Genomic DNA, 70,958 nt, shown 5'->3' on the forward strand with positions numbered 1-70,958 from the left:
TCTTTTTGTGTCCTCTTCAATTTCTTTCATGAGTGTTCTGTAGTTCCTCAAGTACAGATCCTTTACCTCTTTGGTTAGGTTTATTCCCAGGTATCTTATGGTTCTTGGTGCTATAGTAAATGGAATCAATTCTCTAATTTCCCTTTCTGTATTTTCATTGTTAGTGTATAAGAAAGCCACTTATTTCTGCACATTGACTTTGTATCCTGCCACATTGCTGAATTACTGTATGAGTTCTAGTAGTTTGGGGGTGGAGTCTTTTGGGTTTTCCATATAAAGAATCATGGCATCTGTGAATAGAGAGAGCTTGACTTCTTCATTGCCAATTTGGATACCTTTTATTTGTCTTTGTTGTCTGATTGCTGTTGCTAGGACTTCTAATACTATGTTGAACAAGAGTGGTAAAAGTGGGCATCCTTGTCTTGTTCCTGATCTCAACAGGAAGGCTGCAAGCTTTTTTCCATTGAGGATGATATTTGCTGTGGGTCTTTCATAGATAGATTTGATGAGGTTCAGGAATGTTCCCTCCATCCTTATACTTTGAAGTGTTCTAATCAGGAACGGATGCTGGATTTTGTCAAATGCTTTTTCTGCATCAATTGAGAGGACCATGTGGTTCTTCTCTCTTCTCATATTAATTTGTTGTATCACATTGATTGATTTGCGAATGTTGAACCATCCTTGTAGCCCAGGAATGAATCTCACCTGATCATGGTGGATAATCTCTTTAATGTGCTGTTGGGTCCTGTTGGCTAGGATCTTGTTGAGAATCTTAGCATCCATATTCATCAGTGATATTGGTCTGAAATTCTCCTTTTTGGTAGGGTCTTTGCCTGGTTTGGGGATCAGGGTAATGCTGGCTTCATAGAAAGAGTCTGGAAGTTTTCCTTCTGCTTCAATTTTTTGAAACAGCTTCAGGAGAATAGGTGTGATTTCTTCTTTGAAAGTTTGGTAGAATTCCCCATGGAATCCGTCAGGTCCTGGGCTCTTGTTTTTTGGGAGGTTTTTGATCACTGCTTCAATCTCAGATCGGAAGAATAAACATTGTTAAAATGTCTATACTGCCTAGAGCAATCTATACTTTTAATGCCATTCCAATCAAAATTCCATCGGTATTCTTCAAAGAGCTGGAGCAAATAATCCAAAAATTTGTATGGAATCAGAAGAGACCCCAAATTGCTAAGGAAATGTTGAAAAACAAAAATAAAGCTGGGGGCATCAAGCTTTATTACGAAGCTGTGATCACCAAGACAGCATGGTACTGGCATAAAAACAGACACATAGACCAGTGGAACAGAGTAGAGAGCCCATATATGGACCCTTAACTCTATGGGCAATTAATCTTCGACAAAATAGGAAAAAATATGCAGTGGAAAAAAGTCTCTTCAATAAATGGTGCTGGGAAAACTGGACAGCTATAAATAGAAGAATGAAACTCGACCATTCTCTTACACCACACACAAAGATAAACTCAAAATGGATAAAAGACCTCAACGTGAGACAGGAATCCATCAGAATTCTAGAGGAGAACATAGGCAGTAATCTCTTCGATATCAGCCACAGCAACTTCTTTCAAGATATGTCTCCAAAGGCAAAGGAAACAAAAGCGAAAATAAACTTTTGGGACTTCATCAAAATCAAAAGCTTCTGCACAGCAAAGGAAACAGTCAAGAAAAAAAAGAGGCAACCCACGGAATGGGAGAAGATATTTGCAAATGACAGTACAGACAAAAGGTTGATATCCAGGATCTATAATGAACTCCTCAAACTCAACACACATGAAACAGGCAAACATATCAAAAAATGGGCAGAAGATATGAGCAGACACTTCTCCAATGAAGACATACAAATGGCTATCAGACACATGAAAAAAATGTTCATCATCACTAGCCCTCAGGGAGATTCAAATTAAAACCACACTGAGATATCACCTTACACCAGTTAGAATGGCAAAAATTAACAAAACAGGAAACAACATGTGTTGGAGAGGATGTGGAGAAAGGGGAACCCTCTTCCACTGTTGGTGGGAATGCAAGTTGGTGCAGCCTCTTTGGAGAACAGTGTGGAGATTCCTCAAGAAATTAAAAATAGAACTTCCCTATGACCCTGCCATTGTACTCCTGGGTATTTACCCCAAAGATACAGATGTCGTGAAAAGAAGGGCCATCTGTACCCCAATGTTTATAGCAGCAATGGCCACGGTCACCAAACTGTGGAAAGAACCAAGATGCCCTTCAACGGACGAATGGGTAAGGAAGATGAGGGCCATATACACTATGGAGTATTATGCCTCCATCAGAAAGGATGAATACTCAACTTTTGTAGCAACATGGACTGGACTGGAAGAGATTATGCTGAGTGAAATAAGTCAAGCAGAGAGAGTCAACTATCATGTGGTTTCATTTATTTGTGGAGCATAACAAATATCATGGAGGACAAGGGGTGTTAGAGAGGAGAAGGGAGTTGGGGTAAATTGGAAGGGGAGGTGAATCATGAGAGACTATGAACTGAAAAACAACTGAGGGCTTTGAAGTGGCGGGAGGGTGGGAGGTTGGGGTACTAGGTGGTGGGTATTATAGAGGGCACAGATTGCATGGAGCACTGGGTGTGGTAAAAAAAATAATGAACACTGTTTTTCTGAAAATAAATAAATTAATTTTTTAAAAAAGCAATTTTAATTTTCCAATTAAAAGCAAAACACTGAGCCAAGGTTCTTTGATGTGAATCTTTATGTATCTTTCTAATTAACTCTCTAAAGTAAATCCCTAGAAATAAAATTACTGGATCTTCAGAATGTTAATACTTTTAAAGCTATAAATTAATATCAAAAAATCATCTTCCAAAAGAGGAACTCTCTTACACTGTTGGTGGGAATACAAGTTGGTGCAGCCACTTTGGAAAACAGTGTGGAGATTCCTTAAGAAATTAAAAATAGAGCTTCCCTATGACCCTGCAATTGCACTCCTAGGTATTTACCCCAAAGATACAGATATAATGAAAAGAAGGACCATATGTTCATAGCAACAATGGCCACAGTCGCCCTACTGTGGAAAGGACCAAGATGCCCTTCAATGGACGAATGGATAAGGAAGATGTGGTCCATATACACTATAGAGTATTATGCCTCCATCAGAAAGGACGAATACCAAACTTTTGTAGCAACATGGACAAGACTGGAAGAGAGAGAATCAATTATCATATGGTTTCACTTATTTGTGGAGCATAAGAAATAACACGGAGGACATGGGGAGATGGAGAGGAGAAGGGAGTTGAGGGAAATTGGAGGGGGAGATGAGCATGAGAGACTATAGACTCTGAAAAACAATCTGAGGGTTTTGAAGGGGCGGAGGGTGGGAGGTTGGGTGAGCCTGGTGGTGGGTATAATGGAGGGCACGTATTGCATGGAGCACTGGGTGTGGTGCATAATCAATGAATTCTGGTACACTGAAAAGAAATTTTAAAAAATTAAAAATTTTTTTAAAAATCATCCTCAAAAATATTGTTCCCATTTGCACTTATTTCACAGGTGCCTTCAACAATACCAGTTAGTGTTCTTTTTAAAATCTCTTTGTCAAGAAATGTGGTGTGAAAAAAAAAAGAAAAGAAAAAAGGAAATATGGTATGATACGTAGTCCAGTCATGCAAACTCATTGGAGTATTTGTGTGTATTGACTTCATTATTAGCACATTTATTCTGTAGGCCTTTTTTTCTTCTTTGGGGGATTATATATCATGCCATTTTTTTAAATGAAGCTATCATCTTTTCTAGCTTATTTATAAGAGTTTATTTTATACTAAGTATATTAATGTTCCTTTCTCACACTTGTTGCAAAATTTATTCCAGGGGATCATCTCTTTTTGATTGCCTCTATGGCTTTTTTATGTACATAATTTTCTTCTTATATAGGCACATCTACGTGCATTTTCCTTTCTGCTGCTTTTGTGCTTTGAAATGTCTTCCCACTACTAAGTGAGACACCTATTAACTTTTTTTTTTTTTTTTTTTTAGTTTTTATAGGTGCATTTTTTTTTTTTTTACACTTACTGCTGTTGTCCATCGGGAATTTATTTTGGTGTGTGGCAGATGTTGCTAACAAAAACGACCTGATTTTCCTAATTGGGGCCCGTGAGTACCTATTAAATATGTGCTAAGTGTGCAAGAAAGAACAGGACCAGGTAGAGCAGGCAGGAGTCATAGTAACTTTCTGTTATTTCTGCTTTCTGTTTTGGCGGCCTCTAGTGTTCATTGGGTGACATTACACATGCAGCTTCTGGTGTTTCTTTTGGAGTCAAGACAAGCAGGTTCTGGCTTCACCAGAAGCAACTCAACAAAAACTTGATTTTATATGAGAAGCTTATTATATTTATACAACATTGATTTTAAATCATGTGTTAGGTTAACCATCTCTTGGCAAAGGAAGTACAGTAGCAGCCTCTCCAATTGTACCAGACACTGCACTAGGTACCTTATATGTATTTTCTTGGTTAATGTTCAAGATAATTATATACAAAAAACATCATGATCCTTTCATTTTTGTGCATGAGAAAACTGAGACTAATGGAGATAAATTGCTTTAACTAGAAGGTGCAGAGCTTGGACTTAAACCCAGAGCTTGGATTTAAACCCAGATCTGTTGGCTTCTGGAGCCCATCGCTCTTCTGCTGTTAGGCTTTCTGGAAGGAACCACAGAGAATTGCTTCTTCATTTTAAGGTAAGCCTTAGAGTAAGAATATATTCTGTAATTGTATTTTCCACAACCACAGAGATCATAGCTGATTTATTCAACAGTTTACATTTAATTAAATGCTGTAAGGTAGGCACTCAATAAATATTTATTGAATAAATGAATTAATAAAATCATAAATGAGAAATGACACCCTGTAACTCAGTCCAGTGAAAAGTGTCAGCTAGAAAAGACTGGGGTCTCTGCTGCCATTCCTTATTCATCTTTCATTGTTATCAATCACTGTTTCACTCAATCTCAGGTCTGTAAGCAGCACTACCCAATAGAACTTTCTATAAGAATAGAAATGTTCTATATCTGCTCTGTGCAATATGGAATTCACTACATGTATATGGCCATGAAGCACATGGTGAAGGTGATGGAGAAACCAATTTTTAACCTTTATTTAAGGTTAATACCTTTGTATTGAAAGAGCCCACATGTGGCCAGTGGCTTCTGCATTGGACAGGATAGCTCCAGATATTCTTTTTCAGACAGGATGGTAGACTAGGTTATTTGGACTAACCTGCATTATGAAAACAGCTAAATGTGCTGTATTATTTTCTAAGTTTGAATCAGAGCTGACAAGATAGTACAAATGGCCCAATAATTATCAAAGAACTAATAAAAATAGGTACTCAGAGAAGTGAACTGAGTACTGACATTGCTTCTCCCTCAAGAGCTTTTGCTGAATTTGACAACCTTGAATTGTAGTTTTCATGGCCTTTTGGGGAGATAGAAACAGAAAATAAAGTCCAGGACCTACCCAAAGTAGAGATTCCCCTGGGAGATGCTCCCCTTCCTTAAGCTGGGACCCTCAAGGACCACAGTTTGGTGTAATAGTGACTCAGACATCAACTCAGCCCACCCACTCCTACCATCAGGGCTCTGTAAGGAAAGTTGTCATTCACAACTGACTTGTGTGCCATAGTGCCCTAGTGCACTGACGGGAACAAATGCAAATCCTTTCTGGAGGACACACCACCATCTAAACTCAACAAAGACCCACAGATAATATCCTGGGGAACATAAGGGTGGCAGTCATTTGTCATCACCAAATATTTCTGTCTCTCTCCCTTCCAGAAACATAACAGGAATGCACTTGTCCATCCTGTGTGAAGCTAGGCATGACCAAGAGACTTGCTTTGGCTAACAACTCATGAATGGAAGTGATGCATATCACACATCATTTCCAGACCAAGGCTATATTAGCTGACGCACAATTTGCCACTTCGGCTTCACCTTCCCAAATGGATTTCTGGAAGTCTATATGGAGTTGGAGCACCTGTCAGCCGGGATCCTTAAGCAAGTATGATGACTAGGCTATGTGAGACACAAAAGCACAAGCAAGAAATAAACTCTTGTTGTGATAAGATTTGGGAAATTTGGGAGTTGTTTGTTTCTACAGTAACTGTAGCTTAGCCTACCTTAACTGGCACAGTGAACAATTCACAGTCATACATAACTAAGCATACAAGGAAACAAGGCACAGTGAGTGAGAACCAGCAGAAACAAGAGAGCATAAACAAACCACAATTCAGATACTGGAATTTATTGAATGCAGTTTGTAATAAAGTACATTGCTATCTTTAAAGGAATAAAAGACAAGCTGAAAAATATCTATAGGAGTGATCTTTGGAAATATAGCTGACAAAAGAAAATCTGTTTAAAGCCCCTTAGAATTCCATGGATATTGGAAAGTCAAGGTGCAACCATCTGATGCTTTCTTTTGGTTCCCACTTCCAATGAAGACAAACCAGAGAAAGTCTTTGTTTCAGTTGCTACTGCTGCAAAACAGACAACCCAAATACAGTGATATAAAACATTTTATATGTGATTAAAGCATTTTATTATGCTCATGGTTTCTGTGGGCCAGGAATTCTGAAAAAGAACAGTAGGATCGCTTGTTTCTGCTCTGTGATGTCTAGAGCATCATCTGGACAGACTCTAAGCCTGCTTGGCCTTCCTCAGGGCAGCCCAGGAGAATGAGGTTGAAGCTGCATTGCCTTTTATGATTTATCCTCAGAAGTCACATAGTGTCACTTCCTCTGTAGTTACAAACTCACCCAGGTTCAAGGAGAGGGTCTATGTCAATGGAAGGACTAGCACAGTCATGTTCTAAAGAGCATGGGAATAAGATATTATTGCATAGTCTTATTTTCATGAAGACTTCCTCTTATTCCCAGTAATCCTTTCCCAGCATGTGGGATCCTCATGGCCTACAGTCATTATCCTCAGCCTCTTTCCTCCCCTTTCTTCCCAACAACAAAACTAAGAGGTATCTGGCATCAGCCATTTCCTCAGGTTTGCTAATAACCCTTTAACTGAACAACACTTTGCATAGTCAGTGTATTTCTTACCTTGCCCCACCCCTCATTACCCATTAGCAAGAACCTAGGGGAATTATTTGAAGGAAGGAGGATAAGCCCTTTCAGCTGACCATGAAGGCAAATTTAAAGCAATACCTCTGGTTTCACTGAAGTCAGGGAAGTGTGAAGACCAGAAAAGATGGTCAATATTGAATGCACACTTGTCTCCTATTTCCAGGAAAACCTTCTCATGCCTATATTTTATGTCTGGAGCATACACACCACCATTACATACACAAACTCCATTACCTGCCATCTTGGAACTCTCCCTCTATGTATAATCAGGGTTCTCCAGAGAAACAGAAACAATAAGATATATGTAGATAAATATAGATGTAGTATAGACTATAAGAAGAGATTTATTATAGAAATTGGCTCACGTGAGTATGGAGGCTGGGAAGTCCCACCATCTGCCATCTGCAAGCCAGAGAAAGCAGAAAAGCTGATATTATGATACAGTCTGAGTCAAAAGGTCTGAGAACCATGAGCACCTATATCCAAGGGCAGGAGAGGTCAGATGTCCCAGCTCAAATAAAAAGAGCAAGTTCACCCTTCCTCTGCCTTTTTGTTCTCATCAGACCCTCAGCTGATTGGATCATGCCTACTCACCCTGGTGAGGGTAATTCTTACCCATTCTACTGATCCAAATGCTAATCTTTTCCAGAAACATCCTCACAGACACACCTGAAAATAATTTTACCCAATATCTGGGCATCCTGAAGCCTAGTCAAGTTGACACATACAATGAACCATCATACTTCACAACTCCTCTTTTTCTTTCTACTTTTATTATAAAATTTCTGACAAAGGATGTCACTGGATGATATTAATTAAATTTAAGGATTTGCATTTGAAAAAGAAAACTCCATTCTAGGCAGGAAAGTTTCCTAAGACAATGAATCCATGAAATCAGATACCTCAGAGAAATCTGCATACCCACAGACAGTACCTCTTGGTAACCATACTCTTGTTGATGCTTTTCTGGTTGAGAGCATTTCCATATTTGTGTTTCGATATGGTGCTTCCCAGTCCTTCACAGAGAGGGAAATACTCATTATGTATAAATCTCATGCAGTGCTTCCAGGGGAACCCCCATGGGGAAGAGTATACATTCAATATGCACCATCTTTTCTGGTCTTCACACTTCCCTGACTTCAGTTAACCCTGAGGTATGGAATTAAACAACTCAGATATTGCAGGCAAAGCTAAAGCAGTTAGATCTTTTATAAAAAGCCTTTGACTCATGTGTCCCTCTGTCTCCTTATTATAGGAAGTATGAAAATCACAAATACCTTTACACACTACCTTACTACAAGGAGCTGGACAAATGTCATCCCATCATTTTGTGGCTGTGGGTGATTAGAACCAAACTCAAGGATGAATATCCTCCTGGTTACTCACCCTATCCTTAGCACCAGATGTTTCCATCAGATAAGCGACACTACCAGCAAGACTCCAAGGTCTAATACCCAGAATTACCACAGCCACCGTTCGCTGAAATGAAGAGATTAGCTCACTTTTCCACCCAGCTCTTTTGTGTTCTGCTTTATATTTTGATAGCAACAAAATCCTTAAAAAAAAAAAAAATCTGAGCCTTTAAAAAAAAAGAAAGAAAGAAACCACAACAGAGAAACTTTATTATAAAACCCATGCTTCTCTACTCAGGATGAGTAGCAGTTAAATTTTTTTCATGTTTACTCTGTGTTTAAAAATCAAGTAAATATGAGGGTACCTGGGTGGCTCTGTCAGTTAACAAAGAAGGCTCTGCCTTCAACTCAGGTCATGATGTCAGCATCCTGGGATAGAGCCCCATCCTGGGCTCCCTGCTAGACAAGGAGTCTGCTTTTCCTATGACCCTCCCCAACTCATTCTCTCTCTCTCTTTCTCTCTCTTACTCTCTCAAATAAATAAAATATTTTTTAAAAGCAAGTAAATGTAACATGAAAGGTTACATAAAGAACTTTGACTTTCCTAGCCATGCATGTTCCAATCCCTTCTTCCCAAACACAGTCATGAATTTCATAAGTACATCCTATTAGTGCTTTATGCTTTTATAAATGTCTGTACAAGCCCAGGATTTTTTTTAAGTATAGGAGTAAACATTAACTAGTATTTTTTAATCCTCTTATTTAATTGGATACGTGACTGGTATGAGTTTGAAAGAACTGGTTGTTTCAACCAAGAGATTCGCTTTTTCACCAGGTCTTCATTTATTATTAGTCACAGCTTGATGAGAGAAAGAAAGAAAAAAAGGATTCTTTAAACACACCCTGATTCTCAATTAATATCCTGAACTTTCTAGAACGTATACCTCATTTTGTCACCTTTGACTAGTTTTATGTCTAAGCAGGTGATACCCAGCCCCTCTGTAGAGAGAAGAGCCACAGAGGCAAGACCAAAGCTCTCAAATCTTGGCTTGGTTTACTGGGAAGTCCTGTGATATGGGCATGATGGTCACCTTTAGAGTCTCCACTTAAGCACTTCCAAAACAGAGCTGGTCAACGTCTGGTCACCTTTATGTGGCTGGACCACTTTAGCTCTTAATCGTTGTGGAGGCTTAACCCCCTGAGCCACTCAGGTACCCCCATGCTGGGTGTAATTCAAACGTTGCACTCCATGCCCCTGTTCTTGTCACCAATGCTATTTCACAGCGAACGTCATGTCCAGTCCTGTGAGTGCCACGGTTGTTAATGTAGGAGTGACACACTACCTTGGCAAGGGGTACAGATGCTGCTCTTTATCTTCTATGAGACTCTACCCCTGGTGTTCTTTTGCCTGCTCAGAGCCAGCCCTCAGACTCCATCTGGGTCACTGTCCTTCCTCAAATGTCCTCAAGTTAGATAGTTTAAATAAGAGTTTTCACATTTCTTAACATCTCCATGTGCCTTTTATGGAAGACACTTAGGAAGCTGTGCTTTATCAAAGCATGGCATGCTAGGGTTAAGAGAAAGTTGAATTATTCCCTTCTCATTAGAAACTGCCAATCGTGTGCCTACATGCTTCCTGTTCCTCTCGTAGTCACCCAAAGGCTTCTCCTCCCCATGAGTTAAAAGCATTTTTTGCTGTGTGACGTTCCTCAAGCAACCTCTCTGCACTTCATTCCTTCATCGGCCCTAAATGGGTTATTAATTTCAGGCAGGCAAGTTCTGGTTTGTTGCATGTTATAACCCCCTATCTCTTCCAGCCTCTGCATAAACTCCTTTTAGACGGTAGCTTTATGTGGGTGGTGATGAGGAGACAAAGGAGTGTTGAATCACTCACAGAAGAAGTTATCAAGAGGCCCAAGAAGCATCTGGAGAACACCGAGGAGGACATAATAGATCACATGCTGTGGAGCCCCTGTCCTGATCAGTAGGAAAAGCAGTCAGAGCACATAGTTATGATTCCTCCGGGTCCTTAAGGATGTGAACAGAAATGACTTCTACAGAGCATTTAGTAAGTATTGACCATTGAGTCTAGCACCTTTTCCAACATAATCTCATCCCACCCTTATATGAAAGCTACAAAGTGGTCATCATTCTCCCCACTTTACAGATTAAGAAACTGGATGAGGGCTAAGATTCAAGTAGAGGTGACGATTCAGATGGAAACCTAGGGCCGTCCTTTTCAAACCCAAGATTTTTCTGGGGCTTGCTTTATAGTCTTTCTCATTTCATCTTTCAGCTGTTTTTAAAATCTTAAACACTATGGTGACTAACGTAACATAATAAAAATAAATAAATAAAAATACAAAAATAAAATCAAATTTTAAACACACACACTCCAGCTTGTCCTCATATGTGAAAGAATGAAAAAGAAAGAGAACATTAGCTCGCACACCTGTTGTGGGCTCAGATAAGAGGCTGGCCAGGCCACAGCCAACCAACCCACGTAAAGGTGTCAGCACAAGTTTTGCAATAACAAGAAATAGGCCATATCATGATCCTATCTTCCTACAGTTGTAGCAATTCTTGAAACTCTTGGCCCTTCTTGCCCAATGTTCCTGTTTGGATCAGGAATGGGAGTAGTTGTTAAATATCAGCAATACTTCTTTGAAGCAAAACAGAACAGAACAAAGCGTTGACCTTAACTGTCACCCACGAGCCCCAGCTTTAAATGTAATTTCCCACTCAGCCACCAAAGTGCTGCCGGGTGTTTTCCAGATGCTTCTTGGGCCTCTTGATAACTTCTTCTGTGAGTGATTCAGCACTCCTTTGTCTCCTCAGCAGCACCCACATAAAGCTACCGTCTAAAAGGAGTTTATTGCGCAGGGGCTGGAAGAGATGAAGGTTGTAATGTGCATCCAGGAGGAGAAGCGTCCAGAATGACCATGCAGGCCCATGTCCCTTTTCCCTGCACTCCTGTCATTGTTCCCCCCAAGGCCTCCTTTCACACTCCATTCCCTGTGGTGCCTCTTCTCATGGCAAAGCCATGCTGCACTAGGGGCTGGAATTCCATAGGTGAGTGAGGAAGAGGGGGGCCCAGAATAATGGAAGAGATTAATCCCCTTTCCAGAACAGAAAGCTGGTCCTACACTACCCAACAGAGTTTAGGTGGAGCTCTCCAAGCTGGGAAAACAGGAGCCTGAGTAACATCCATCAAAAAGGATGTTCCCCTAGGAACAGACAATCTCAAGATTAGACTCTGGTTGCTCAGGAATCAGTATTCAAGGTCAAAAGGTCAATGACAATAATACTGAAGCTTACATGTGGTTTTCAGAAAGTGCTTCCAGACACAGAGACCATCACAACCCCATGAGGCTGGCAGCCCAGGCATTCTCTCAGACAAAGAGTCTGAAGTTGGAGAAGGTGAAAACTTGTCAAAAAGAATGAGGCAAACATTCTGCCTCCAAAACCACCCATAATTCTCCTGTAACGGTCATCCAGTGGGTCACAGTGTCATTAGCAGGTAAGGCTCAGAGCCCAACCCCATCATTGCTTACTTCACACACAGGGCAGAGCAGGGGTAGGTGGCAGTCCATGGGTTCTGATGCCCTTGCTTCCTTGCTATGGAAGCATTGTTTTCTGGGAAGACCTGGCCCTGGAACCATTGACCTCAGCAATGGTAGACTAGAGCCCAGTGGAAGAAGATGACTAGAATTCTTAGAGCTCTTCCTCTTTTCTTACCCTGCCTCTGTGTTGCTGCTGAAAGACAATTTAAGAAAAAACAACTATTAAAAAAAAGGGTTTTTTTCCAGACTCATTTATTTCTCTTCTTATTCTAAGCAAGCAGCACTCGTTGTTAATGAGATTACTTTCCTTTAATTGAGATCTGAATTGTAACCATGTTAATTGTTTTTTTATTGATTTTTGATTTATTTTCAGCATAAAAGTATTCATTATTTTTGCACCACACCCAGTGCTCCATGCAATCTGTGCCCTCTATAATACTCACCACCTGGTACCCCAACCTCCCACCCCACCCACCCCTTCAAACCCCTCAGATTGTTTTTCAGAGTCCATAGTCTCTCATGGTTCACCTCCCCTTCCAATTTACCCCAACTCCCTTCTCCTCTCTATCTCCCCATGTCCTCCATGCTATTTGTTATGCTCCACAAATAAGTGAAACCATATGATAATTGACTCTCTCTGCTTGACTTATTTCACTCAGCATAATCTCTTCCAGTCCCATCCATGTTGCTACAAAAGTTGGGTATTCGTCCTTTCTGATGGAGGCATAATAGTCCATACTGTATATGGACCACATCTTCCTTATCCATTCGTCCATTGAAGGGCATCTTGGTTCTTTCCACACTTTGGTGACCATGGCCATTGCTGCTATAAACATTGGGGTACAGATGGCCCTTCTTTTCACAATATCTGTATCTCTGGGGTAAATACCCAGGAGTGCAACTGCAGGGTCATAGAGAAGTTCTATTTTTAATTTCTTTTTTTTTAATTTATTTTTTATTTATTTTTGGCATAACAGTATTCATTATTTTTTCACACACCCAGTGCTTCATGCAATCCATGCCCTCTATAATACCCACCACCTGGTACCCCGACCTCCCACACCCCGCCCCTTCAAAACCCTCAAATTGTTTTTCAGAGTCCATAGTCCCTCATGGTTCACCTCCCCTTCCAATTTACCCCAACTCCCTTCTCCTCTCTATCTCCCCATGTCCTCCATGCTATTTGTTATGCTCCACAAATAAGTGAAACCGTATGATAATTGACTCTCTCTGCTTGACTTATTTCACTCAGCATAATCTCTTCCAGTCCCATCCATGTTGCTACAAAAGTTGGGTATTCGTCCTTTCTGATTGGAGGCATAATACTCCATAGTGTATATGGACCACATCTTCCTTATCCATTCGTCCGTTGAAGGGCATCTTGCTTCTTTCCACAGTTTGGCCACCGTGGCCATTGCTGCTATAAACATTGGGGTACAGATAGCCCTTCTTTTCACGACATCTGTATCTTTGGGGTAAATACCCAGGAGTGTAATTGCAGGGTCATAGGGAAGTTCTATTTTTAATTTCTTGAGGAATCTCCACACTATTCTCCAAAGAGGCTGCACCAACCTGCATTCCCACCAACAGTGTAAGAAGGTTCCCCTTTCTCCACATCCCCTCCAACACATGTTGTTTCCTGTCTTGCTAATTTTGGCCATTCTAACTGGTGTAAGGTGGTATCTCAATGTGGTTTTAATTTGAATCTCCCTGATGGCTAGTGATGATGAACATTTTTTCATGTGTCTGATAGCCATTTGTATGTCTTCATTGGAGAAGTGTCTGTTCATATCTTCTGCCCATTTTTTGATATGATTGTCTGTTTTGTGTGTGTTGAGTTTGAGGAGTTCATTATAGATCCTGGTTATCAACCTTTTGTCCATACTGTCATTTGCAAATATCTTCTCCCATTCCGTGGGTTGCCTCTTTATTTTGTTGACTGTTTCCTTTGCTGTGTAAAACTCAAAATGGATAAAAGACCTCAACGTGAAACAGGAATCCATCAGAATCCTAGAGGAGAACATAGGCAGTAATCTCTTCGATATCGGCCACAGCAACTTCTTTCAAGATATGTCTCCAAAGGCAAAGGGAACAAAACTTTCGGGACCATGTTAATTGTTTTTAAAGTTAATAAAACTATTGTCTACTGACTCTTCTCTGGTAATGTCTGATCAAGAATGGGGTCCTCTACTGAAAAGGGACACAGACTCTCAGACCTGCTAGAATGTATATCCTTTGTTCTGTAGGAGTCTGCCCCCGGTTATGAGGATCCCATGACCAGACCCTTTCAGAGACCTGGCTCTGCTCTGCACATCAGCTCTAATACAGGGGAGAGGCTGGCCTGGATGCACCTGGGGTGGAAAGGAGGCTGAGCAAGGGTTGAAGGTGAATTCAAGGCACCCACCCCCATCTAGCCTAGCAGACCTGGCCACTTCTCATGGCCACTAAATCCTCCAGCCTCCCCTGTGCTTTCCGGCTTTCTACCTCCATATTGTGTGTGTATCTAAATATATAATAGATTAATTTATATGTTATTTGTTATGTATTTAATTATATTAAATATGTATATGAATATGGAATTGAATAATAAATAATATGTATGTATACATATATGTATATAGTGTATATATGTCTGTACATATAGTATGTATGTGGTGTGTGTATATATGTACATAAGATAGATTTATATTACCTTAGTGAAATTTTCTCTTCAATTTTACCCCAGATATTAGTTGGACTTCCATTTCTTCTCAGAGATACAGGCTTGGAACCCACCACTTCCTTAGCTTTTGAAGGTCTGAAGACCTCCCAAGAATTTTTTCTTTTTTTTTTCTTCTAAGAATTTCTCTAATACCCAGGCACACTTTTTAAAAAACATGTGCCTTGGAATCATAACACACATACAAAAAATGCAAGTGTCTTCAGCATCTGACACAATGAATCTCCATCTGCTACATCTCCAAACAGTGCACAAACAGTTTCTGCTTAGGTCAGAAACATCTCTCATGCTCCCTTCCAACATTGCCTAAGTCTTCCTCTCTCTGGTGCACCCAGGGGGTAGCCACTCTGTGACTCCTAACAGCCCTATTACTTCTGGTAGGCACAGTCTTGTGTGCTTCTGTGTATTTACTCAATTCACCCTCCCAGTCACCCTGTGAAAACATATTATTATTTTCATCCTACTAAAGATGAGGAAATGGGAGAGCACAGTGTTTATGTTATTTGCAAGGACACAGCTCTTTAAGAGTGAAGCTGGAATCCAACCCACAGACTTTGGTTCCAGAGTCACTTTCTTCAACTGAATATCATGGACCCTGATCAACAGTCCAACCAATGGAGTTGGATGTGTCAAAAAAATAACCATTTGCCTCTACATAGCACTTTGCAGGTGGTTTTGCACTTGCTCTAAGAGTTTGCATTTTCTGGCTATCAGACACATGAATGGCTATCAGACACATGAAAAAATGTTCATCATCACTAGCCCTCAGGGAGATTCAAATTAAAACCACATTGAGATACCACCTTACACCAGTTAGAATGGCCAAAATTAACAAAACAGGAAACAACATGTGTTGGAGAGGATGTGAGAAAGGGGAACTCTCTTCCACTGTTGGTGGGAATGCAAGTTGGTGCAGCTACTTTGGAGAACAGTGTGGAGATTCCTCAAGAAATTAAAAATAGAACTTCCCTATGACCCTGCAATTGCACTCCTGGGTATTTACCCCAAAGATACAGATGTCGTGAAAAGAAGGGCTATCTGTACCCCAATGTTTATAGCAGCAATGGCCACGGTCGCCAAACTATGGAAAGAAGCAAGATGCCCTTCAACGGACGAATGGATAAGGAAGATGTGGTCCATATACACTATGGAGTATTATGCCTCCATCAGAAAGGATGAATACCCAACTTTTGTAGCAACATGAATGGGACTGGAAGAGATTATGCTGAGTGAAATAAGTCAAGCAGAGAGAGTCAATTATCATATGGTTTCACTTATTTGTGGAGCATAACAAATATCATGGAGGACAAGGGGTGTTAGAGAGGAGAAGGGAGTTGGGGTAAATTGGAAGGGGAGGTGAACCATGAGGGACTATGGACTCTGAAAAACAATCTGAGGGGTTTGAAGTGGTGGGGGTGTGGGAGGTTGGGGTACCAGGTGGTGAGTATTATAGAGGGCACGGATTGCATGGAGCACTGGGTGTGTGAAAAAATAATGAATACTGTTTTTCTGAAAATAAATAAATTGAAAAAATTTTAAAAAAATAAAAAAAGAGTTTGCATTTTCCAAATGTCTGTGAGCCCTGTGAGGAGGCATGAAGTTTGGAGAAGGGGAAGGACTTGCCCAAGGGCCAAATCTGGTAAGGAGCAGAGTCAGATTTGAGTACAGCATAGACTAGGAACCATTACTGATTTCTCCTTGTCACAAAGGACAGGAGAAACCTACGGCCAGGAGGGTCACATGAGCAGCAGTCTGTCCCTCCAAGCAAGTGGTGCTGAGCTTAAGGGAAGTCCCAGCCGTTCCATGTCTCTCAGACTCCTTGCACTCTTACTGAGGACAGGACATTCACCGGGGACCCAGGCAGCATCTGTAGGGAGAGGAGACAATTAGGGGGAAGAATGAGGCCCAGGTGAATAGGACAGAGGATCTCTGTGAATCCAGGACTCTAGTGGGGTGACTTGTAGGCACTTGCTCTGCCCTGACAGCCCAGAACAACCTTGGGAGAAGGGACCATGGTATCCACTCAGTGCTTCGGACACCCAATTTCACACAGTATAAATATCTCAGGGGAATTTGTATGTCAAAAAAATTGTACATGTGTAAATATGCTGTTCCCTCACTGTGAAAAGGAAGGGTCTTTTTGATGGAAACAAAATGGTCTTATTTCCAATTCTTTATTTACACATGAAGCATTCTAAAGAATGTCCACCCACAACCTTACATCAGCTTGAAATTACATATCTCAGTCTGTGCAGAGTGTAAGAAGTTTGGGAGATTCAGGCTCCCTAATTGGCTGGGTTTCGGAATATTTCATCTTTTACTTCTATCAGAAGAAATGTTGAGCACACACCTGCAATGTGTTTACTTATCAATATGCATTTTATAACATGTATATATACCATAACTATAAAATATTATGTGTGTTATAAAACATATACTGTGTGCTACTAATAAACATTTTTAAAGGAATAAGTAGTCTATGATAAAACTTTTTCAATTATATTTGCTGTTATTATTAAATGGTCATAAACACTTGTCCTCCCAAAAATATTGTAATTGAATGATATGACAGGTAATAGCAACATTAATAACACTTTGGTGAGAAGAATGTGATTGAAAATAAGCCTTTTTTGACATTGTGGTTTGATCATTTATAATACATAACTTGATAGTCTAGACCTGAGATCAATGTATTTCTGCATATTTTAGTAGTTGTGAAATTTTAGGCACAAACATCATCATTACTCAGATGGGATGATGATGAAGAAAACCTCTCCAATATACAAAGATAGAAGTAGAAGAAGACAGTTTTGGGCTGTTTTTTCCAGTTCTTGCTAGGATCCAGTGTTTTTGTGTGGCCGAGAGGTATGGCCTTAGTCTCAACATTCACTTGCTCCTGATGAGGTCCCATTTATGTGGTTCTCTCACCTTTTCCCTCTGCAGAGCTAGGCAGAAAATGTTTGTGGATCTTGTCGTGTGGATCTACCTTTGCTTCTGCTACCAACTTCTCCCCACACAAAAAATTTATCAACAGGTGGGTGAGGTCTGGTGGACTTTCCCTTTGAAGGAAGTCACATGACCCCTTCATCTGATGAAAGAACACCACTTATTTTTTATTGATACAAGACACCCAGTTTGGGAATTAATGAAGAAGGACAATGATCATGTTTGTGCCAGAATAAGAGTTTATTAGGAAGTTAACAAGGGACTCTGACTGCATCTCCAAAGACCAAAAGAGTCACAAGGAAGATGTTTTTTCTCAGTATGTTCAGTTTTATGACCTGCCTAATCAGCTCACACTTTCATGTAATTATTTTGAAATCACATTTAGATAAGTATTTGTTCAAAGATAACATGTTACACAAGTGCATCATTGTGATAATAGATACTGCACAATCCTGCTGTAGATTTCTCTATACTCTCAGAAGACAGAACGAGCTGCTGAGGAGACTTTGCCATCTGAAGGATCAAGCCAGGGGATTCCGTGAAAGGCAGAGTGGACACTCAGAATCTGGTGCTGGTAGAAATTCTTCCTTTGTCCAATGTGTGGTCCCCAGAGGAGATCCCTTGTATGAAGTAGGGTTGAGATGTGACTCTGGAACTTTTGTACTCCTGGCACCAGCCCTTTAGCGCACAAAGGTGTTGCAAGGTCCGCACCGAGCACGTTGGGTGCAAGGATTAGAGACACAAGGCCCAATGGGCTTGTCACAGGCATTGGTTGTGGCACATGGGTTGCAGGGGAGCCTGCAGACAGAAGACCATGAGGGCCAGTTAGGGGGAAATGAGCTGAAGAGATAGGAAAATACTAAATGCACTTCATATGAGAATATAGCACTTCCTCAGACTGTCCCCTCCCAAAAGCTTGAAATTATCTATTTGTTTCCACCAGGATAACTTTTCATTCCCACAGGAACTTCATGCAATCCCCAAGGGAAATAGTACTAGCTTCCCACTCACTTGCAGTCCTCGCTCTCCAGCAGGCCCCGGTACGTGTTGATCTCACACTCCAGCCGGGCCTTGACGTCCAACAGCACCTGGTACTCCTGGTTCTGCCGCTCCAGGTCACACCTGATCTCAGCCAGCTGGGACTCCACGTTGGTGATCATGCATTGCAGCTGGGACAGCTGGGAGCTGTAGCGGGCCTCGGTCTCCGTCAGCGTGTTCTCCAGGGAGTCCCTCTGTGTGGGGAACATAAGGCAGGTCACACAGCCACTCCTCAGGGAGCTTCTTCATGGGATTCCAGAGAAGCCCCTGGCTTCACAAGGTCAGGAGAGTGTGGACAGTACCCTGAACAACACCTACCAGGTTGTGCTGGGCCTGTAGCTCGATCTCCAGGGCGTTGACCGTGCGTCTCAGCTCAATGATCTCCGCCTGGCAGGACTGCAGCTGCTCTGAGCTGGACACCACCTGCTTGTTCAGCTCCTCGGTCTGAAACAGCACAGGGGAGAAGACAGGGTCAGACCCTGCCTCAAGAGCCCCAAGGGGCCAAGGGTCCTGAGCGGCCAAGTGCTGAGATGCCCACCTGGGTGGTGAACCATTCCTCCACGTCCCTGCGGTTGGTCTCCACCAGAGCCTCATACTGACTCCTGGTCTCGTTGAGCACGCGGTTCAGGTCCACAGTGGGGGCTGCGTCTACCTCCACATTGAGGCGGTCTCCAATCTGGCAGCGCAGGGTGTTGACTTCCTGAGGGAGGATTTAGGAAGATGGAAAGTATCACAGAGGGTTCAAATGCTTTCCTCTAGGGAATCACAGATCAGCTTGTGAGCATTCTTAAGCTTTAAGCCTCTCTGTTCCATCGGATCCTCTCATAACTGGGTTCTACGATCTGCGACTAAACTGTGTATTCCGCTTTGCAAAGTGCTTTCACGCCCATGACCTCTTTCTGCCCCCCATTCGGGGTGCTACCCATCGTCTAGATCCGTGATTTGGCCTCTACACTGAGATGTGATAGTCCATAATGTAAACCGTGGGCCCCAAGCACCCAGTTCATTGTTTTTGCTCATAGACCCCAGAGCCTCTTAGGTCTGATTCTTCGCCATGACTAATAAAAAGGTTAGAGTCTGGCTAAAGAGGAAATAAAGAGTGCTTACTTCAAAATCTGCCATCTGGGATGGAATAGATCTAAAAAGTTATTTGTCAATTCTATCAACCTAGCTTTTTCTGAAGAAATTAAATATCTGTTCATTTCCGGGCTATTCTCCTCACACAGCCAGCATAGCTTGGTACTTGGGCTTAGGAAGATATCAGACTTGAATAGAGGGCCATCCCTACCACTTGGTCTATGGCTTCTAGAAGCTTCTAGAAACCTCAGGTTCTTCATCAGTAAGCTGAGTACTACTTCTGGAGTTCTAAAGCACTTAGCACAATGTTTGGCATACAATAAGCTCTTGATTAATATTAACTATCACCATTTACATTGTTCTGGTATTTCAGGTTTGCACAAAATGTCCATCTTCTTTATCAACTGACCAAGCAGTGACAGTGAGCATTTTGCTCAACATTTCCTCCGAATCACACTGAACAGCAGAGAAAACTCTGGAGGAGAAGGGGGAGAGTTGGTTTTGTTTCCTGTGGAGCCCTCTCTGCTGGAGAGCCGTCTTGGCCTCTCATATGCTAAATGGGGAATTGGGATACAAGATCTCTGCAGCGGGGTGTTCTCTGGCCGAGAGTGGAAGAGGCTGTGGGTGCCACCTGGCTGCGGTGTTTCCTCATTCCTGGGCTTGCCAACTTCCTTGACTCTCATTCCTATCTCTGGATGAAACCTCCTAATCTCATAACACAAGCTTTCAATTGCTCATTCTCTACAAATCCCTTTTTGTTTGGAGGACAGACCCCTCGGGCTAGTTGAGTCTCTCCCATATCCCCTGGCAGTTGGAAACAGGCCTCAGCAAGTTGGAGCCGGTTGCTCTTTGGAGAACCTCACCTGCTCATGGTTCTGCTTGAGGCACAGCAGTTCCTCCTTCAGGGATTCCACCTGGGCCTCCAGGTCGGACTTGCACAGGGTCAGCTCGTCCAGGATCCGGCGTAGGCCATTGATGTCTGACTCTACCAGCTGCCGCAAGCCCACCTCCGTCTCGTACCTATGGTACAGGGGCGTCAGGGACCCACCAGATGGGAATGGACCTGGCCCTGACTCTGGTGTGGATTGGTTTGTCACACACCTGGAAATTAGGGTTTGTGATTTCTACAGCCTTCTGTTTCATTTAGGTGTTTAACATTGAGCCATAGCTCCTAGAGGAAAATGCACTGGTAATCATTATATATATATATATATATGGAGCCAGTGGATTTAGGGAACAAAAGTTCTTAAACTGTGAGATTTCCAAAATTAATACACTTCTCACATTCACCTGATTGCATTCTGTGCCTAGTAGAGCATCAGGGTGTGGTGGGGAGGAGGGCAGCTATGACTTCTACACTAGATTGGAGGATGTCACCTTACAGAGAAGCAAGAGAGGGAGGGTCTGAATCTAGAGAAGAGATCTCTGTGCTCTGCAGAGCAGTGGTTCTATGGATCCTGGGGAAAACATCTAGAGAAAAGCTTTGTCTGTGTTTGTCAATGTTGAGGAGAGGTTAAAGGGAAAGAGAGAAGAGAGAGGATACCCTACTTGCCCACTCACTTGGTCCTGAAGTCATCTGAGGCCAGCTTGGCATTGTCGATCTGCACCACCAGCCTGGCGTTCTCTGCCTTGCTGCACAAGATCTAGAAGACCCCCAAATAATCTAGAATGAGCTTGGTTATTTTTAACCAACAGCAATTCCTACCAATTCATTTACATGGATTGAGAATGGAATGAGAAATCACAGTGGATCTTATGTAAGACTATTACATGCTGTCCATGTTCCATAGGTGCTCAATAAATATTTGAAAAATCAAATCTGAAATGTGTGAGCAAAAGGGGCTGATAATAATAACTAACAATTATTTTTAAAAACCTACCATAGGTCCATACTGAGCATGGAGCCTGCTTAAGATTCTCTCCCTCCCATTCCCTCTGCTTCCCTCTACCCTGGCTCATATGTGCTCATTTTCTCTTGCTAAAAACAAAACAAAACTACCATAAATGTGGTATGGTTCTAGGAGCTGAAGATATAAAAATGAGTAAACTCTAGGTCCTTCCCTCAAGAAATTTCCAGTCCAGTGGGGAAGATAAATATGTAATTGGCCATTAGAGGGGCTGCATCAGGGAAGCAGCCATGCCCGTCCAGCCATCCTGGGTGGCTTAGCACTACTACCTGCAAGGTGGTTTCCACTCATTCTGATTTTATGCCCTCGCTAGACACTGAACACCAGGAGGAGAAATCCAGAGGCATTCAGGTCAGGAATACAATCAGGATAATTAGGTACCCAGAAGAAGACAGCAATAAGAAGTCATGGTAGGCAAAAGTCCGGATGAAGTAGAGAGAAAATAGTCCAATTCGTACAAAATGTTCTGCTTCCTCAACTTCCTTCTTGGGCTCAGGCCTTTTCTCTTACCTCAGGGTAATAAATCTGGATCTTGGCAATGCATGGAAGCATTTGGAAGCGGCTTTTAATTACAGCTTATTTATGCAAAGTGCTGCTCCTGCACATAGACTAGCACTATGCAAATATTCAGGCCTAACAGTCCTGGGCCTCACACAAAATGGGTACTCAAGAAAAAAATGGAAAAGCCAGACTTTAGCTGAGAATTCATACTGTTTCTTAATCAAATTATAGATTTCGTCCCTATAACTTCCTGCAGGAGACAGTGTGGCAGCCATCCCCTCACCTTCTGCTGGAGCTCCTCGATGGTCCGGAAGTAGGACTGGTAGCTGGGACACACGAAGGGCACCTGCTGCTGGCACCACTCCCGGATGCGGCTCTCCAGCTCTGCATTCTCCCGCTCCAGCTGGCGCACCTTCTCCAGGTAGCTGGCCAGACGGTCATTCAGGAACTGCATGGTCTCCTTCTCGCTGCCATTGAAGGAGCCCTCACAGAACCAGCCGCAGTTTCCCACATTGGCAGGGATGTTGCAGGCTCCGGGCAGGGTGCAGGTGTGGCAGCTGGGGGGCACGCAGGGCCGGGAGGAGCAGGTGGAGCGGCAGCTCACGTTGGGCAGGCAGCAGTTGTAAGGCATGGTGCTGGAGGGAGCAAGGCACCTGGCTGAACACAGAGTCCAAGTTCTCCAAGCCACAGAGCTGTGGATCTCCTTCCCCTGGGGAGCATTTATACCCCTTCCGCAGAGGGTGTGGACATGGAAGGCAGCCCCTTTTTTATTACTCATTTGGGGATTGTCAAAAGCCCTTCCCCCTTGGTTTGTTATGTTTCCTCAGATGAGTCCCTCACCTCATAAAAGACTTTACTTGGGCTTCTCGCTAAGTCAGGACTCCTCTTCCATGCTGTGCATCAATGAAGTAAGAGCTTCATGGAGTGACTTCAAAGAGCTGGACTCATGAACCCCCTGGCCTTCATTAGTAGGTGTGGCAGATCCATGGACACTGTTGCTGCTTTGCCTCCTGGCCTGCTGGCCCTGACTCCTTAGCAATCCCCTAGCTCTTCTTGCTAAGAAGAGAAAACACAGCTCCTGTCTGTGTATCTTTCACTAGTTCAAATTGCCAAATGCTAAATACCAAATTTATGGTTCTCAGAAAGAGGAGTAGATCCCTTCCAGAATAGTTAAAACAGCTTGGTTCCCTGTGCCCTGTTTCTTGATGTAGCAGACATCACATCCATGATATTATAAATCAACCAAATAACTGATATGCACCAGGATAAAAGTATGTACAGGGCACTGTATAGAAGGTAGGACCAGAACTGTGTTCAGAAGGAGCTCATCCTTATTGTGCATTCATAGGCTCCTCTTGGTACTTGATACTTTCCACAAACATGATCTTATTCACACCTCACTATGACCCTTCAAAGTACTGGTATTATTCCCATTTTACAGATGGGCAAGTGGAGGCATTTGCTCATCTGTAAAATGGTAGGTGCGGAGAAATATATTGTGAAGCCAGGATTCCAACACATATCTCTGTTCTTTCCATCACCCCACACCGCTTCAATATAAATGAACCATCTCCTACCCTAACTTCTTCAACAGATCATTTCTTCCTCCTCTGTGAGCTTTTATCTCACCTTGAACAGTTCCCAGCTTCTGTGTTCATCTATCTCTGTGTCTGAGTTCCCTAAAGGCAGGAAAAGGGTAAAGTTCTCTGAATCTTCAGCTCTAGGTGCATGGTACTGAGTAGACCATCAATGGTGTATGTTGAGTGGGTGAAGGAATGAACATAGGATAATAATCTAAAGCAGGAGATAGTAAGTGACAAGTGTAAGGTTCAAGGTAATGGGGCAAGAGGGCCCTGCCAGGATGGGAATTTTACAGGGTCTAGATATGTGCTGGGGCACAAGGCTTCTGAGACACAAAGGGGGAACATGGGCCCTGCACGTGGAAGAATGGTGTGCACACACAGTGGGCAGGAGAGTCCAAGGTCTGGTCAGTGAGACTAGTGGCTGGGAGGAGAGAGGCATGAAGGGAGGTGGTAGAAAAGAAAGCTGTATGGTGAGTCAATGCCATATGGTAGAAGTTCTCTACGGCAAAACTAAGGAACTTGGACTTTCCTAGAGGAGAAGTTTTAGGAAATGTTTAGTAAACATTGATCTGTTTTAGTAAAAAAAAAAAAAAAGGTAAGGCTGAAGGCACAGGGACCAGCAAGAAGGTGATCACAGTAGTCCACGCCAACAGTGAGGAAGGACAAAGTTTAGTTGTTTGCAGAGGATGAATAAGAGAAGAAGTGGTGTAAGAATCATTTTCAAAGAAGCAATTTGTTTTTGTTTCCCTACCTAACATTATTTTTTTATTTTTTTAGTGTGCTCAATTAACCAACATATAGCACATCATTTGTTTTTAAGGTAGTGTTCAAGGATTCATTAGTTGCATATAACACCCAGCGCTCATCACATCATGTCCCAAGAAGCAATTTATTTTTTTTTAAGATTTTATTTATTTATGTGACAGAGAGAGATCACAAGTAGACAGAGAGGCAGGCAGAGAGAGAAAGGGAAGCAGGCTCCCTGCTGAGCAGAGAGCCCGATGCGGGACTCGATCCCAGGACCCCAAGATCATGACCCGAGCCGAAGGCAGCGGCCCAACCCACTGAGCCACCCAGGCGCCCCCAAGAAGCAATTTAAAAAGAAACAACAACAACAATCATTTAGAAAGGTGAGATGTGGGAGAGAATCAGGAATGAAACCAGAATTTGGCAATCAAAATATTTAAGAGAAAAACTTTACCATTCACAGAAGCACAGACTATTTTGTTCACCAAGGACGAACTAGCCCACTTCCTTTAACATACATTTTATTGAGCCCTTCCCATGTGTCTGGAAAAGAACCATGTGCGGGAGATGTAGAGGTGAGCAAGAGAAACAAACCTACAACTTAATGAAGAATGCACACCAACCAGGTATAGAATACATCTGTGATGGAGCTAGCCCCAGCTGCTATAGGAACATGTACCAGGGGACTTAACCAGACTGAATGGAGATCTCGAGGAAGTACACATTACATTCAGGCATGCTTCCTATTTTTCACACAAAAACTTATGTAAGAAATGACAATACTTTATGGCTTATGGGGGCAAAGTGACAGGGCTGCCCTGGCCAAACACTCCAAGGACTCAGAGCACAGTACTGTGGACCCCCTCTAACACATTCACCACAGTAAGATTGGAAAGTCCAGTGATAGAGGAACCAAGAGAAGTTCAGTAAGCACTGTGTAAGCCAGCGAGTGACAGACAAGGGTGGAGGAGAAACAAACTCTTTCTGTCATCTCATGCTGTTTAGATATAAATGACCTAGCTCCTTCCCTAACTTCTGACAGATCATTTCTTCCTCCTCTGTGAGTTCTCATCTCACCTTGAGCATGGTATTGTCATGAGTTCTCTCTCTCTCTCTCTTTCTTTCTACTTGCATTCCCTTGAAAGCATGGAAGGACTTTTACGTGAAGGACTTTGTAAACCTCCTTGAGGAGCTTGGACTTTGAAGGTCAATGGGGAGCCATTGAAGGTTCTAAGGAGAAGAGTGATCTAGTTTCATTCTTGATCAGATACCTGTGAAAGAATGGTGGAATCTATACAGGTAAATGTCCATCAGGTCCTTGGAGTAGCAAGTCTAGAAGTCTTGACAGTGGTACTAAGGAAAGGTGTGATCCTACTGCAGATGTGAGAATTGGAGAAATGAGCCAAGGGAGAATATACATGGAGAAGGGAAAAAAAAGTCTAAGGACCAAACTTTGGGGAATTCCCCCAAGCAGAGAGTAGGAGAAGGAAAAAGAGTAAGAGAAATAGAGAAATGGTGAGAGAAAATGAAGAGAGCCAGCTTATAGCATCGGAGAAGGCAAGGGAGGAGAGCTTCAAAGGGGCGGTAAAGATCAAAAGTGTCAAGAGTGGCAAAGGGACCCTGTAAGATCAGAACCATGGAGAGGTTCTTGGATACATTGACCGACAAATTGCCAGGACCTTTCCAGTGTTACATAGATCTGCTTACTCCATACAGTACCTGTACTCTTCGAGTAACTTCCACTGAACATTAAGCCATTGACACTTTAAACACCCAGAATTGAGATTCCATTGTTTAAAGAAGTCCTGCTATAATCAGTTTGTACACCTGATTATAAAGCTTGTGAGCTTTGGTCTTACCAATACAGAATTTCTACAATAATTAGAGTGCTTTAAGTAGTTTAAAGATGTCAAGCTTGTTTTGATTTGATGATTCATAATCGTTCGTGATTTAGGAACATCTATCCAAGAGGCATAAGCAATTAGAAATGTCCATGCATATAACTCAACTTCTGTTTTGGTGCAAGGTGTAAGATTTATTTAATATCCTAAAGAGAAACTATGGGGGAAGAATTCAGTTGTGTGCCTAGATGCATTGTCTGGGGAGGGGGGTGTTCCTTATTGTTGTTCTAGCAGAGAACAGAGAAGAACTCACAGAAGCATGTTCGCAGCAAGAGTCCAAGAGTCAGCTGTAGCTGTAGATCCAAAACCAGACTGCCATGCATTCAGCTCTTCCTTTCCTCTTTCCACTTCCTAATGTAGATCCCAAATGCCAAAATTGTCAGAGAAAGGGAAAATCTTGGAACAAGAGTGATATCCAATCTTTCATTCTACAGATAAAGAAACTGAGGCTCAGAATGGAGAAATGGCTTACTTAGGATCATATAATTAGAAGCCAAATCTGCTAATCCCCACTGTATTTCCAGTTCCCATCACCATAGCACAGAAATATTGAACAATTTCACAACCAATATGAACTGTCAACTACCTAGGGGCAAAATTGGAGACAATAAGAAAAAGGAAAAAACACTCACTTGTTACCCATAAAAACCCACTTGTTACCCATAGATATGTCATGTTAAAAGAAGAATAAAGGGTGAATATGGAAATGTTAGAATTCAATGATACCAAGGTTCCTCATTGCTATCCTGATTTCAATCACTTATTTTTCAATCACTATTTCTAAACTGATGATATAATTATGTTCCAATAGTTTGGAACAACTTAAATACAATTATATCCCATCAGTAGAAGTGACTTAGAACATACACAATAGTGTAATTACTCAAGAACGATATATTTGCCCAAAATATAGCACACATAGTCATAAGAAAATTTAAAATTATATGATTTTAACAATGAGAACAATTGAGAGAGAAAAAGAATCATACTGTAATGATGACACTGGATGCTCCTTTTTTTAAAAGATTTTATTCATTCATTTATTTATTTATTTATTTTGGAGCGAGAGCAAAAGTAGGGGGAGGAACAGATGGTGAGGGAGTGGGAGGGGGAAAGAATCCCAGACAGAATCCACACTGAGTGTGGAGCCCTATGCAGGGCTTGATCTCATGACCCTGAGCTGAAACCAAGAGTTGGACTCTCAACTGACTGAGTCACCCAGGTGCCTTTACATAGGATGCTTTTAAATAGCAGAGTTTTGAATGTTTTCCCCCCTTCTCTGTAGCTTTCTGTTCTCTCCAAATTTTTTGAAAACTGATATTCCTTGTACACAGCAAAAGAAATAAAATTTACATTAAAAAACAATCTGAGGGGTTTGAAGTGGAGGGCGGGTGGGAGGTTGGGGTACCAGGTGGTAGGTATTATAGAGGGCACAGATTGCATGGAGCACTAGGTGTGGTGAAAAATAATGAATACTGTTATGCTGAAAATAAATTAATTAATTTTAAAATATAATTTAAAAAATAAAATAAAATAATCCAAAAGGAAATTCTTATGAGTCTTCAAAAAAAATAGAGTCATAAAAGGACCCAAGTAAGGCTCCTATTCCGATATAATCACTAAATTATGCTTGAGCTTATTATTCTGGAAGTAAAGACTTTGTCATGATTGTCATTCACACCCTTGTGATAACTGCTGTCTTTGCCAGTTTTGAAGCAGAGCTATTAGGAAGTGACGAAGGGACACCAAGCTTCCTATGTGATCAAACAACCTGTAGTTCATAAAGTGAGTTGTGGGTATGAGCTTCAGGCAAAGATGATGCCAAGAGGAGAAACACTTGGAAAAGTGTTCTGCCAATTGACTGCCATCCTCTAGTCCAAGGTCATGTATTAGGATCACCTCACACTGAGCCGTGTCCTAAGAATGGACTTCCCACAGAAACAAAGGATGATAAAAATTTCTTTTCTGGAAATAGTGTCTGAGTCAGATGCAGCTAGAGTCTTAGAACGTTGGAGCCACCAAGGGCTCAAAGGGTCATCTCACCCAAATATGTTGCAAATGGGAAAATGTTGACCCAAAAGAGGAAGCAACTTGCTTCAGGTACAGAGAGAGTTAGTGAAGAGTCTAGGTTGGAAAACAGTAAATTAGAAATGAGGGTCAGGGGACAAGGCCTTCAGTCCTTATGACAGAGCTGGAATTCAGACTACTGGAAAACCCTTATCTCTTAAAAGTTAGCGAAAAGGTGTACTAGAAAAAGAAAAAAGCATGCTCATTGTCACAGCAAGATTTTTTTTTAAAGGCTAAACTGTTTCTTACTGGGCTTTAAATGTAAAACATTATGCTATATAAAAGAAGCCAGTCAAAAAATACCACAGATTTTATGTTTGCATTCATATGCAAAGCCCAAGATAGGCAAACCTACAGACATCATGATTCCTAGGTCTGAGGTAGGGGTTCCAGGGGCAACTACTGGATAATCAGTACAAGATGTCTATTTGAGGTGATGAAATGTTCTAAAATTGAGGTAATGGTTATGCAACTTTATGGATACATTAAAAGCCATTGAATTGTAAACTTCATATGGGAGAATTTTGTGGTATATGAATCATATCTATGTTAAATGAATTATACTTCAATAAAGTTATTTTTTAAAGGAATTCAGAAGTGGAAAATAGAATAGGGCAGAATTAATACTCAAAAAATACAATGGCTGAGAATTTTCCACTGGTATTAAAAGGCATGAATCAATTCAAGAAGAACATCAACTCTAATTAGGAAAACAAAACCACCCCTACACATAATATAGTGAAGCCACATAACACTTAAAGACAAAGAGTCAATCTTAGAAACAAAGGAGAAAAAAAAAAAACAGAGTTACCAAAATGGAACCACACTTAGATTGGCAATATGCTTTTCAGTGTTGACAACAAAACGCAAAAGACAATGGTATAATAGCTTCAAAATGCTGAAGAAAAATAACTATTGGAATTCCACACCAAACTGAATCATCGTCCAGGAGGAACCACTAAGGAGACATGTTTTCACACAGTAACTGAAAGAAGTTATCACTTACAGGTTCCATAAGAACTGCGAAAAAATGTATGTCAGAAAATACGAAATTAAAACCAGAGAGGAGCAAGAAAGTATGAGAAACACTGTAAGCAAACAAACCGGTAAACATGCAGGAAAGCCTAAAAACAACAGTAACAATTACCAAATTTTGGAGTGTAAAAACAAGGTAGAACTTAAAATACAAACCAGATAAATCAAAACGTCTTTACACCTTGTTTTATATGCAGGAAGAGAGATGAGTTGAAATTAGATAGTGTTAAATCTGCACATTTAAAAGTTAAGAATAAAATCAACAAAGAAAAGAAGATCTTTCCAATAGTTGTCAGGAAAGGAGAAAGCAATAAGCAAAGAAAAAAAATCATGATTACTAGAAAGCACAAAATAAGATTTTTAAAACAAATCCAAAAGCATCAGTAGTAAAATTAAATAGAAATAAACAAACTCTACTTTTCTTCATCAAACATTCAGTGCCTTGACCAGCCTATCTGAAAGGCTTCATCCCGCATCCTCTCTGTCTGGTTGCCCAGTGCCTCAGTCCCTTCCAGCTGCTGTAGCAAAACACTATAGACTGGGTGGTTATAAACAATAGAAATCTATTTGCCACAGTCCAGAGGCTGGGAAGTCCAATATCAAAGCTCTTGCACATTCAGTGTTTGGTTAGGGCCCATGTCCTGGTTTGTAGGTAGCAGTATTCTCACTGTGTCTTCTCATGGCAAAAGAGGTGAGGGAGCTCTCTGGGATCTCTGTTTATAATGCCTCTAACCCCCATTAATGAAGGCTCCACCTCAGAACTAATCAGCTCCCAAAGGCTCATTTCCTGATACCATCAGAGCCAGGGCTAGGATTTTAACATGAGAATTTGAGAGACACAGTTGGTAGCACCTGGCTTTATTTTTCCTCTTAGCACTTACCACTTGACACAGTCATGTTTGTCTGACCCTTCTGACTGCCTGTCTCCCCACCTAAAAGTAAGCTTCTTGAGAGCAGGTCTTTGGTTTCACTACCCTGGCCTGACCCCTAGGACGGTTTTAGGACATTGTAGGCATGCCATGATTCTTGAACTGAATTTACAGAAAAGAAACCTGAATGACCAATAAAAACTTTTTTTTAAAATGCTTAGTTTCACTAGGAACAAGAAAACTGCAAACTAAAACAAGATGCCATTACACCCACGTGTTTTGGTTGTATTTGCTAAGTCTAATGGCTCCTCTCAAATTTGAAAGTGAAAGAGATCTCTGGGGGTAAAACTTGATGCTTTTATATGCGTATGCATACATTGTGGAAGGATCACCACAACCAAGCTAAATGACTTATCCATCACCTCTTGGTTACCTTTGGGTGTGTGTGGGCATGCGTGCTGAGATTTAAGATTTATCTTCTTAGAAATTTTCCAAAAATTACAAGGCAGGATTATTAGCTGTCATCATCCCATTATACATTATATCTCCAAAACGCATTCATCCTCTAGAACTGTAACTTCACCTTTGACCAACATCGCTCCATCTTCCTCACTCCACCAGTCCCTCTCGGCTTTTTTTTTTTAAAAGAATTTATTTATTTATTTGACAGAGATAGAGAGATCACAAGTAGGCAGAGAGGCGACGGGGGAGGGGGAGTGGGGGAGCAGAACCCTAGGATCACGACCTGAGCGGAAGGCAGAGGCTTAACCCACTGAGCCACCCAGGCGCCCCCCACCCTGCTTATTGAGTTCAACTTTTTTTAGATTTTACACGCAAGAGATCATGCAGAAACTATGCAACATTGTGTGTCAACTATACTCAAAAGATTTCTTTTTTGTTAAAAAAATGTCTAAAACCTAGATCAAGCAATATTTGTCTTTCTGTGTCTGGCTTATTTCACTTAGCATAATGTGCTCCCAGTTTGTCCACATTATCACAAATGACAAGATTACCGTCTTTTTTGATGAATTCTTATCATTTACAGCTAGGTGAATGGAACTGGAGGATATTATGCTGAACGAGATAAGTCCCTCAGAAAAGGACAATTATCACATGGTTTCACTCATTTGTGTAATTTAAGAAACAAAGCAAAGGATCATAGGGGAAGGGAGGGAAAAATAAAATAAAACGACATCAGAGAGGGAGAAAAACCGTAAGAGACTCTTAATCTTTGGAAACAAACAGAGTGCTGATGGAAGGGAGGGGGATGGGGGATGGGGTAATGGGTGATGAAATTAAGGGGAGCATGTGATGTAGGAGCACTGGGTATTATATGCAACTGAGGAATTACTGAACTCTACATTTAAAACTAATGATAAACTAAATGTTAACTAATTGAATTCAAATAAAATACGTTTAAAAAAAAGGTCACCTATTTGTGGAGCATAACAAATAGCATGGAGGACAAGGGGTGTTAGAGAGGAGAAGGGAGTTGGGGGAAATTGGAAGGGGAGGTGAACCATGAGAGACTATGGGCTCGGAAAAACAATCTGAGGGTTTTAAAGGGGCGGGGGGCGGGAGGTTGGGGGAACCAGGTGGTGGGTATTAGAGAGGGCACAGATTGCATGGAGCACTGGGTGTGGTGCAAAAATAATGAATACTGTTAGGCTGAAAAGAAATTTTTTTTAAAAATCACCTTTTTTTGACCCTCTATTATATATCTTTTTCTTTATTCAGTTATACATATCTAGAGTCATCTCTTTCCAAATCATGGCTATTGTGAATAATGCTGCACTGAACATGGCAGTGCAGATCTCTCCTTGAGGCAGTGACTTCATTTCCTTCGGATACAGACGCAGAACTTTTTTATAATGTTGTAAAACAAAACAAAACAAAAACAGATTCGCTGGGCCCCACCTGCAGAGTTTTAGAATTAGTAAGTCCGGGGTAGGACTGGATAATTTGCATTTTTAACAGTTTCCCAGGTTCCCAGGACACACTTTGAGAACCGTTGCTTTAGAGACTCACTGAAACAGGTACATGGAGAGACATTGGGAAGGATGTTCCGGCAACCCTGTTTATAATGATGAGAGGAAGGAAAGGAGAGAGGATGGGAGGGAGCGAGGGAGGAAGAAGGAAAAAGGAAGGAAGGAAGGAAAAGAAAGAAAGACAGAGAGGGGGAGAGAGGGAGGGAGGAAGGAAGGAAGGAAGAAGGAAGGAGGAAAGGCAGGCAGGCAAGGCGCTGGGTGGCTCAGTCTGTTAAGCCGCTGCCTTCAGCTCAGGTCATGATCCCAGGGTCCCGGGACTGAGCCCCGCGCGGGGCTCCCTGCTCAGCGGAGAGCCTGCTTCTCCCTCTCCCTCTGCCTGCTGCTCTGTCGACGTGTGCTCTCTCTGTATCTCTCTGTTAAATAAATAAATAAATAATCTTCAAAAGAAAGAAAGAAAAAGACCCGAACTGTCCCTCCACAGTGGAGTAAGTAAATAAAAACATGTTTTCCTTATGAAATACTACAAAGAAGTTAAGATAAATGACCGGAATAACGTGTATTAACACAGATAAATCTCAGAAACACACTGTGGAATGGAGTAAATGAATGGTAACATCTATACCACTTATAGTTTCTAGCTTAAACGGCTCAGGTGAAACACACACACACACTGTATATGGAGATAACCATGTATAATTTCTAGAAATGTTTTTTTTTAATTTTAAAATTTTTTATTTTTTATAAACATATAAAATATATTTTTATTTTAAAATAAATAAATAAAATAAATGTATTTTATCCCCAGGGGTACAGGTCTGTGAATAACCAGGTCCACACACCCCACAGCACACACACCCCCCAATGTCCATAACCCCACCCCCCTTCTCCCAAGCCCCCTAGAAATGTTTTAATTGGAGAATGATACACCATCAAGTTCCGAATAGCAATTACCTCTAGGGCAGAGTGGGGAGAGGAGGATGGATGAAGGTGGAGTTTTGGGTCAACCCGTAACCAACCCGAAACCCAACCAACCATCCAAACAAAGAAACAAAAAAACCCACAGTAATGGCACAAACACAGCACAAGGTTAAATCTCTTCAATCTGGGTTGTAGATTTCTAGGTGTCTTATTATTTTTTGTACTTTCAGGTGTTTGAAATATTTCATGATAAGCAATTTAAAATAAGAAATAGTGGCAGTGCCTTGTTATGCCGTTGCAAATCATGGGTCCTTGGCAGTGGACTTCAGCACCATGTGTCTTGCCCCATATGTGGGGTCAGTAGTAACACTGAACTCCACCCAGACATCTCAGAAATCAGTTTGGCTGTGTTCTGGGACAAACTGATTTCCCCGACACTCCTTTCTCTGCTTCACCAAAGAAAGCAAGCACCGTGGCGAAGACCAAGCCTCAGGACCGCCTCCCCCAGACCCACATGTCCCACTGACAAAGCCTTGTCTAACATGGAGGCAAAATTTTGTTTGATGCTGTGCACGTTGAACAATAAGAAAAGGTGTATTTCCTTTGCTGACCAATTGGAGCTCTCGCAAGGCAGAGAACTGGGCATTTGGGAGGCACATCTGGATAAGGGAGCTCTAGCAGCACCCAAAATATGAACAACAGCAGAGTGGACACTAAGAGAACCAGAGTATGTTAAGACAAGGATTTATCCTTGAGGAGAACACGGGCAGCAACCTCTTCGACCTCTGCCGCAGCAACATCTTCCTAGGAACAACGCAAAAGGCAAGGGAAGCAAGGGCAAAAATGAACTATTGGGATTTCATCAAGATCAAAAGCTTTTGCACAGCAAAGGAAACAGTTAACAAAATCAAAAGACAACTGACAGAATGGGAGAAGATATTTGCAAACGACATATCAGATAAAGGACTAGTGTCCAGAATCTATAAAGAACTTAGCAAACTCAACACCCAAAGAACAAATAATCCAATCAAGAAATGGGCAGAAGACATGAACAGACATTTCTGCAAAGAAGACATCCAGATGGCCAACAGACACATGAAAAAGTGCTCCATATCACTCGGCATCAGGGAAATACAAATCAAAACCACAATGAGATATCACCTCACACCAGTCAGAATGGCTAAAATCAACAAGTCAGGAAATGACAGATGCTGGCGAGGATGCGGAGAAAGGGGAACCCTCCTACACTGTTGGTGGGAATGCAAGCTGGTGCAGCCACTCTGGAAAACAGCATGGAGGTTCCTCAAAATGTTGAAAATAGAACTGCCCTATGACCCAGCAATTGCACTATTGGGTATTTACCCTAAAGATACAAATGTAGTGATCCAAAGGGACACATGCACCCGAATGTTTATAGCAGCAATGTCCACAATAGCCAAACTATGGAAAGAACCTAGATGTCCATCAACAGATGAATGGATCAAGAAGATGTGGTATATATACACAATGGAATACTATGCAGCCATCAAAAGAAATGAAATCTTGCCATTTGCAACAACATGGATGGAACTAGAGCGTATCATGCTTAGCGAAATAAGTCAAGCAGAGAAAGACAACTATCATATGATCTCCCTGATATGAGGAAGTGGTGATGCAACATGGAGGCTTAAGTGGGTAGAAGAATAAATGAAACAAGATGGGATTGGGAGGGAGACAAACCATAAGTGACTCTTAATCTCACAAAACAAACTGAGGGTTGCCGGGGGGAGGGGGTTTGGGAGAAGGGGGTGGGATTATGGACATTGGGGAGGGTATGTGATTTGGTGAGTGCTGTGAAGTGTGTAAACCTGGTGATTCACAGACCTGTACCCCTGGGGATAAAAATATATGTTTATAAAAAATAAAAAATTTAAAAAAAAAAAAAAAAAAAGACAAGGATTTATGACCAAGGTTGGAGCAGCCATCGTCACAGCAGGGGGACAGAGCACCAGCTTCATCTCAAGGAGAGAAGACCTAACTGGCAGTTTAGCCCAAGACAGGACAGTGGCTTTGCACGGGCCACAGTGTGCACAGCAGTGGGAGCCATCAGGCATGACCAGACATCAGTAGACACCAGCAGGGGCAGGACACCAGCCTAACTGTCACTTTAATACTGGCAGAGACCAGAGACTTAATATCCTAGTTGGGGTATGGAAAGCAGCTGGTCCCAAAATCCAATTTTAGTCCTTGTGGTTACAAAAGTCAAACAGGAAGAGAAACACTTTAAAAAATCTGTCAGATATTACTCAGATATAAGAGATGCCCTTTTTACTGTTCCAAATTCTATTTCCCGAAGGAGAGTTTCTGGGGTGCTGAGAGCATCATCTCTCCCCCATTGTGACAGTGTTGAAGAGTAGCTAAGACCCCAGTGCTTCTTACGGGTGGCTTTCATTCCCTCACAGTCATATCATACTGACCATGGACTCTAAGCTCCTTATTATGTGAATTAGAAAGAAAATGAGTCATACAGCTCCTTATACTTGGTTGATTTTCAGTAAATGTAAATTCTGTCCCTCTTCTGGCAGGCCCTTGGAAAGAAAAAGTGGAACTTTCTAGAAATGTTAACCATGGTGCCATATTGAGTCAGCTCCCATAGTGAATATTCATGATATTTGGATGAGGCTTCTTGCCTTAGTGGCCCCACTGGTTCCTGGCCGGCCCAAGTGGACGCCAGGCTCACCGCACCTAATGAATGTTAATTAATGGTGATGAAGCCCTCTGGGGAGAGGATTAATGACACAGTCCTCCTATGCTTTCAAGTGGCTTTATAAGAAGCACATACAGAGTGAACACTTTGGAAAGAATGAATACAAATGAGCCCCATCACTGCTTTGCAAGAGGAAAGTTTATTAGGTCTACAGAGGGATTTAGGGACCTGCGAGGAAGGTCAAAGCAACAGAGAGAACCACAACACACCTGGTAGGGCACCTTCGCAGCCCAGTCCTATCAGGCCATCAGGTCACAGAATAGAATGAAAGGGATCCGGTGGGCTCAGCTCAGAGTCAGGCCACACCTGGGCATTTTCTCTCCATCCAGACCATGATTTATGAGGCTGTCTGGGGCTGGTTCTGTGGTTGGTGCTTGTTAGAGAAGCAGGGCTGGTCCATCGATGGTCCTTCTGACTTCATGCAATCCTCTTGCTGGCCCCAGGGTATCTAACATCCAAATGTGTTGCAGGGCCCACAGCGGGAGCGTGGGCCACATGGGGTGCAGGGATTGGTGACACAGGGTCCGATGGGCCTGTCACACGCGTTGGTCGTGGCACAAGGGTTGCAGGGCAGCCTAGGACACAGAATTAATAGTTGGTCACCATGAGAGGGATAATTTTTAAAAGGAGAGAGCTCAATCCAAGGAGACAGAAAGCGTAGAAACCATTCTCTGACATCTTAGGAAGCCAAAGCCTTATTTGCATTGCCCCTTTACAGAGCTCTGAGACGTGGCAGAAAAGAGCAAAGAAGACTGAATGAAGGTGGCATTCCAGCCCTCATTCTATTACTCTGGAGTCATACGGAAGTGACTTTACCCCTCAAAGTCTCCGCCTCCACGCCTTTAAGACGGGATTAGTAATACCTACCACACAGACTGTGTTTATGAAAATACTGTCAGGTGCTGAGTGCTGTACTCTGTGAGCTAATGAATTGTCTTCTTGTTCAGTATTCAAATGCTCATCTACAATGGTTATACTGTCCCCATTCTGCCTGTCTCAAATGATTGCAACAAGGATCAGTGAGACAGGGAAAGTGTGGGTTAAACCCAAAAGACTATTCAAATATATTTGATGGTCACTGCATTTTGTTTTTCCTTTTGTTGTAGCAGGCCAACCGTGAAGGTACAAAACTTTATTTACGCATCAGCCTCCAAAAGCTCACCAGTTGGAGAAAACAATCAAGTCTCACAAGCATCTTTTGGAACAGAAAATACCTTTTTGCCATATAATGACAGCAAAAAATACCCTCCATGGTACACTACTGCAAAGAAAACTCTGGTCGTTACAGATATATTGGCTTCTGGAACTTCACCTGAAAACTCTCTGTTTTGTCCTTGAGTAAAACTGTGTATGTGTATTGCAAGGGTATGGCCTGCTGGCTACTCACTTGCGTAAAACCGTGTGTGTGCATTGCAAGGGTATGGCCTGCTGGCTACTCACTTGCAGTCCTCACTCTCCAGCAGGCCCCGGTACGTGTTGATCTCGCACTCCAGCCGGGCCTTGACGTCCAACAGCACCTGGTACTCCTGGTTCTGCCGCTCCAGGTCACTCCTGATCTCAGCCAGCTGGGACTCCACGTTGGTGATCATGCACTGCAGCTGGGACAGCTGGGAGCTGTAGCGGGCCTCGGTCTCCGTCAGCGTGTTCTCCAGGGAGTCCCTCTGTGTGGGGAACATAAAGCAGGTCACAGAGCCGCTCCTCAGGGAGCTTCTCCATGAGGTTCCAGAGAAGCCCCAGGCTTCACGAGGTCAGGAGAGTGTGGACAGTACCCTGAACAACACCCACCAGGTTGTGCTGGGCCTGCAGCTCGATCTCCAGGGCGTTGACCGTGCGTCTCAGCTCAATGATCTCCGCCTGGCAGGACTGCAGCTGCTCTGAGCTGGACACCACCTGCTTGTTCAGCTCCTCGGTCTGAAACAGCACAGGGGAGAAGACAGGGTCAGACCCTGCCTCAAGAGCCCCAAGGGGCCAAGGGTCCTGAGCGGCCAAGTGCTGAGATGCCCACCTGGGTGGTGAACCATTCCTCCACGTCCCTGCGGTTGGTCTCCACCAGAGCCTCATACTGACTCCTGGTCTCGTTGAGCACGCGGTTCAGGTCCACAGTGGGGGCTGCGTCTACCTCCACATTGAGGCGGTCTCCAATCTGGCAGCGCAGGGTGTTGACTTCCTGAAGGAGGAAAGGAAAGAATGAACCCACTGGGAAAAAAGTCTATAACTAAACTCTCTTTGATTGAGTCCAATGTGGTGGGGAGAAGATTGCAGTGGAATTAGGAAATATGAGTTCAAGCCCAGTTGACATAGAACAGCTAAGTTACCTCTGTGAGTCAGGCCTCCTGTCTTAGTGTCTCCTCATCAGCATGATGAGGTAGCTTGAATAAGTGATTGCTAATGTTCCTTTCCAACCCAAAGATTCTCTCATTTCTTTCTGGTTTTCCCTTTGCTCAGTGACAAATCTGGCATGGTATCTAGTTTATAATTATTGCTCCTTAAACATAGAGAAACCAGGGATAACTCCTCCATCTATTTCATGGTCTTCTACTTTTATATACTATCTACTTGGCATAGTCTCCTTTTCTTCAAAACATCTAATCTTCAATATAGGCATCTGACATCCTACTATTATTACATTCAACCATGAAGTCCGAGTCAACCATTATTTAAATTCCTTCATCTCTCTCATTTTTCCCATCTACCCATCCATCCACCCATCCATCCATTGGGTTCTAGTATCTAGGTGACATATGATATGAGGAAGTTTGCTGTCCCCTTCTAGCCTTGGTCCTTAATTTGGCACCTTCAGAAGATAAAAGATTTTGTCAAGCAGTAGGAAGTACTTTAAAGATCTTTGTGTGGACTATTGGCCATATATCTGTCAGCTGACCACACTCTTTAAGGTAAAAGACGTAAGCTTATGACTCATTCCACCAAAATCCCCCAAATGTGTTTTGAGCAAGTAGCAAAATGTTGTGTTAGCTCTAGGGTGCTTAGCAAAGACCAACCTTATCCTGCTCAGGAAAGGTATGGAACTCTCCGTATGGGATGATGGGGGCTGGGACTCCCTCACCTGCTCGTGGTTCTGCTTGAGGCTCAGCAGCTCCTCCTTCAGGGACTCCACCTGGGCCTCCAGGTCAGACTTGCACAAGGTCAGCTCATCGAGGATCCTGCGCAGGGCATTGATGTCCGACTCTACAAGCTGCCGCAAGCCCAGCTCTGTCTCATACCTGCACACATGGCAGAAGTTGTCGGAGAGTCAAAAAAGAAGACTTTTTCCAGGACTTTACATGGCCGACCTAGTCAGATTCACTACATTTTGAAAGTTTTTGAATTTTTCTCAAAATTCCCTTTTTGGAAGGGGAAAAATATACCACCGTGCTGCGTAAAAAGACCTATTTCCTCCCTGAGATCCACAGAGAAGGTATTGGTAGTTTCAATCTGATATTAACTGCATTTGTTTTAAGCATTTGCTATGGATTAAGCCCTGTCTTTCTTCTTTAAGTGAGTTAGTGAAATTCATAAGCCTGTTATACAGATTGCCTCACCATCCTTTCCAACCACCTTGAAAGCAACCTGATCTTGTGATAAAAGCACAGAAGTTGAAATCAGTTAGGTTCAGCCTGATAGTCATGACCATGGATAAATTCCTTCATGTCTCTGAGGCTTGATTTCTTCATCTATAAAATGGAAACCAAACTAACACTTCACACGGTTGGTCTGAAGATGAAGAAATGACATAGTAATTACAAATACGTTGCAAGCTATAAAGTCCCACTGAAAAATGCAAAGGATTCTTATGATTGTAATGATCACACCTAAAAAAAAAATTACATTCTGAAATGGATTTTGCCTCCTATTTTTGTGATGTAATAACTTTTTTCTGATGGGCTGATAGTGATGACCCTATACTAAGAAGCAGGTGTGAAATTTGCTTTTATACGTGGTTCACGTAGTAAGTTGAAAAAGAGAAAGAATGGGTGATTTCTTTCACTCCTTAAAAATAAGGTGAAAACACAGCATTCTTTCATTCAGAGAGGAAACTGTTATTTAACCTAACTAACCCACTGCAAGGATCCTCCTAATGCCATCCCCAAAATTTCTGCTTAGGCACACCCAGGACAGAGTTCATCATGTTGCTGGTCAGCCTGTCCATTACTAGATTGCTCTGATCATTAGAAAAATCTTACTTCGTTCTGAAGTCATCTGCAGCCAGTTTGGCATTGTCGATCTGCACCACCAGCCTGGCGTTCTCAGACTTGCTGCACAGTATCTGGGGGCACAATTCATTATGAAAGGCGTTATATTAAGAAGGAATGCATTGTACCTTAAAGTGAAAAGGTGTTTTGTTTTGTTTTGTTTTTTTCAAATACACATTCCTGCCAAATAGCTTTGAGTCTTCTCAGAGATAAAAGGATAAAAGGAGGATTAATTAATAGCACTGTTCATTTCAAAACATAGAGAAATGTGTTCTTTGGCATGAATTCTTCTCTCCTTGGTCTGCCTCTGGCTTCCTGAAGGAATTGAGCTTACTGGATATTGAGCCTTCCTTAGAGTAACCTACGTCCCAGGTTGCTTATTTCTAAGCAAACTTCTAAGCTTAGAAATAAGCAAACTGGGATGCTAAACCCAGAAAAATCCTAGCCCAACCAGAACAGGCTGGTTTTTCTACCCTCATATTCGTTATTCCTGTCCTGCTGACCTCTTTCCACTCTCCGTCATATTGCCCTGTCCGTGCTTTTGCACAGAGCTTCTCCCTCTGTCTGGAATGCTCAGGGATGTCCTCATCCACCTAGCAAGACCCCTTGCATGACCCACGTTCTCCTCCACCCCTCAGCTGCTGCAGGGGGTCACCTCCTCCATGCACCCCCCAACAGTACTGCAATTAGCCAGTTACGCTTCTCCCCTTCAACCCAGCCATGTCTGTCTCCCCTATTAGACTGTGAGCTCCTGAAGGAAACAGACTGTCTCACACTGTCCTTTATCCCTCACTCAAGTACTGTACCTTGTATTCAGTAAATATGGGCAAATGAAAGCATGGTCTTCAAATTGCATGGCCCCTTCCTGGCATTCACTTTGCTAGCACTGCTGAGCAGTGGACAGTTAATCTTCTTGGAGAATTAAAGGCTTGCATCATTGAGTAAAAACTCCTACTCATCCATCTAACCCTGCTCAGATATTCCTCTTCTGGGAAGCCCTCCCTGACCTATACCATACATTAAGTCCCACCTCCATGCTCACTCTTTACTTAGCCCCACTTCTACTCCTGCATTTCTGGCCCTGAAATTCTCACCTGCGTGCTTGCTTTAGTGAATGGTACAGAGTCTGAGTATATTAGTGAAGCTTATGGGGCCAACAGTTCTTTTGCTTTACTATGGACATAGTCTCTTGCAACAGACTTGGAAGGCTTTAAGCATTTGAGGATCCACTTAGGAAATGACTAGTTTTAAGAAATAATTCAGATGCATATTTTTTAATGCTATAGACCTAAAAATAAGACCAAGATATCATAATAGAACTAAAAAATCAGGCACTCTGGTTTTAGTTAGCAACATAATATTGCTATGACTGATCATAGTCCAATGTCTTACCCCATCCCAGTCCATATTCTTACCTGTGGGGCTTCCCAAGTAGATTTTCTAAGATGATTTGATACGTCCTACCTAAACCTGCAGTCAATATCTCTATCATCACAGCTTTGAATGGTCTTAGATCCATTTCAGAAGTTGGTATGTTAAATTTAAATAGTTAACTAAATCGGCAATGTGGTGGCCACCCCCTCACCTTCTGCTGGAGCTCCTCGATGGTCCGGAAGTAGGACTGGTAGCTGGGACACACGAAGGGCACCTGCTGCTGGCACCACTCCCGGATGCGCCTCTCCAGCTCCGCATTCTCCCGCTCCAGCTGGCGCACCTTCTCCAGGTAGCTGGCCAGACGGTCGTTCAGGAACTGCATGGTCTCCTTCTCGCTGCCATTGAAGGAGCCCTCACAGAACCAGCCGCAGTTGCCCACATTGGCGGGGATGTTGCAGGCTCCGGGCAGGGTGCAGGTGTGGCAGCTGGGGGGCACGCAGGGCCGGGAGGAGCAGGTGGAGCGGCAGCTCACGTTGGGCAGGCAGCAGTTGTAAGGCATGGTGCTGGAGGGAGTGGAGCTCTGAAGGTCAGTTTCAAAGGCTGGTTCCTCTCTCTGGTGTAAGCCCTGGTCCTTTCCAGGACTTTATATTCTGTCAGCCATGGGTGTGGTGACCACATGCACCATTACCCTCTTTTACCCCATCTACCCATTTTTCCATTTGTTATTTAGCCACCTCACTCGAGTCCTTTACCTCATAAAATGCTTTGCCCTGGCTTCCTGCTAAGTCAGGACTCCTCACCAATTATGCTGGTTGGTTAAGTAAGACCTTCAAAGTGACCAACCCATTACCTTGCCAACAACAGCACTTGTTCACAGGGTGTTGATTTGCGGTGAGAGCTGTACCCCCAGAGAGGGACATATCTATGCCTCTTTCTCCTAAAGGAGGAAACATCTGTGCTCATCCAGCTCCTGTTCAGTGAGGACTCTGAGAAAAGCCATTTAAGGAAGCCCACCTGGAGACTACACTGTTCAGTAGAAAATTCTGGAAGCTGAGATCAGAGCAGACCTATGAGGCCATCCTGTTCAACAACCCTTTCCCCTTCCATCCAGGCAAGATGGAGGCAATTCTTCCCTCTCCTTAGGGGACTGTAGGAAATCCCCCTAGGCTCCATTTCTACTGTTACTCAATGTTCATAGAACATTAAGAAACAACTTGGGAGCACCTACACTTACACATGACAGGAGTGTCATCACAATGGTTCCTGCTTTTTGAGCACCCACTATTCAAAGCACTGCATATGCATCATCTCCTTCAGGCCTCACAAAGTCCTGTGGGGTTTGTAAATGAGGACCCAAGCTCTGAGAGGTTTCCTATGGTCCCAAAGCTCCTACATGGTGGCCAACATTCAAACACAAACCTCTCTGACTCCAACAGCCATGCTCTCTCCATCACACCAACTGTCTCTCTTCTGACCTCCTCACTGATGCACAAATGAATTGAGTTCCATGAAGCTCAACCACTACTAGACAGTATCCTCTCCCAAATTAGAATGATCTAGGAAACCTAAGCCTGTTCTCTGTCAAAGAACCAAAGGTCATTTCTATTCTAATGGAAGGAAGTCTAGTAAGTGAGTAATTAATTCCTGCTAAAATCTTGAAAAAAGGAAACCCTTGGTTGATTTGATGAAGAAACGTCTGAGCCCAGTTCTCCAAAGGATGTGATCCTGAAAAACCACCACATCATGACATGCTTAATAGCATCTTGTGACCTTCAATACATTTTGGCAAACAGATGTTCTGCCTGTGTGCTATTCCAGATGGGGATACAAATTAAGAGGTTTTTATGTTTAATCTACCGTTTCTCAAAACAGGTCAGATACTCCTTAAAACAGTTCCTTTTGAAAGCTATGTACTAATTCCTTCTGAGGAGCTACCACTCAGATCGTCACTTCTACAAAGTTGACCTCACAGTCTGGGACACTTTCTTTTGGTTATCCTCATTGAAGACAAATCTTCATCTTCTGAGGGTGTTTTTATTTTTGAAACCAGTCAGATATCATTTGGAACCAACCCTAGTGAGTGGAACAAACAACCAAACTTAGTAGCATCTTTAATGGGTCAGAAGCACATTGTGACTGTAAAACAATAATGTACATTTTCTTGGGTGACTCTGAAAGTCATTTCCAATGTGTAGCTCTGAATATGCTTCCATGAAGGAGAGCAGATTTGAAGTAAATGTGTGGTCTACCAGAGCATAATGCTTTGAAGACAATGCCATCCTTAACCACATTCACAATCCACAACTCTCTGCCTTCCTGCCTGAATCTCTACCTTTAGAGAGATACGAGATGGATGTGCTTGTTTTTTTTTATTTCTTTTCAGCATAACAGTATTCATTGTTTTTGCACCACAACCAGTGCTCCATGCAATCCGTGCCCTCTCCAATACCCACCACCTGGTTCCCCCAACCTCCCACCACTCACCCCTTCAAAACCCTCAGATTGTTATTCAGAGTGCATAGTCTTTCATGGTTCACCTTCCCTTCCAATTTCCCTCAACTCCCTTCTCCTCTCCTTCTCTTAAAATCAGTACCAAATTGATTGAAGCCCTATTGGACCAGATCAAATAACATAAAGCAAATAGCAGGATTCGTTAGCTATTTTGTTTCCCTCCTTCTTCTATGACCCAGGCTTCAAAAGAGAAAAATCTAGACAATGGCAATTTTTTTAAAGAATAGGAAAGGAATGCTGTGTAAATTGCCAAAAATGTCTCTGGGGATCCCTAAACCATTACAGCAGTTTGAACCTCAGGGCAAAATGAGCCAGAGGTAAGTATCTCTGTATCTTCAAAAGTGGAGAGCAGAGTTTAGAAAATAGGACCACTCCCAGCTCTTGAGTAGAAATAACCATGATTGCCGCTTGGCTGCATGATCATTACATTATAATAGCTGAGAGGTTTGGGGCTTATTGAGAAAAGAGCCAAGTTTCAAGTCATTCCCCAGGAATTCTGGAAAGCAGTTGCTTTTTATTTATTCCACTTACTGCATGCTGTGTATCTTTACCTTTACACAAGCAATGCCATTGTCTCTGGTCAATGACCCTTCAATAAACCTGATGAGCAAATCAAATCCTAACAAACAAAAAGGTTTAAACCTGCCCATATAATTGTGGCAGACGCCATGGTAAGGCTTCTGGTCACCAGATGTGAGAAAATTGCAGTTGAGGTTTAAAGATACTATCTATTATGGAAGCCAAGGATATTTCTGTAGGAGAGATCACATGCAAACTCATGAGCAGCACTTAACCACAGAGTGGAATCAGGGCAGATCTTCTAAGACCATTCTCCCCAAGGCAGAACTTTAAAGGTATTAGGAAGGCTCCCCACTCCTTCCCAAAACCATCTTCTCTTATGCAGCACTTAAAATTCTCATCATGAGAAACGTAAATTACATTCTTTAGGAAATGCAAAGTAACATATTGGGTCCCTTACAGATTTACTCTATCTTAATGTAGATAAATAGCAAGGAGAGGACAGGAGTGGTATCACTGGACATACACAAGCCAAGATACTGACATTTGCCTAAAAGAGTTGGAGAGTCTGCCATTGGAGAATTAGAAAAGCAGAAACACTCTTTGATACCAACATCAGCCCACCCTGCTGAGCCAGCCCCAGTTAGAGCTGCTTATGAGAACAAGATACAGGGCTTCCATGGACTGTTCCATAAAGGTGTCTGTTGCCAATTTATCAATCACCCAGACTTACCACATTGAGGGGAGAAATTATGGTGGTGATCCAGGAAATAAACCAATGGGTTTGGATTTGGGAAGATGTTCAAACAACATTTCTAATGAAGGACAAGCAGGAGAGGACATGGAGAATGAGCCAGGTCAAAAATAATATGGGCTGAGCAAAGAGAGGTACAAGCACCCCAAAATAAGACTCAGTGCTCATTACTCAAATCCTCTCTAGAGCTGCCATTGTTTCTTATGCTCAGGCTTCAACTGTCAATGGGAATAGAGTTTGGAGGTCTTCAGGAACCAAGCCAAATCAGAAAAATGCAAAGTTCATCAGTATGTCTTTAACTCTACCCAGTCTAGAATAGAGGAGTCAAGAAGAACATGAAACAATCCAAGACAATATAATTTAATAGTCCTAGTCATCTGGGAAAGCTAGATCTGGGAACCACTCAGAGAAGGGATAAAAACCTGTTTATGTGACTGCTCTATAGATCAAAGGGAAGAGCAGATGCCAAAACATTTTAAGAGTTACACAGAGGATAAAGCAAAGTAAGCTTCATGTTTAGTATGAATAAGTTGTGTTGAACATTTGCATTAAGTTTACTATCAAGATGGTGATCTGAAACAGATGTGAAAGAGCCACTGAAATATGCCTTCTTCCCCCTGCATCCCATAGACCCTGCTCTCTCTGTGGTGACCAGCAATCTCCCTATTGCTTTGTACACTGACTTGTCTGAATCCTCAATATTCCTGACCCTTCAAGAGAGATAGTATCTTCACCTAATTAAAGCCTAGTATAAATCATAGAATACTGTAAGTGGAATAAATAAGGAGTAGTAACACTAATGAGGATTCATGAGAAAGATGTCATTGACCATCCCCTCATCAAAACCTCGACTTCTTTTGACTTCTGTGTTGCTTCAGCTGCTTCCCACTCCAACTGTTTATAACCAGATGTCACCTCCATCCTTGGGGACTGGACCAAACCAAGGAGGAACCTCATGTCAGAGACTTTGGAGAGACTGAGGGCCCTCTATCCTTTCACCAAGTGCTTCCCAAGATTATCGTTAGTCTAACATCATCCCCGTTGACAGTCTTAACAACTCCTACAGCTCTTACTGATCATTTCTATTTAGGTAACTCTCTGACATCTCTCCCAAATCCAGTCATTCTCTTCCAGCTCTCTTCACTGGAACCCCACTGGTGTTTCATTTTCTCAGGCTCAAAAACATCCCTCATGTTGACCCAAAGTAGGTATTTAATCAGTACTAGTTTCCTTCCTTCTCCTTCCATTGTTCTACCTCTAATCAGCTTCCACCTCCTGGACTGTGCCTCTAAAATCCACCCCTCCCTCAGCCTTCCACTCTCCTCCCATCTCAGCCCTATTGTCTCTCAGCAGCCTCCCAACTGTTCTTCCTTTTCTCCCACCCAAGCCCACTTTCTGGGACCCATCATGACCCAACCCATACATAGCAGCATGACAGAACATATGCTAAACTTCCTTACAAACAAATCTCACAGATAACAATGAAAAGCACCCCCAGATATGGTCATCTGTGACTACTTTGCAGTTTCATTTTCCACCACCATATTTATGGTTTGCTCCAGCTAGAAATTGTTCTGTCGAGCTCTAGATATACTTCCTGCTTCCCCACCTCCTTGCTAGGCAAAGCTCATGGTCATGAAAACTTTCCCTCTTGTCATACCTGCACACACTCATCTATTTAAACAGAGCCCATCAAACTTTATTTCAGAATTATGCTAATATCATATAGTGCTCATTGATTGAAGTCAGAACAAGGGAAGTATTTAAAGTTTTAATAACCTTCTCATGAATACTTATTAGTGTTACTATTCCTTTATTTCTCTTACAGTATTCTATGGTTAACACTAGGCTTTAATTGGGTGAAGATACAGTTTCTTGTAGGACAGGCAGACAATATTTTTATGGACAGAATTTTTGAGTTTTCACAGCCCTGATTGAGCACTATCTCTTATTGGAGCCTCTTTTTACTACTCTCTTACACTTCAAAGTATAGAAATGAAATATAGTCTTTCTCTCACACAGCAGAAATTCATCATTCTTCATTTATACCTTTCTAGAGCCACATTGATGTTTGTCTGTAGCACAGTTATCTCTTTGTCTTTTCCACTCTAGACTATGAACATGCTGTGGGCTAGGACTGGGTCTCATAGTGTTCTCAGTGCTCTATACCGTAGTGACACAGAGGAGATGGTTTATTGCAGTTCTGTAGGTTAAATGAAGAATTAAATTGAATTAAATGAAGAATTGAGATGGTGGCCAAAAGAATTGAGAGCTTTAATAATTCAGATATGAGTCAAGTGGGGGTAGTATTAATATCTGTAGGGGGAGACTATGAACACTGATCTTTCTTAAAATTATAGGAAATAAAGTAATACAGAAGTTAGTGGAGAACATTATAGACCTATTTATAAAGATCTAGAGGAATGAGTAAACTTAAAAAGAGGCAGGTAAGGAGATACACTTGCCCGCATTTAAAGGGTCTTTGGATTACAAAGTGTTGGGCATAACAAGTGGGTAACAAAAAGAAACAGTCTGTCAAAGATAAGTTGGAGTCTAATTAAATGTGAAATGGCAACATAACACCAAGTCAAACTGTCCCATGGGCAAGACCCAGGACTTGAGCTAGAGAGCTTTGGGAGTCATCAGTGTAGAGATCCTAGTTCTCACCGAACAGGGAAGGAGAAAAAGAAACACAGCAGAGGATCTAGGTATTTCCTCCAGTTGCAACAGAAAGGAGAAGTCAGGCTAATCCGGGGCTGGAGAATAAGTAGTAGGAGATATAACAAGAGTGCCCAGAGTGTGTGGGTTTATGGAAATCACTGAAGGTACATTTTGAGGGAAAGACAGTTATCCTTATTGGTGATGCAGGTACAGCTGACAAGCTGAAAGGAAAGAAGTTGGACTGCTTCTCTTTAAGCAGTTTCTACAGAAGCTGGTCTTTAAGTACTTTAGGAGGAAGGGGAGCAGGGAATTGACCCCTGAGTAATGAAGGTGACAATGGGAGAGCGATGAGGTTTGAGGAAGACTCTCAGTATTACCTAGGACCCTGCAGCCAAGGCAAGATGGTCATGAGTGCTGGAGGTCAGGGTTTCTGCATGGTCTCTCCTTGGTGGTAGCCTCCCAGGAGGATAGATCCCTTTCCCCACCAGTATTTACCATTGGAATATAATGGTTGGGGTCAGTCTTTTAACCTATTTCTTCCTAACAAAGATGTATTTTTATGAAACAGCAACACAAGTTCTTTACAGTACATAAATATGAATGAGAAACACATTTACTATGCCAGAGAAATAAAGTTTATTGGGAAGTAAATGAAGTAGCTTCCTTGCATTCCAGAGAATACCAAAGAAGCAAGAAAAGCAGGAAACACAATACATACAGGAAATGCCCTAAAAGTAATACCTGGAGCTCAGATTACAGGGAGCTGATCATCTTCAGAAACAAAGATACTCGATCTTCAATAGGAAGGGATTTTCCAGATATTGGAAGTTAATGATGTGTGTCTTTGCTTGTTGAATCTGGAAAGCATTTCTATGTCTAGAAATATCACATTTGGTGTGGGTAGGCTTCTAACTGACAGCTGAGCTCCAACAAAGGCAAAACCTAAGGACATTTCCTGTGCTTGATCTGAATGGCTTCATTGTCGTCTTCAAAAAGGATGCAAGTTCTTAAATTAAGAGCAACGTGTTTGACAGTTGCCACAGGACCCACAGGAATTGCCGCAAGCGTTGGTGGTGGCACATGGGTTGCAGGGGAGCCTGGGAAGACAGAGGTTTAAAATGGATTGGGGATGATTGTGGAAAGAGCTCTAGGTGCTTAATGAAACAACTCATGAAGTCTCAGTGGTTGGAGATAGTTGGAATCAAATTTGATTGTTATCAAATCTTTATCCCCATCTGAGAAGGCTTTGTGCTGAGGCACAAAATTGTTCTTGTGCTCTTGAGCTTTCATGGAACTAACACAATACGCCTTACCCAACAGTTATTGTTGTAACAATCTCTCCACCCTCTCTTCTCCATTATTAGCTCCCTAAGGCAGGGGATGTATGCCCTTCACCTTTGACCTTCAATTTCTACGTAACTGTCACATAGTAAATTCTCTATAAATGCATGTTCTGTGAGTTGAAAATGTGACCCACATGTGTATGCTCACAATGTCTTGTAGTCCTACCACATGGGACTACATGCCTCCTTTGCCTCCTACTCACTTGCAGTCCTCACTCTCCAGCAGGCCCCTGTATGTGTTGATCTCGCACTCCAGCCGGGCCTTGACGTCCAACAGCACCTGGTACTCCTGGTTCTGCCGCTCCAGGTCACACCTGATCTCAGCCAGCTGGGACTCCACGTTGGTGATCATGCACTGCACCTGGGACAGCTGGGAGCTGTAGCGGGCCTCCGTCTCTGTCAGCGTGTTCTCCAGAGAGTCCCTCTGTATGGGGAAGATAAGGCAGGTCACAGAGCCGCTCCTCAGGGAGCTTCTCCATGAGGTTCCAGAGAAGCCCCAGGCTTCACAAGGCTTTCAATGACTAGGGTTCCCCAACCTTACATTGGTCACCAGGAGGACTGAATAATACCCACCAGGTTGTGCTGGGCCTGCAGCTCGATCTCCAGGGCGTTGACCGTGCGTCTCAGCTCAATGATCTCTGCCTGGCAGGACTGCAGCTGCTCTGAGCTGGACACCACCTGCTTGTTCAGCTCCTCGGTCTGAAACAGCACATGGGAGAAGACAGGGTCAGACCTGCCTCAAGAGCCCCAAGGGGCCAAGGGGTTCTGAGTGGCCAAGTGCTGAGATGCCCACCTGGGTGGTGAACCATTCCTCCACATCCCTGCGGTTGGTCTCCACCAGGGCCTCATACTGACTCCTGGTCTCGTTAAGCACACGGTTCAGGTCCACAGTGGGGGCTGCATCCACCTCCACATTGAGACGGTCTCCAATCTGGCAGCGCAGGGTGTTGACTTCCTGATGGAAGAAGAAGAATGAATGAGCTACCTAAATGGATCTACTGTCTACCTTCCTACTGTAGGAAAGTACGTACAACAAAAATGCACTGAAGGGAATATCCTGATCATTCCCCAGGACTGACGCAAATATGATGTGGGAATAAACCCAAGTAGGGATCACATCAATTTCTTTCCCAAAAACCTTAAAGAAGCTCACATATCCAATAAGATTAAATCCAAATCCCCTGATATATGCAGGTCCTACCTCATTTCACCTCACATCTCTATATGCCCAGCCATATCAGTCCATGGGCCAAACTCAATATATATGCTCTAGCACCTCTGTGTCTTTGCTCAGCCTCTTCCCACAGATTGAAACATCCCAGTGTGAATTCCTCCTCTTTCCCAAGACGTGCCTCTAAGAAGAGTTCCTTATCTCTTTCCAGTTAGACTGGATTACTCCTTGAATATGCTGCTTGTCCTCTCCCTGCCTTACATCATTGTCTTTACATGGACATCTCCCCAGACTAGACTGGGAGCTCATTGAAGAGAGGGGCATGTCTTATTTCTCTTTTTTCCTCCATCTCTCTAACTAATTCAGAAACTAACAGTGACAAGGAGAGAGCAGGGCTCAATAAATGGCTACCCTTCCTTGGCTTCTCCAACACTGCCCAACCCTCATCCAGCTGCTTGAGAATAAGCAACCCACCTCACTCCATGCTATGGTATAGCATCATGATTCACTCACTGGCTGACCTTGACCTCTTCAGAGAAGGGTCCCAACCCAAGAAGCCTGATGTCAGTTGCCTCTTGGTTGCCAATGCTAACAGCATGGCTCTAAAGCCTCCTTTTTTCCTTTTCCTCTTACCTCTTCATGGGTACTCTTGAGGCTCAGCAGCTCCTCCCTCAGAGACTCCACCTGGGCCTCCAGGTCAGACTTGCACAGGGTCAGCTCGTCCAGGATCCTACGGAGGCCGTTGATGTCCGACTCCACAAGCTGCCTCAAGCCCAGCTCCGTGTGGTACCTGCACATGCAGATCAGAGTGGGAGGATGAGGTAGGAAAGAATCCCATCCAACTGTGTGTCTTATAGATGGGCTGGTCTCAATCTCTTTGAGCTAATGCAGTTTTCTTCCTCTTTTCTCCCATGTTTCCCTCAAGCTCTGCACAGAGAGACTGGAGAGGACCCTCCCTGACTCATCCTAACACTAGAAGGTTCCCACAGGGATTCATTAAATGGAGTCTCTAATTCTTCTCTCAATTTTTTTGGTTAATTTACCACTATCCCCCAAGAACCAATTCATTCTCCAAGAATAGTTTATGTCGTCCAAATTTGGGAGTTTGAGAAAATGTTCCAGAAAGACTATTGTAAACTGAAGAGCATGCAGTGTATAGATTTCTGTTAGAAAATGGTTTTATACAAATCCAGACTTGAGAAGAGAAATGAAAAGGGTGAAATGGCTGCCTCTTCCCTTCCAGGAAATGTTAGTCTCACAGGACCATGAGAGAGCCATAGGGGTCTTAGAGGTCACATAGCCTGAAATTCTCAACATACTTGGTTCTGAAGTCATCAGAGGCCAACTTGGCATTGTCGATCTGCACCACCAGCCTGGCGTTCTCAGACTTGGCACACAGAATCTGAAAGCAAGATTCTACTGTGAGGGCCACTTGAACTTGAGAAGGTCTTATTGCTCAAAGACAGTCAGATGCTGTTGCACCCCTACAGATGACCCCCTCACCTTCTGCTGGAGCTCCTCAATGGTCCGGAAGTAGGACTGGTAGCTGGGACACACGAAGGGCACCTGCTGCTGGCACCACTCCCGGATGCGGCTCTCCAGCTCCGCATTCTCCCGCTCCAGCTGGCGCACCTTCTCCAGGTAGCTGGCCAGACGGTCGTTCAGGAACTGCATGGTCTCCTTCTCGCTGCCATTGAAGGAGCCCTCACAGAACCAGCCACAGTTGCCCACATTGGCGGGGATGTTGCAGGCTCCGGGCAGGGTGCAGGTGTGGCAGCTGGGGGGCACACAGGGCCGGGAGCAGCAGGTGGAGCGGCAGCTCACGTTGGGCAGGCAGCAGTTGTAAGGCATGGTGCAGGGAGAGGTGATGGAGAGCAGGTAAGCTAACACAGGTGGATGTGGTGAAGTTTGAGTCTCTCCTTCGTCCATGGTCCTTTTATACCCTGATTGGTGGGTGGGTGTTGGCATATAACATAGTTTCCCTTCCTAATGCTTCAGCTAATTTTTTCTCCAAAATATGCTAGTTAGATGCCTCCAAAGAGTCCCCTCAACCCATAAAATTATTCCATTTGGCTTGTGTCACACCAGTTCTTCCTGGGTGCTAGTGGTTGGTGAAATCAGAGTTTCATCAGATGGCTTCAAAGGAGACAGAATAATCACAAACCCAAATGGTCTCCCCATTACTCAGAGGGGAGGAGATCCAGGGACATGGGGTGGAGTTGTTTGGGACTCCTCACCCATGAGGTTCCGCCACTAGTTCCCTGGAAAGAGTCTGGAGAGAACGGTCTTCCAGGTGGCCCTTTTTCCCCAGGCCTACCCATTCCTCAGTGTTTGGTTCAACTTGACTTCGTAGCAGAAACTTGTCCTGTATTAGCCACTCATGAGAGTATTAACTGGGACTTAAGGAATTTATCAATACATGGAGATTGAAAATAATGGATTGTTCATGGCTGAGAAGTGAAACTGGCTAAAATGAGTAGAATAACACTGAAGCAGAGATCAGCAACCTAGGGCCCACCATCCTGCCACCACCATCAGCCTGCTCCCTTTCTTTTCTAAATAAATGAACATAGCATATATCTACGTTCATTAGGTATTATCTGTGGCTGCTTTGGGCCTACAATGGCGGAGTTGAATAGTGTAACAGAAACCATACAGCTTGCAAAGCCTAAAATATTTATGATCTGGCCCTTTAGAGAAGAAGTTTACCAATCTGTACTGAAACAACCATCTCCCTAAAGATGAGAAAGAGAATAAATATCTAGAAATAAAATTATACCTGGAATAGTCCACAGAGAGTTCAAGTGGCAATGTTGAAGCATAAACATAAAGCATAATACTTCAGGCTCAACAAAATGGAAAACCAGAATGAGGAGCTCAGAGTTATCTTTGTGTCTATGGTGACCTTATCTCAAAGTCTCTGGAAATTTCTCTCACCTTATCCCTAGTGCTAATCCTCTTTCTGAGAGCATTGTATATCCCTAGGGGTGTAACTCTACCCACATGAGATGTTCCCAGAACAAGTCACAACCCATGAGAATGCACCTTCACTCTGTCGTCCCTAAGAAGTGAGCACCATCTCTGATGAGCATGCACCTCTATATTACCTCTAGGATCAGAGACCCTTGGACACCTCCAAACTCTTGGGAGTCTCCCTATTGCCCGGTAAAGGATCTTAATGAAGTAGCCTTCCTCATCTCACCTTCTATTCCTTGTCATTTTTTCTGTCCTTTCTTCTACACAGAAACAAAATCTTGGGCTCAGACAGAAGTCCCCCCAAAATTATTTGTGCAACATCATATAAGCAATTTATGAACATTGTGTCCAGATTTCAAAGGAAGTATGAAGGTAACAGAAAATCACACATTTGAAGCTAACCTACCTGAGTTCACATTTTTACTGATCATGTGAGTTCAGAGTAGTGAGTTCCCCTTTTCGACTCATTCTCTTCATTTCTTAAGTTTAAGTAGTAATATGCTCCCCACCTCATAGTTTTGTTGTAAAATGTAAGTAATATATTGTGTGTGGGGACACCTGGGTGGTTCAGTCGGTTAAGTGTCTGCCTTCGGCTTGAGTCACTATCCTAGGGTCCTGGGATCAAGTCCTGCATCAGGCTCCCTGCTCACTGGGGAGCCTACTTCTCCCTCTACCTATTGTTCCCCTGTCATTGGCCCCCCCCCTCTCTTCCTAATAAGTAATTAAAATCATATGTGTGTGTGTGTGTGTGTGTGTGTGTGTGTGTGTGTGTGTGAATATAGATGGGGGTGGGAGTGATGATCATTTCCATAATCTTTCTCCTTACTGTTGGCCCAGATGGCTCAGATGTAGAATTTTCTGAAAATCTAATTCTGTTAAACAGACACCTGGACAAACAGCCCATGCCATTCCAATGGTGATAAAACTTCACTCACTTACCTTGCAAACACTAGGGGCACAGAACTATATTCATGAATTAGTCAACAAAAACGCAAATTTTAACATTAACTTGGTGGCGGGAGTAGGAAGTTAACAGAGGGCCCATTGTCCCTACATTCCCTGAAAAGTTACTGATCTTGTGAATTCAGTTATCTTATTTGGGGTGGTTCTTGAGGAGGACATGTTCTCTACACAGGGTTGTGAAAGCCCCTTTTCTTGTACTGGCCTTGAAATGGATTCCACTGAATCTACTGGGGACTCCCCCAGTGTGTTTCTGTGCTAACATCCATAATAATAATGGTGGTGGTTTTGGTGATGCTGACCATGTTACTTACCACTTCATGAATACTTATTCTATGCCAAACAAGGCACTAAGTGCTGTAGTACATTTCTCATTTGACCCTCCCAACAAGCCCGTAAGATTGGCCTATAAAATTATTCCCATTTTACTGATAAATTAAGAGATTGGGAAAGGCTCAGGATTTTCCCAAGAGACAGCCAATAAGTGGCAGAGCTGGGATTTGAACAATTCATTGTCTAATTTCTGACCCTGAATACCTAAACACGGTGCAAACATTTGGCACAGAAGTTTCTCTGATTTTGTGAGGGGAAAGAAATCTTAGATTCCTTTCAGCCCCTTGCCCCTCTCTTTATAGTTTTTGTTTCTGTCCTACTAGGGCCCTGTTCCCACCCAATCCCCCAAGTTCATCAGTCTTCCAAAGTCCTCTCTGCCCAAAGGCCTCTCTCACCCAGCTACACTCTCTGGTACCCTGTTGAACCAAAACCAAATTATACTTATTTCCTTTTCTTCACAGGCAAAAGGTTGTCCTTTTGCATGATTGGTTGCTATGTCCAGATTGGAAATTAGATTGCCTTTTCCTAGCATCTAAAAAAATCAAAATGCACAATGGCATGACCTAAGGTGATTTAGAATGCCAGAGAAAGCCTACTTGCCTCACCCTGAACTTTTAGCACGATAAAACTCATCTCAGAAGTAGGATATATTTCCTAAGAACCAAAGAACTCTAGAGCTAGAAAGACCTGAATTTATGGAGAAGAAAACTGAGGACGAGATGGTGAGGCAGGAAAGAAATGAATAGCAATATGTCACTTCCTCATCAGGTAGTCTACCAGGACCTTTCACATATAAAATTCCATCTTCACACCAAACTCTGGATGTTTCAATGCCATTATTGTCACCATGCATCAGATATCAAGAATCTGAGAAGAAAGTAAAGTCTAAAAGGACAAAAGTAAGTAGAGTCAAGTCTGCTGGGCCCATTGCACCTCATTGTGAAGTAGAGAGCTAGGACACTGGTGTAGGCCAGGATGTGGCAAAACATGAGAACTGGAAGAAAACAGAGGTAGCTCATGAATTCCAATGCCAGCTCTGAGCATGAATAGGAAGACACACCTAGGCTTCCTGCATGTTGCTTTGCTCCTCAGTAAACTGGAGATTAAAAAGTGACAAATCCCACAAGCTTGTGATGAGGCGTGCCTCCTGGAAGTAATGAGATGAGCTTTTACAGAGAGAAATGCTGTACATTCCTTGACAGTCCTGCTCTTCCTAGAGATCCTGACAGCAACTTCAGGCCTCAAAGCACTCAAACAATGACTCTGACCACAGATATAAGGATGCAAAAAAAAAAAAAAAAAAAAAAAAAAAAAAAAAAAGCCCTAGCTATATCCATAACAAATAAATTTTCAGGAAAAGAATCAACCAAAATTTTCAGGACATAAGCTTGGGGATGGGTCTCAAGTATCTGAGAATGATAATCCCGGTGGGCTAAGAGTTCAGACCAGGACAGCCAAGAGCCAATTAAATAGATCACAAAAGAGCACTGGAAATGCAAATGAGATGGGCCTGGGGCCCTATCAGAAGATGGGGGTGGAGCCAAAAAGTATCAAATAATATTATATAGAATATATACTCCAGAGCTAGGTAGGGGACTTAAAGAAAGAAACTGATGTAAAAGACAACAAGATGGTATACAAATTCTACTGTTGGGCATGAAACAACAAAAATGACCATGCTTTTCTATTTTTAAGAAGCTTATCTATATGTTAAGTCATCAATAATCAAAATTATAATCCTAATAAAAATATCTGGCTTGCAAAGTTTTTCCATAAACACAATCTTCCACAATCCTCTTGGCAAATGTATAATACAGGCAGAGAAGATATTGTTACCTCCACTTTGGGGAAACTGAGGCTCAGAGAAGTTACATGTCTTGTCCAAGGACATAAAACTGACGAGAAGGTAAGTGAGAACTAGAACCCTACTTCTAGCAAGTGGGTCACAACTGGCTCATTAAAGTAGAGTAGAGCCAGTAGAGATTTTTAAACTTCCACTGCACCCCAGTGTTCATAGCAGCAATGTCCACAATAGCCAAACTACAGAAGCAACCAAGATGTCCTTCAACAGTGGACAAAGAAGATTTGGTTTGTATATACAACAGAATACTACTCAGCTATCAGAAAGGATGAATACTTACCATTTACATCGACATGGATGGAACTGGAGGGTATTATGATGAGTCAAATAAATGAATTGGAGAAAGACAATTATCATATGATTTCACTCATATGTGGAATATAAGAAACAGTGCAGAGAATTATAAGGGAAGAGAGGGAAAATTGAATGGGAAGAGAGCAGAGAGGGAGACAAGCCATGACAAACTCTTTTTTTTTAATTTCTTTTTTTTTATTTTTTTTTAACTAATTTCTTTTCAGCGTAACAGAATTCATTGTTTGTGCATCACACTCAGTGCTCCATGCAATACATGCCCTCCATAACACCCACCACCTGGCTTCCCCAACCTTCCACCCCCTGCCCCTTCAAAACCCTCAGATTGTTTTTCAGAGTCCATAGTCTCTCATGGCTCATCTTCCCTTACAATTTCCCTCATCTCCCTTCTCCTCTCCATCTCTCTATGTCCTCCATGTTATTTGTTATGCTCCACAAATAAGTGAAACCATAATTGACTCTCTCTGCTTGACTTATTTCACTCAGCATAATCTCTTCCAGTCCCGTTCATGTTGCTACAAAAGTTGGGTATTCGTCCTTTCTGATGGAGGCATAATACTCCATAGTGTATATGGACCACATCTTCCTTATCCATTCGTCCATTGAAGGGCATCTTGGTTCTTTCCACACTTTGGTGACCGTGGCCATTGCTGCTATAAACATTAGGGTAGAGATGGCCCTTCTTTTCACGACATCTGTATCTTTGGGGCAAATACCCAGGAGTGCAATTGCAGGGTCATAGGGAAGCTCTATTTTTAATTTCTTGAGGAATCTCCACACTGTTCTCCAAAGAGGCTGCACCAACCAACAGTGTAAGAGGGTTCCCCTTTCTCCACATCCTCTCCAACACACATTGTTTCCTGTCTTGCTAATTTTGGCCATTCTAACTGGTGTAAGGTGGTATCTCAATGTGGTTTTAATTTAAATCTCCCTGATGGCTAGTGATGATGAACATCTTTTCATGTGTCTGATAGCCATTTGTATGTCTTCATTGGAGAAGTGTCTGTTCATATCCTCTGCCCATTTATATATATGATTATCTGTTTTGTGTGTGTTGAGTTTGAGAACTCTTAACTCCAGGAAACAAACAGGGTTGCTGGAGGGGAGGTGGGTGCAGGGATAGGGCTAACTGTATGATGAGCATTAAGGAGGTCACGTGATGTGAAGAGCACTGGGAGTTATATGCAACGGATAAATTATTGACCCCTACATCTGAAACTAATGATGTACTTATATGTTGGCTCATTGAATTTAAATTTAAAAAATAAAATAAAAAATAAAAATAACAAAATAAGAAAACTCACAGCGGCCAGCCTACATCCCAGACCAATTAAATCAGATTCTCTAAGGGCAAACTCAGGCTTTAGCTTTTTTTTTAAAGTTCCCAGGTGATTCCCGAGTACCACCAAGGTAGAGAAAAACTGTCATCATGTATGATGATGATGACAGAATACCAGGAAACAATTTAAAAGCCACATGGAAGTATTTAAGGGAATGTAGAATACATTTACTTACAAAATTACAGTTCAGCTACAGGGATTGAGTTTTCTGTTTTGAAAAAAAAAAAAATGGCATATCTGGGCTCTCTACTCTGTTCCACTGGTCTATGTGTCTGTTTTTATGCCAGTACCATGCTGTCTTGGTGATCACAACTTTGTAGTAAAGCTTGAAATCAGGTAATGTGATGCCCCCAGTTTTATTTTTGTTTTTCAACATTTCCTTAGTGATTCGGGGTCTCTTCTGATTCCATACAAATGTTTGGATTATTTCCTCCAGCTCTTTGAAAAATGCCAGTGGAATTTTGATCAGAATGACATTAAAAGCATAGATTGTTCTAGGCAGTATAGACATTTTAAACAATGTTTATTCTTCTGATCCAACAGCATGACAGAGTAGAGAGCCCAGATATGGACCCTCAACTCTATGATCAAATAATCTTTGACAAAACAGGAAAAAATATACAGTGGAAAAAAGACAATCTCTTCAATAAATGATGCTGGGAAAACTGGGCAGCTATATGTAGAAGAATGAAACTTGACCATTCTCTTATACCATACACAAAGATAAACTCAAAATGGATAAAAGACCTCAATGTGAGACAGGAATCCATCAGATTCCTAGAGGAGACCATAGGCAGTAATCTCTTCGATATCAGCCACAGCAATTTCTTTCAAGATATGTCTCCAAAGGCAAAGGAAACAAAAATGAAGATGAACTTTTGGGACTTCATCAAAATCAAAAGCTTCTGCACAGCAAAGGAAACAGTCAAGAAAACAAAGAGGCAACCCACGGAATGGGAGAAGATATTTGCAAATGACAGTACAGACAAAAGGTTGATATCTAGGATTTATAAAGAACTCCTCAAACTCAACACACACAAAACAGATAATCATATAAAAAATGGGCAGAAGATATGAACAGACACTTCTCCAATAAAGACAAACTAATGGCTATCAGACATATGAAAAGATGCTCATCATCACTAGCCATCAGGGAGATTTAAATTAAAACCACATTGAGATACCACCTTACACCAGTTAGAATGGCCAAAATTAGCAAGACAGGAAACAATGTGTGTTGGAGAGGATGTGGAGAAAGGGGAACCCTCTTACACTGTTGGTGGGAATGCAAGTTGGTGCAGCCTCTTTGGAGAACAGTGTGGAGATTCCTCAAGAAATTAAAAATAGGGACGCTTGGGTGGCTCAGTTGGTTAAGCGGCTGCCTTCGGCTCAGGTCATGATCCCAGCGTCCTGGGATCGAGTCCCACATCAGGCTCCTTGCTCGGCGGGGAGCCTGCTTCTCCCTCTGCCTCTGCCTACCACTCTGTCTGCCTTTTTTAAAGATTTAAATAAAATCTTTTAAAAAAAAAAAGAAAGAAATTAAAAATAGAGCTTCCCTATGACCCTGCAATTGCACTCCTGGGTATTTGCCCCAAAGATACAGATGCAGTGAAAAGAAGGGCCATCTGTACCCTAATGTTTATAGCAGCAATGGCCACAGTAGCCAAAGTGTGGAAAGAACCAAGATGCCCTTCAACGGACGAATAGATAAGGAAGATGTGGTCCATATACACTATGGAGTATTATGCCTCCATCAGAAAGGACGAATACCCAACTTTTGTAGCAACATGAACAGGACTGGAAGAGATTATGCTGAGTGAAATAAGTCAAGCAGAGAGAGTCAATTATGGTTTCACTTATTTGTGGAGCATAACAAAAAGCATGGAGGACAAGGGGAAATGGAGAGGAGAAGGGAGTTGAGGGAAATTGGAAGGGGAGGTGAACCTCGAGAGACGATGGACTCTGAAAAACAATCTGAGGGTTCTGAAGGGGCGGGGGGTGGAAGGTTGGGGAAACCAGATGGTGGGTATTAGAGAGGGCACAGATTGCATGGAGCACTGGGTGTGGTGTGAAAACAATGAATACTGTTATGCTGAAAATAAATAAATAAATAAAATAGATAGATAGATAGATAGATAGATAGATACTTTTTAAAATAAATAAATAACAGAATTTACAGATCCAAAATCTTTGCTCTTGGCCAGAATCTCCTTTGTTCTAGTGATAGCTTCTATTCAAAACATGTTTGGAGTTTTGTGTTTTGGAAATGTCTGTATCTTTTTTTTTTTCAGCATAACAAAGAAGGAAGTTTACAATAACATCCAAAAGAATAAAATACTTAGGAATAAAAGCAACCAAGGAAGAAAAGACTTGTACACTGAAAACTGCAAAACTTTACCAAAAGAAATTAAAGAAGATACAAGTAAATGGGAAAACCTCCTGTGTCTGCGGAAGATTTAGTATGTTTAACATGGCAGTATTGCCCGAAGAAATCCCTATCAAAGAGATTCAATGTGATCCCTATCAAAATCCCAATGATGTCTTTCTAAGAAATAGAAAACCTCATCCTAAAATTTACATGAGATTTCAAGGTACCCCAAATAGTGAAAACACTCTTTGTTTTGTTTATTTTTTTTTTATTTTTTCAGTGTTCCAAGATTCATTGTTTGTGCACCACACCCAGTGCTCCATGCAATATGTGCCCTCCTTAATACCCACCACTAGGCTCACCTTTAAAAAAGAAGAATGAAATTAGAAAATTCACACTTCCTTATTTCAAGACTTACTACAAAGCTATAATATTCAAAACAGTGTGACACTGGAGTAAGGACAGACATATAGACCAATGAAATAGAATAGGGAATCCAAAAATCATTCCTTCACATATATGATCAAATGATTTTCAAAAAGAATGCCATTCAGTGAAGGAAAGACAGTCTTTTCAATGAAGGGTGCTGAAAAAAACTGCATACTTACGTGCAAAGAATTAAGTTAGACCCTTACCTCACAACATATACAAAACACGAACCCAAAATGGATCATGGACCTAAATGAAAGAGCTAAAACTGTTAAACTTTTGGAAGAAATCATAGAGAAAAACTTCATGACATTGGGTGTGGCAATGATTTCCTGGCCATGGCACCAAAAGCATAGATAACAAAAGAGAAAAATAAATAAAATGAACTCCAGAAGATGTAAAAACTTCTGTGCACCAAAGGACACTATTAAGAGAGTGAAAAGGCAGCCCACAGAATGGAAGAAAATATTTGCAAATTGTATTTCTAATAAGGGATTAATATCCAGAGTATATAAAGAACTCCTACAACTCAACAACAGCAAAACTGAAAGACTCCATTAAAAACATGGTCAGAAGACTTGAATAGATATTTCTCCAAAGGTAAACCAAAGGTCAACAAGCACATGAAAAGGTGCTTCAACATCACTAATCATCAGGGAAATGCACACTAAAACCACAATGAGCTACCACTTCACACCAACTAGGATGGCTATTAGCAAAAACAAACAAATAATCCAGAATTTTAAAAGTTCTGGCGTTGTAGGGATAGGGTGGCTGGGCGATGGACACTGGGGAGGGTATGTACTATGGGGAGTGCTGCAAATTGTGTAAGCCTGATGATTCACAGACCTGTACCCCTGGGCAAATAATACATTATATGTTAATTTAAAAAAAAAAAAGAAAAAGAAAAGTGCTGGCGTAGATACGAAGAAATTGGAACCCTTGTGCATGGCTGGTAGGTATGTTAAATGGCATGGCCTCAAACAATTAAACACAGTTACCAAAGGATCCAGTAACTCCACTTCTAGGTGCAGACACAAAAGAATTGAAAGCAGGGACTTGAACAGATATATGTATAGCAGTGTTCACAGCAACATTAGTCCCAATAGCCAAAATACCCATCCATGGACAAATGGACAAACAAAATGTGATATACACAATGTATATTGTGTTTTGGAAATGTCTGAATATACAATGTACAATTATCTCATCTTTAAAGGGAATACAATTTTGATACCTGCTACATGAATAAGCCTTGAAAACATTATATCCAGTGAAATAAGCCAGACCACACACACACACACACACACACACACACAAAACAAATACTGTATGATTCCACTTATATGAGGTACCTAGAGTCTTCAAATTCATACGGACAGTGGAATGGCTGTTAGCAGAGGCTTGAGGCAGGGAGGTCATGAAGTTTAATAAGGACAGTTTTAGTTCAGATTGGTGAGAAAGTTCTGGAGAGGGATGGTGCTGGTGGACGCCCTTGAACTAAACACTTAAAAAAAAAGGCAAACTTGTAAATTTTATGTTATATATACATATGTATTTTTCCACACACACACACAAAAAAGAGAAAAACCAAGGTGTTGGCAGGGCTATGTTCCTTTCTGGAGGCTCTAACAGAGACTCCATTTCCTTCCCTTCTCCAGCATCTAGAAGCTACCTACTTTCTCGGTTTGTGGCCCCCCCTTCCTCCATCTTTAGGTCCTGCAATGAGAGCACCAGTCCTCATGCCACACTGCTCTGACCTGTGTCCTCGGTCTTATCTCCCTGTCCCTCTGGCTCTCCTCTGCCTCCCCTTCCATTTTGAAGGATCCCTGTGATTATATTGGCCCCATTGGATAATCCAGTTTAATCTCCTCCATTTTAAAGTCAGCTGGATGGCTGCTTCAATCCCATTCTCACCTTTAATTTACCTTTGTGTACAACCTAACACATTCCTGGGTTCCAGAAAACTACATGCTCATCTTTGCAGAGAAGGGGGACAGTCATTCTGCTTACCACAGGAGCCATTAACATTACTTTTGCATTACTGTAAGATAATAGATATAAGCAGAACTTGGAATAAAGGAACAAGCAAAATTATGGCTTCTGAACTGAGCTTGACCTCAGGTTTGGAAGAAATCACAGAAACAGTAGCAAACCACATCAGAGAAGGGATTCTAGGTCGGAGGCTGCTCACGAGCCAAGGAGGTGTGCATATCTGAATCCCTGGAAATTTGAGCTTTAAAAATAAGTGTCAGTGGTAACAATTATGGTGGAAACAATAAATAGTTGCTTTATCAAATATATATGTAATTTCAATCCATTTGGTTATTTTAGTACACAAGATTGTGTTTCACCAAAGTGGGGTCTGATATCTGCCTCAGAAAGCCTGGTTTGATGGGACAGTTCATGGGAAAAGGAAGAAACCTGAGTGCTTTCTGATCGTTTCGTGTCAAAATGGTCCTCTGGGGTTCTAGAAAGTCAATGCTTAACATTTCCTTGGCTCTTCTTTGAAATTAAAGATTCAAGTTCAAGCCTTTCTTGATGAATGCTACTGTCATTTTCAGTACTTGGTGATTTGTTTGCAGCACGAGCCTGAGTGTTCAGTGTCGGGGACAATGCCTTATGATAGCATAACTTAGGGACTAGTTTTATTCCTCTACAAGTTGTAAAAAAAAAAAACTTGCAGCCAGGACTATGTCTTTCTTGACATGTGTCTCCCTTCCCCACTATCCAGGATGTACATAGAGTAGGGAACAGGTAGTGGTTAGGATGGACTGAAAAAGGTGGGAATTATCAGATGAAGGTATCAGATCAGTCGGGAACAGAAGTGAACCCCTGGAGCCCAGGGTGATAATGATTCACTGACACAGGAGGAAGGAGGAAGACCTGGGCATAGCAGGCAGGCCAGAGCACCCCTTTGCTGGGTGTTCCTGAGGCTGCCTGGAAAGCCGGGACCACCAGGAACCAGGAAATACAGCACTGGACCTGAGGCTTCCTGCTGAGAAAAGATGAACTTTCCAGAGCCTCTTTCTCATGCCCAGCTCATGCCTTCTCCTTTCGAATTTAGAGGCAGTCAGCTCTAGAAGATGTCTAGGTCAACAGGGGAGAGTGGGAAACACGCAGGAATGGTCAAGAAGAGATGAAGTCTACAGCACTAGGGCTGCTCTGCCCTCCCCTCTGACAGCCTGCCTCACCCCTGCACCCAGGGTGCCAGGCCAGCCATCTGCCCGCCAGGCAAAGAACGGCTCTTGTACCCAAGAGTCAGGCCATTATGCAGCCTGACTTTCAAGTGGCTTTTTATAGAGTGCTCAAGAGATGGGCGTGGCAAAACGAATGAATACCAATGAGAAAGGCATCTGCTTTGCCAGGGAAATCAAGTTTATTAGCAGGTTACAAGGGAACGCCCTGGCATTTCCGAGGGTTCCCTGGGCGAGTGAAAAAGGAACAGACCACGGTGAAGAGAAGGGTGGGCAAGGAACAGCCTGCGGGGGGTGGGGAAGGGTGAGTTTCATGGCTGCCTTATTGGGGCGGCTGGAGCCATGTTCTCTGCCCCTTTTTGTCCAGAAAGCCAGTGTCGGGTCGAAGCTCTGGAACCTTGTGCCCTGCCTCCTTGCTTCTCTGGCAGCCCCTGGGCTCTAGCGCACGAAGGAGTTGCAGGGCCCACAGCGCGGGCGGGGGACACAGGGCGTGCAGGGGGCACAGGAATTAGAGACACAGGACCCGGAGGATCCACATGCATTCGTTGTGGCACAAGGGTTGCAGGGCAGCCTGGAGAAAAAGAAAGACGTGTAAAAGGTGAATTGAGGGAGGCTTGTAGTATATAGAAGAGCAGAATGCCTGTGGGATTTGACCTGTAACAGAGAGAGCCACAGATTCGCCTGCTGTAAAGCTCCCTATCAGATTGCTAATGTCTTCCTACCACATAGTGCCCAAAGTACTAGACAGAAACTCTAGAACTCTGGCTTTGACTCCCAACATTGTTCATTTGTAGATAGTGAGACTAGGAAAGTCGCTTAGCCTCTCCAAGCCCCAGTTTCTTCACCCACAGAATGGAAACAGTACTGATCCAACCGGCTTGGCAGTAACTACAAGGTCAGATAAGGTAGCGTATGGAGATGCACCCTCAACACAAAACAGTCTTGTAAAATGCAATAAACATCATTGATCTTATATCTATATGACCACATTTGAATGCAAATAAATAGCTGCACAATTGTAGTTTGTCCATCAAACAACTCTCTTTTCTGTATTTCTAATGATGGCTATATTGTGTTTTCTGAGTTCTGTTTGATCATGTCTGGTGTGGAGTCATAATTTCCTTTTGAAAGGATGCAATCTTTGTCTGGAGTCCAACGCAGAAGCACACTTATGTGAGCATGGTTTCATTAGATATCTCCAGCTAACTACTCACTTGCAGTCCTCGCTCTCCAGGAGGCCCCGGTACGTGTTGATCTCGCACTCCAGCCGGGCCCGCACGTCCAGCAGCACCTGGTACTCCTGGTTCTGCCGCTCCAGGTCACTCCTGATCTCAGCCAGCTGAGACTCCACGTTGGTGATCATGCATTGCAGCTGGGACAGCTGGGAGCTGTAGCGGGCCTCGGTCTCCGTCAGCGTGTTCTCCAGGGAGTCCCTCTGTGTGGGGAACATAAGGCAGGTCACACAGCCACTCCTCAGGGAGCTTCTCCATGGGATTCCAGAGAAGCCCCTGGCTTCACAAGGTCAGGAGAGTGTGGACAGTACCCTGAACAACACCCACCAGGTTGTGCTGGGCCTGCAGCTCGATCTCCAGGGCGTTGACCGTGCGTCTCAGCTCAATGATCTCCGCCTGGCAGGACTGCAGCTGCTCCGAACTGGACACCACCTGCTTGTTCAGCTCCTCGGTCTGAAACAGCACAGGGGAGAAGACAGGGTCAGACCCTGCCTCAAGAGCCCTAAGGGGCCAAGGGTTCTGAGCGGCCATGTGCTGAGATGCCCACCTGGGTGGTGAACCATTCTTCCACGTCCCTGCGGTTGGTCTCCACCAGAGCCTCATACTGACACCTGGTCTCATTGAGGACGCGGTTCAGGTCCACAGCAGGGGCTGCGTCCACCTCCACGTTGAGGCGGTCTCCAATCTGGCAGCGCAGGGTGTTGACTTCCTGTGGATGCAGAAAAGGCAAGAGTGACTCTCCTCAGTGAAGAATAAACTTGAGCCCCATTAGTCTATTTCTTTGGAAAAGAGACTTTGAGTGGAGCAGTCTGTGACAACTCAAGGCAAAATGCTCTGTGCTCCATGTGGCAGAGCTCCCTCCTCACACAACTGTGCCATGGCACTTGGGCTCAAATCCGAGGATTTGCTCGGATGCCACCAAAAGATGGACTAATTCCCAATGTTCCCAATTTGCAGACTGACTGCAGAAGACCTCATAATACAAAGAATTCACTGTACAATTTCAGATTGTATAGCAAACAATTCTTGCCATCAAATAAGATCATGGCATGGCCCCTCCAGGAGAAAGGAGGAGCCCCAGAACATTTTTCAATAAGACTTTGAAAGAGTGGAGATTTAGATCTACCAGGTTTGATTCTGTGACTTTTGGGGAGAGAGATGAGTTGGTAGGGCATGAATACAGCAACGCTGAGGCTCATTCAACAGCTCGGTGATCAATCAGAAGCTGATGGAGGGACTCTAGGAAACTCACATGACGCACCAGTTTTGAGTGAAAGATACACCTTATCTGAGAACATGGATAGGTTTCATCTCTTGTTTTTTCATTCATCCTGAAGTTTTGGTGTTTTTAAAGGAAAATCATAAAGTCAGCCCCAACCTCATATTCCAGTTTATGCCATCCCAAATCACTCAGTACCTGAGGCTGAGCTAGGGTACTTCATTTTTCATTTCTGGTCTCACCTCCTCATGGTTCCTCTTGAGGCACAGGAGCTCCTCCTTCAGGGACTCCACCTGGGCCTCCAGGTCGGATTTGCACAGGGTCAGCTCATCCAGGATCCTGCGTAGGCCATTGATGTCTGACTCCACCAGCTGCCTCAAGCCCAGCTCTGTCTCATACCTGCACAAGGACAAGGTCAAATCAGTGACCAGCAGACCTCCAAGATGTACAGAAATTACCTTTGATAGCCCCCATGCACTTAGCCTTTCCATTTTCTGCAATGAGTAGACCCAAGAGACAGAGGGTTCTGGAATCTCAGTCCAGACCAAATATTGATCCAAAAATAAACAGATCGATTTGAGTCCTCATCTATTTTTGTGATTCCTTTACTTGGTTCTCCTCAATCCCTATCGGATTCTTCACGACCGATGGATGGAAGTGTGGTTCAGTAAAACTATGGAAAATCCCTTTCACTTATCCAGAGATGAAACAAAAGGAATGACATCAGTGTGAAATCTGAACAACTCACTTGGTTCTGAAATCATCCGCAGCCAACTTGGCATTGTCGATCTGCACCACCAGCCTGGCGTTCTCAGACTTGGCACACAGAATCTGAAAGCAAGATTCTACTGTGAGGGCCACTTGAACTTGAGAAGGTCTTATTGTTCAAGGACAGTCAGTTGCTGTTGCACCCTCACAGAAGCCCCTCTCACCTTCTGCTGGAGCTCCTCAATGGTCCGGAAGTAGGACTGGTAGCTGGGACACACATAGGGCTCCTGCTGCTGGCACCGTTCCCGGATGCGGCTCTCCAGCTCCGCATTCTCCCGCTCCAGCTGGCGCACCTTCTCCAGGTAGCTGGCCAGACGGTCATTCAGGAACTGCATGGTCTCCTTCTCGCTGCCATTGAAGGAGCCCTCACAGAACCAGCCGCAGTTGCCCACATTGGCGGGGATGTTGCAGGCTCCGGGCAGGGTGCAGGTGTGGCAGCTGGGGGGCACACAGGGCCGGGAGGAGCAGGTGGAGCGGCAGCTCACGTTGGGCAGGCAGCAGTTGTAAGGCATGGTGCTGGAGGGAGCAAGGCACCTGGCTGAACACAGAGTCCAAGTTCTCCAAGGAGCTTGTGGATTTCCTTCCTCTGACGAGGATTTATATTCCCTTCACAGAGGGTGTGGACATGGTATGTAATGTCTTTTTTCTCTCTATGTCTTCTCTGGTTTTCAAATGCCCTTCCCTCAGTCTGTTATTTGCCTTCCTCAGAAGAGTCCCTTGTCCCATAAAATTCTTTACTTGGGCTTCTTGCTAAGTCAGGACTCCTCTTCAGGCAGTATACCCATAAAATCAGAGTTTTGTGGTAGATCTTAAAAGAGGCCACACAGTCTGGCCCAGGTATCTGCCCTTGTTAATGGGGAGTTGGTCCATCCAATGACATTCTTCTGTGTTATGTGATCCTGTAAACCCATACTCAGACTCATTTCCTGGCCCACCTGGCATTTCTAGGGAGGGACTGGGATTGAGTCAAAGAAGAAGTTTCATTGAACTCCCTTTCCATCTGCTTTAAGGGAAGAATCCTTCAATAGTGCACCATTCCAAGCCTTGTAAGCCTTGATGTGGATAAGGACTGAGTTGGGCCATGGCTGAGAAGGATGGAGAACTGTTTGTGGAATGCCTCCTATATTTTGTGTACATGGATTATAGAAGCATTTCAAAGGAAGAGGCTCTGATCATTGCTTTAAGAACAGGGAAGTTTCTGGAGGAAGAGATCATTTGGAAGGATTCCTGAGAGAATCATATAAATGTATTTTAACTGTCCAGGAGAAGTATCTGGGACTGGCTTGGAAAGGAAAAAGGCACTGCTAGTCAAACCTTACCACTGGTCTAGCTTTAGACCAGGATGAGCAGATAATCGGGGAAATCGAGAGATTGCCCAAAGGAGGATGATCTTAAAACTTCATGTGTATTGACCTTATATTCCATCATATGCCCATGTTGGCTTTAATATTTTCAAAGAACAGTTTTACAATTTCCAGTTAAACTTTCTAAGATTTTGCCCAATCTTCTCAGTAAAATCAACACACCCAGAAGATGGGCCACATCCCGTCCTGGAACCCCATCCCCAGCCTTACTGAGTTACACGCAATCTGGTTTAAGAACCAAATGTTAAAAGGCACTGAGGAGGGCTCTGTAGTGGTATAATTGAATCCAAGGACTAAGGCACCAGGATAGAAACTGCTGAGACAGAGCAGAAGCAAGTTTGGCAGAGCAAGCTTGAAGTCATACAGGGTTGACTTGGGAGGGGAGGGAAGGCACCAGAAGGTCTGTGGAAAGGGGTGGCCCAAGTTCTAAGTATATAAAGGTTGCATAATTATAGGCCCCACTGGGGTACCCCCTGCATCTTGGGTAGCAGCATCTCAATTTCCATTGTGGCTTTGGCTCCCAGCCAGAATGGTAGTTTTATTGACAACTTATTGGAGTCCTTCTCCCCAACAAGCTTTCATGATGGTATTCATGCAGCACTCCGCTTGGGTCCCAGATAAAAGGTCCTCCATCTACCCTCTCCAAAGTCATTATCTCACCACTTATTATAATGCCATTCAGACGGAAAGCCCCACCACACTACAAAGAAGCCCAGACTTATAATAAAACCAAAATTTCTTTGTTTTCCTCCCAGACAATTAAAGGGGCAGAAATAGGTGGGTCCTGAGGCAGGCACCACTGAGACTTTCCAGAGGAAGGATGCAAGGCCAGGCAGAGGGAGCATCTGTCTCACTCGAGCATCTGTCTCACTTGGGACAGATGGAAAGGCCTGTCCATCAGACTGATGAGTGTTTGCTTAGAGGGAATAGCACTGGCATCCTGCTTCCTGCCTCTTGTCAGCCTGCTCCAGAGCACTGGCTTTCCAACCCAGAGCAGTTCCTCACCCCTGCCTTCCTCCCTACCCAAGGACACTGGCCGCTGAGCACAGAACAATGGCCGCAGTTTTTCAAGTTCTCTGGCCGAGCCCACTGATTGGCCAGCACAGCCTCACAGGGGCTTTAGTCCAAGGAGAGTGTTTAGGTCTAAGAAAGAGAAGATTCAAGAATTGGGTCAACAAAAAAGCAGAACTAGAATTTGCATGCAAAGCCAAGAAACCAGGGAAATGGAAACCAGGAGCAGTGCATTGAATAAGAGATAACAACGGACCAGAGAAGCAAGGAAAGAATCCTCAGAACCGTTGCAGCCATGCTGCTCCGACAAAGTGAGCCCATCTTCAAATGAGTGCACCTGGAGAATGCAATGCTGAGAAGTAGCCAAGACGACCCAAATCCATGGGCAGAAGACTGACCCACCCTGCTGAGAGTCCCACAGGATGTAAATCAAGATGATTCAGAAAAGATCTACAGACATGGGATCACAGCTTCTGAGGCCTCCAAAAGAAGTGACCTTTCCCGAGGTGCCCAGACCAGAGCATCACCTCCATGATCCTGTCTGAGATTTGTCTGTGGCTGAGAAATACAGGATTGTCTATATGCGGCAGCATAATCAGAAGGGGACAATGCCTCCTGTTCCAGAATGAGTAAGGTGTGAACAGGAGAAAGGAAGAAAGGAGCAGAGGAGGACAGAGCTGCACTGGCTTCAGATCATGGCCAACCAGAAACCACACCAAAGACACGGGAATGAACAGGCTACAACCAGAGATTCTTTTTTCCCTGCCGGCCACCCCACAGATGCAATGGCACAAGGATTCAGGAGAGGGACAGGAGACGGAGTGACTGGTGAGTGAACACAATGCTGCCATCCCCTTGTAAATCTTGCCTCTGCCTTGTAGTGTTTTTTAAAATTCCAGTAGGCTTGAGTGAATTTGCTTCTTGAATTAGTGGGGGGAAAGGGACTCCTGCACTGTAAGGTCTTCGAGAACTCACACAGCCTAGGAGTCAACTTTGTGTA

General features: G+C 43.0%; 4 protein-coding genes across 4 annotated transcripts; all 4 read right to left on the bottom strand.

Annotated features, from left to right (window-relative positions):
- Positions 1–17,932: 17,932 nt before the first annotated feature.
- On the bottom strand, positions 17,933–22,880 carry LOC101682861 (keratin, type I cuticular Ha3-I). Its single transcript, XM_004772756.2, has 7 exons — positions 22,495–22,880; positions 21,364–21,446; positions 20,667–20,823; positions 19,265–19,426; positions 19,045–19,170; positions 18,700–18,920; positions 17,933–18,486 (listed from the first exon to the last, which is right to left on the bottom strand). Exons 1-7 carry the CDS (start codon positions 22,840–22,842, stop codon positions 18,369–18,371), a joined length of 1,215 nt encoding a protein of 404 aa, XP_004772813.1. The 5' UTR covers positions 22,843–22,880; the 3' UTR covers positions 17,933–18,368.
- A 13,305-nt stretch (positions 22,881–36,185) lies between these two features.
- LOC101682564 (keratin, type I cuticular Ha3-II-like) lies at positions 36,186–42,226 on the bottom strand. Its single transcript, XM_004772755.3, has 7 exons — positions 41,841–42,226; positions 40,247–40,329; positions 39,130–39,286; positions 38,071–38,232; positions 37,851–37,976; positions 37,506–37,726; positions 36,186–36,640 (listed from the first exon to the last, which is right to left on the bottom strand). The coding sequence occupies exons 1-7, from the start codon at positions 42,186–42,188 to the stop codon at positions 36,514–36,516; spliced, it is 1,224 nt and encodes a 407-aa protein (XP_004772812.2). The 5' UTR covers positions 42,189–42,226; the 3' UTR covers positions 36,186–36,513.
- A 6,477-nt stretch (positions 42,227–48,703) lies between these two features.
- LOC101682268 (keratin, type I cuticular Ha1) lies at positions 48,704–52,475 on the bottom strand. The gene is made up of 7 exons (XM_004772754.3): positions 52,092–52,475; positions 51,908–51,990; positions 51,222–51,378; positions 50,211–50,372; positions 49,991–50,116; positions 49,621–49,841; positions 48,704–49,171 (listed from the first exon to the last, which is right to left on the bottom strand). The coding sequence occupies exons 1-7, from the start codon at positions 52,437–52,439 to the stop codon at positions 49,087–49,089; spliced, it is 1,182 nt and encodes a 393-aa protein (XP_004772811.3). The 5' UTR covers positions 52,440–52,475; the 3' UTR covers positions 48,704–49,086.
- Positions 52,476–65,574: 13,099 nt separating this feature from the next.
- On the bottom strand, positions 65,575–68,133 carry LOC101681993 (keratin, type I cuticular Ha1). The gene is made up of 6 exons (XM_045080976.1): positions 67,748–68,133; positions 67,564–67,646; positions 67,058–67,214; positions 66,144–66,305; positions 65,924–66,049; positions 65,575–65,799 (listed from the first exon to the last, which is right to left on the bottom strand). Exons 1-6 carry the CDS (start codon positions 68,093–68,095, stop codon positions 65,575–65,577), a joined length of 1,101 nt encoding a protein of 366 aa, XP_044936911.1. The 5' UTR covers positions 68,096–68,133.
- Between the last annotated feature and the right edge of the window lie 2,825 nt (positions 68,134–70,958).

The sequence above is a fragment of the Mustela putorius genome, unplaced genomic scaffold (genome assembly GCF_011764305.1).
Source record: "Mustela putorius furo isolate JIRA1106 unplaced genomic scaffold, ASM1176430v1.1 tig00000487_pilon_pilon_pilon, whole genome shotgun sequence".
Lineage (NCBI taxonomy): Eukaryota > Metazoa > Chordata > Mammalia > Carnivora > Mustelidae > Mustela > Mustela putorius.

Coding starts and splice junctions, on each gene's coding strand:
- LOC101681993 (XM_045080976.1), bottom strand. CDS start 68,095: ATGCCTTACAACTGCTGCCTGCCCAACGTGAGCTGCCGCTCCACCTGC. Junction 67,215..67,563: donor GCGGATGATTTCAGAACCAA/GTGAGTTGTTCA, acceptor GTCCTTGTGCAG/GTATGAGACAGAGCTGGGCT. Junction 65,800..65,923: donor TGCAGGCCCAGCACAACCTG/GTGGGTGTTGTT, acceptor TTCCCCACACAG/AGGGACTCCCTGGAGAACAC.
- LOC101682564 (XM_004772755.3), bottom strand. CDS start 42,188: ATGCCTTACAACTGCTGCCTGCCCAACGTGAGCTGCCGCTCCACCTGC. Junction 39,287..40,246: donor GCAGATGACTTCAGAACGAA/GTAAGATTTTTC, acceptor CCATGTGTGCAG/GTATGAGACAGAGCTGGGCT. Junction 36,641..37,505: donor CTGGAGAGTGAGGACTGCAA/GTGAGTAGCCAG, acceptor TCTGTGTCCTAG/GCTGCCCTGCAACCCTTGTG.
- LOC101682861 (XM_004772756.2), bottom strand. CDS start 22,842: ATGCCTTACAACTGCTGCCTGCCCAACGTGAGCTGCCGCTCCACCTGC. Junction 21,447..22,494: donor TCGAGGAGCTCCAGCAGAAG/GTGAGGGGATGG, acceptor GGGGTCTTCTAG/ATCTTGTGCAGCAAGGCAGA. Junction 19,171..19,264: donor AGGAATGGTTCACCACCCAG/GTGGGCATCTCA, acceptor GTGCTGTTTCAG/ACCGAGGAGCTGAACAAGCA.
- LOC101682268 (XM_004772754.3), bottom strand. CDS start 52,439: ATGCCTTACAACTGCTGCCTGCCCAACGTGAGCTGCCGCTCCACCTGC. Junction 51,379..51,907: donor TCTGATGACTTCAGAACCAA/GTATGTTGAGAA, acceptor CTGCATGTGCAG/GTACCACACGGAGCTGGGCT. Junction 50,373..51,221: donor TCAAGAGTACCCATGAAGAG/GTAAGAGGAAAA, acceptor TTCTTCCATCAG/GAAGTCAACACCCTGCGCTG.